The following is a 72,089-nucleotide window of genomic DNA, read 5'->3' as shown; positions in this document are numbered from 1 at the left end:
TATTCAATTTGAGAATCAAATTGTTAAAAAAATATACGTTGAATTTCGCTATATCTCATAGGTTTAATTGTAAATTATCCAATTAATATTAGTGGTATAAAAAGATGAAACCGTTGAATTATAAAAAAAAATAAAATTTGAACAGGAAATGTAAGATTTAATTTTAAGAATTGGCGCTCAAATTAGCTTGAAGGCTCTCAAGTATCATTTGTTACATTTTGATGCCTTGATAAAACAAATCATGTTCCTGTTTGGAACTATAATTTTGTAAAAATTATTTTAATTAATTTTAATGTTTAAAATGAGAAATTTTAATTTTTTTAATTTAAAAAAATTATTTAAAAATAAATAAATTATAATTTTTTTTTGAATTTTTTTTTTTCATGTAAATGATTGATCTAAATGAACCCATATCACTCCAGTATGCAATTTGGGTTTGCTTTAAATAAATTGATGGTTGTATTGTAAACTTTCTGGTAGGAAGGCACTTAAACTAAGTCATGATTCCATTCTGGTTTGAAACTAAATTGATCTAACTCAAATCGAAATTAATTTAAAATTAAATTAATTTAAATTGGATTGAAATCCTACAGTTCAATCTGATTTTTGGTTAAAATTGATTTTAAAAAATCTTTTGAAAAAAATTAATAATTAGATTTAATTTAAATTAAAATTGAACGAAAAATAAAATCAAGTAAATCTTGCATTTTAATTTGTCCTAAAAATCTTATTTGGACCCAAAACTAATTCGAATCGATTCAATAACCACCCAAAGATGACTTGGGCCTAGCCACTGGCCAAGTTAGAGCTGATTTTATAAATTGAGTTGAAACGTTGATCAATGCAAATTTAATTTGTGATGATTGTGATGTAAATTTCAAATATTACTTGCAATACATGTTTATATTTATTTTACAAATATTTTTAGATAATAAATATCATTTTAATAAATCAATTTAATCAAAACTTTTAAAAATATAAATAAATAAATAATTAAATAAATAGATAGCAATGAATAAAATAATTAGAAAAGACAAGGTAGGATAGGTTTTATATACCTCCTCTGGTACAGTGAACTGCTATCGGTAAAATATACGGTCCCACTTGATTGGTCAATGTCGAGGCCATTGGTGAACCTAAAAGGTACCTCGTCGGCAAGTGTCGCAATTGTTGTGGCCAACCCGCCTTCAGGGCCCACCATTAATAGTCCCATGTAAGCATCAGCAATGTACAGATCACCGCTTAATTCCTCGACACACAAACCTAATGGGCGCCCACAAATAGGCTCCACCTGATAGTGATCGTACGATCGCTCGCAGCCGGCTCTATTAATCACAGTGTCATTATTAATTAATTAAGGATTAACTAAAACGGTAATTTATGAGGAAAATTTTCTTACTAAAATATAGATGTATAAATTATTATTTTCAAACATAGAAGTATATAATTTTTTTATATTTTTGAAAATATAAAATTTATTATGTAATGTTTTTAAAATATTTATACATAACATAAAATAATGATATAATTTTTAACAATATAAAGTAATAAAAATTAAAATAGCAAAACACATAAATTTATTTTCTTGCTTTTCCTTTTCCTACCCTAAGAAGGAGGTAAAATTTTAATTGTTATATTGCCACATAGCCTGCGATAAGGAGAAACTGACCAATCAAAATAATGGTAAATTACTTACTAATTTAATTAATAAAAAATTTTATACTTATTATCTTTTACATAGTAATTAATAAAAAACCTCCATCTATGAAATTACTTAACTATTTTTGTTAATGGATTTCTCTTTCTTAATTAAATTAAATTGTACACGTTTTAATAGGAAATTTATCAGCTACTTCTTAATTAATTTCCTTTCCTTCTTTAATTATAAATTAGCTTTTACCTGTAATAATAAGAAATTATTTAATTAATTTATAGCTTAATCAATAAAAAGTATTTTAATCAATTTTTTTTATGCAAATGTGATTATGTAAATTTTTTTTTAATTTTTTAAATATTGAATAAAATTGAATATATTAAAGTGGAAGAATATATTAAAAAATTTTATAATTATATGCAAATGTGATTATATAAATGGAAGTGTTTTATTCAATTTTTTATATCCTTCAAAAAAATAAAATAAAAAAACCCAATTAATCCACAATTCTCATCGAATAAATTCAAAACCAAAAAATTAAATTAAATCAACAAGTTCAGGAGATGATCATTAAATGAAATCATCGTGCCAAAATTTTTTAATATATTCTTCCACTTTATTTTCTATCCAATTCAACTTTATCATTATTATCAATTATTTGATATACAGTTGTACTAAAATTTCTAACCATTTAGTAAAATTGAATGGTTCTAATTACACTCTCTTTATTCACTATCACTAAATCTTTTTAATACTCAGTGATTATCAAAATGAAATTATAGAAGAATTAGTGAATAAGGTAAAGTTGAATTTTCAATTGTTATAATAAAACAAGTTAAAAAATAGGTTCAAAATTTGATTGCTGAAAATTGGATAATATTTTAATAATTTTTAGAAATTTGACTAATTTTAACAAGATTTAAATGGTTAGATTATATTGCCAAAATATAAAAAGATTTGAATTTTTTTGGTAATTAGACCAATTTTAAATCAGGTGTCCAATAAAATTGATGATTAATTAAGTACTAAATTAAAAAATAAGGGATCAAAATGTAACAAAATGATTAAAGTACATATTTAGTTAAAATTCAAGGAGCATTTAATTTAGTACTAAAAGATTAAAAAATATAGTAATTTATTCACCTTGAAATAATAATGATCAAAGTGTGGTCTTCTTGTAATTTAAATTTATTTAGGTAGCTTCATAAAACTCGTGTTAATGAGTAGCATTTAACTAAATTATATAAAAACTTGACTATGTTTTGACTCTTGCATAATTGAGATGGCGAAGGCTGGGAAAAATTATATTTGTTATTGTGTAGCTCTAGACATCCCTTGTTTTTTGAATAAAAAGTTCAAATAAGTCCCTTAACTTTTTAAAAAGTTCAAATAAATTTATTTTTAACTTTTTGATTATATTAGTCCCAAACTTTTCTTTTAAGATCAAATTAGTCCTAATTTAATAAAATATTATATTAGTTTTTAATAACAAAAATATTATTTTCTTTAATTTTAAAATATTAAAAATTAATTATTATTTTTAATGAAAATAAAAATAGAAAATAAGAACACCAAGAACCCTAACCAACTAAACCCAGAAATCCAAACTCAAAAATACTTTGATCTAACAATTTAAACTGAACAATTCAATAACACCAACAATTCTAACTCAATCATGTAAACTCAACAACTCAACAACATTAAGAACTCAGCAATATAAACCCGGAACTCAAGAACACTAAGAACTCGGCTGCAAAGGTTTATGAAGGTTCTTCATTTGTTCTTCACATTTTCATTATTCTTCATTGTTTTTTTTAATCGTTTTTTTAATCAAAAGGGATTAGTTGTTGATCCATTTTTTTAATTAAATTTATTTCATTGATCAATCCAATTTGATTTTAACAACTATGATAAAAATATTTAAGACAAGGCATTAATTAATACTAGTTAATGCAAATATATTAAAAAAATAATTTTAATAATACTATTCTTTTGCAACATAACATGCTTATTTATTTTTATATTTAATTATTTCCATTGAAACATTTATAGATTTGTCTCGAATTAAATTTTCTCTTCTATTCACAAATAAAAATAGATAAATACTTTTAATAATTATGAATTCATTTAATTTTTGGCTGAATATTATTATAATTATGTTTTATTGAATATACCATGAATTTCAAAATAAAAGAAGATTATTTTGTAAAATTATGAGAACAGTTTTTTATAAGAATTTTACATAGATTACTATATATTTAAATTAACTGATAGTGGATGTATATCAATTAAATAAAAATTATAAGTCGATAAGCAAGTATAAGAGAAAATTAAATTTATTATAAAAAAATTTATAATTAAAAAATAAATTTATAAATTTAATTTTTTTTATAAATACATAATTTTTATTGTATATTTTTTTTTATTAATTCATATACTATCATGTATAACTTATATAAGTAAAACGAAAAACACATTTTTCTCACTTTTTTTAATAAGCACATTTTTCTCACCCTTTAAAATGTTTATAATTATTAAATATCATTATCATTATTACAGGTAAATATTACTCATATCATTAAGTACACAACTTTTATTGTATTTATTTTGATTTTTTTTATGATACTTAATCCAAGGAAAATTTAAAATGTAAAAGTTATATCATAAATAAGATTTATATAATTTTAATTAAAATAATTTTATTTATTTTATAAAATTAATTTTAAGTGAAATTCTATATGTTTTGTATATTTAGATAAATTTTAATTTTAATTTTATTTAAAATTTTTAATTAAGAGAATTTATTTATTATTGTAAAATTAATATCAATTTTAACTAGTGGAGTTAAATTTGTCGTAATTGAAATAAAATAATAGTATTTATTAATCATTTCAATTAAATTAATTTTAACTTTTTATACATAAAAATAATTTTTAAAAATAAAAAAATTATCATACTGAATACAGTAATTAAAATTGTTTTGTATGAATATTTTATTATTTTATACTTTTTGTTATCATATTAGATTTATTGATTTATTAAGTGATAATTATTAATAAAATAAAATTTATTTTATGAAATAAAATTATTATAAATTTTAAAATTAAATTGTTTTTTAAAATTTTTAATGAAAGAATACACATACGTAACACATTTCTTCATCATCTTAATAATAATAATAATAATAATAATAATAATAATAATAATAATAATAATAATAATAATAATAATAATAATAATAATAATAATAATAAGAACCTCGTTTGTATTGTGCTAATGAAAATAAACAATATATTAATATTTCACAAATAAATCACATTTTTAGTTAAAAAAATATACAAAGCAAAAACTTTATTATAGTTCTAAAATATTTTATTTGTTGTATAAGTTTAATAACTAAAATTTTAATTTTATAATTACAAGTAAAAATGTTAAATAAAAAATGTGAAATTTTAACTAAATAGAGAAAATAAATAATTAGTATTATTATAAATATTTATAATTTAAAATTTTATTATAGATCTAATAAGTGATTTTGAGCAACATTTACAGCAATAAAAAATGAAGACAAGTTTCGAAAATTTTTAGGTCTAAATAGATAATAAAATTGCATTAAATAACTAATTTAAGTAGAAGATTATTAAGTGTATTTATGCATATATATTCTTATTAAAAATATAAATCTCATCTTTTTAAAATTAAAAATAATTGATGTTTTTAATTTAATGAAATATTAAATATTATTTTTTAATATTCCTAATAATGATTTTATTTAACAATAATTTTTAAAATTATATTTAATTATAATTAAAATATTACCTCTACTATTTTTACTGTTCAATAAAATATTTATAATTAAAAGAATAATTTATAAAAAATTATCTTTTTTAATTTAAAAATTAAGAAAATATTTTAATTAAAATTAATAAAATAAGATGATATAAACATAAAATAATTTTTATATTTAATTATTAATTTAATATTTATTTTTATTAAATATTTTTATTTTAAATTATTATATAAATAATTAATTATTAAAAATTAACATCTAACTGCTACAATTAATGAAGACACTGACAATTACTAAAACAAGAGCTAACACTGTGGACAAATTATATGAGCAGCCATTCCTTAAAAAGCGGTTTGTTTTCTCGAATTCGCCTACTACCAGAAAAAGAAAAAACGAACGCCCGCAAATTCAGCATATCTCATCCACACCGCATAAAACAATTCCTTATTAAAAAATTAATATATTTGTTCCAATTACACAGAATTTGTGCTTAAATTCTCCTCCAACTTTTTTATTTACTTAAAAAAATTAAAAAAAAAACCCCGTCTTTAGCAATATTAAGCTCTTCAATAAATAATATGTGATTTATATTTTTTACTTTTTTTAAAGGAAAGGAGTATTTGACTTTAGGATTTTATCTAAATTGATAACCCTAACAACTCTTAAAATATGTATATATATGAAAATTTTTAGTTATTTATCATCACTCAATATATAAATATATAAAATTTATATATTTAGTAGGTAAATATATATATATATATATATATATATATATATATATATATATATATAAAATTTCATTTCTCAATTTAAAATAAATAATTTAAAAGAAATTCTTAAATAAATTGTCTAACATAACTGATAAATTCATTTCATATTATCTATATTTATTTATAATTATATAAACAAAAAAATATAAATGAACTCATATAATTATTTATAATTATTCAGTAACTTAATTTTTAGAGATTAAAATAATATTAAAAAATTGAACGGAAGTAATTTAATTAAGTTTAATTTTTGGGTTTAAACTAATTTTATTAATTTAGCCTATAGATAACATACAGATTGATTCCTTTATTTCATTTTCAAATTAAAATCCGAAACTAAGAGTAGGATGAGAACTATCACCTATTTGTATATAATTATTAAAATAGAAAATTATATGAGTATAATAGGTAGCAATCAAAAGAGTCCTAATCCAAGACGTATACTACTAGAAGCAACTGATAAGATAATATTCCCATTGAAGCAAAACTCCAGCTCAGAATTACTTTTAAAAGAACCATATATATATATAAAGCATTACCTGTGAAGAGAAGTAACAGCAAAATCAATCCACTGTCGTCGATGTTCCTCCCATTTGATGATCCGGCCATCGGCGATGCTGGCGTAGGGTCCCTGGCCATGCTTGCCGAACGCAAAACTTTCAGGTCCGGTTGCAGAACTTCCTAGATGAAGAAGCTCCCGCTGCTGATTAAGCTTGTCAATATTATCACCAGAAAAACTTTGTATATAAGATGGTTTATCCGAGAACTTGGTACGATTAATGGCGATTATGGCAGATATTATGAGTACGATTGTTGCTGCGAAAAATAATGGGTTTGAGGTGATCGCCATGAGAGGGATAAATTATTTTAAAAAAAGGACTAAAAGGAAGAAGAAAGAAAGAAGTAATAATGTTTGGTGTGAAATGAAAATGAAGAATATACAACAGAGATGCGTGTCGTTTTATACATTTATTTTGTTTGAATATATATATATATATATATATATATATATATATATATATATATATATATATATATATATATATATATATATATATATATATAATCAAGAGCCAATAATTAAAAATTAAAGATATGAAATATTTTTTAATAATTGGACTCAAATATAAAATTTTTATTTAAAAATAATTATAATATTATTATATCAAATTTTATTGATATAAAATAAAGGCTTTTTAGCCAAATAAATTTAAACTTTTATCTCAATTGTTAATTATATTCAAAATTTTTAGTTTAGACAATTTAATCATAACTTTTAAAATTAAAAAATTTTTATTTAAAAATCAAAAATCAATTTAGATATTTTAACTTTTTATATCTATAACATGTCATGTTACATCTTTTTTTTTTATTTGATTATTTTTCTCTCTCTTACTCTCTCTCTTTGTGACAACACATAACAATTTAGGTATAAAAAGTTAAAATTTTTAAATTAATTTTTAAATTTTAAATATAAATTCTTTAATTTTAAAAGTTTTCATTAAATTATTCAAAATAAAAAATTTTGGATATAATCAGAAGTCAATATAAATATTTGAATTTATTTAATCAATGGACTTAAAATAAATATTTAATATAAATGTAAAAATAATTTTCGTTTTCTATAGCTGGACCACACAAATGCACAAGTGAATTTTGTTTACGTGTGCCCGCACTTTACATACCTTCCAAAATCTAAGGTAATTAAGGATAATCACACTTTTTTTTAAAATAACTTTTAATTAAAGTCTTAACGTTTAAAATTTTAAAATTTATAGATTTAATTTGAACAAATTAATATTTAAATTCAAACCCTAAAGATTTTTTTTCCTATAATTCAATTCACTAAATCTTATATGAAAACTTGCAATTTTTTAAAAAGATTTCATCGAGCATAATAAGTTTATAAGTTGAATTTTATATATACTTGATGATAAATAATCTTTTAATAATGTGATATGGTTGAGAGATACTTGTTTATTTTAATTATGAATGAATTGACTAGCCTTATCCATAATATATATTATTTATGAATGATATCTTAGTGGATGGAATAGTGAAGGAGCTAATTAAATGTTGGAGTGATTAAGAGTTTTAAACAAAATAAAAGTAAGATGGAGAATATGCATTAATGGAGGAGAGGTTTTATTGGCAAAAATACAACTAATTCAAGTATTTAGATTTTATCATAAAAGAAAAACGAAATAATAATTGAGAATTTAAAATAAAATGGAGAACTATGATAGGTGTGCTATGCAATCATAGGATCATTGACAAAGTGAAAAATAAGTTTTACAGAATTATGGTCAAGTCAATTATGTTACATGTGGGTAAATATTAGGCATCTAAGATACAATACACACACATGATGAGCATGACATAAATATGGATATTAAAATTGATGTATGTTAACACGATAATAAATAAAATTATAAATGACTACATTCGATAGAGTGTATGTAGGATATAATTGAGATAAAATAAGAAATGGTAGATTAAGATGGTTGGATCATATGCAACATAGAGCATCAAATGTCTTAGTGCGGAGGTGTGATGAGTTAGTGGTGAAAAAAGTGAGGAGAAAATGAGAGATCTAAAATGATGTGAAAAGAATTAGTATCAAAATGTTTGTAATTTTTAGATATCTAAATGGAATTCGTTTTAAAATGTAAAAAAAGAATCCATATAACCTAACTCTAACTAGTTTGAAATTAAAACTTAATTATTGTCGGTTTATAAATGAATAAATTGGTATATTAACCAGATGTTTAATAGAAAATAATACATTAATATATAAATAATTTAACATCTATAAAGGAGCAAGTGTATTATGTGTTTATATTTTTTTAGGGGTGCAGTTATAAAGAGATCAAGTTTATATGAGAAAAAGCTCATTAACCATTAAATTAAATCTCCTTGAAGTCTCCTTGAAGCCATTCAATGGTAAGTAAGTTTTTTTTTTTTTTTTTTTTTTTTTTTACACTTTTACAGCATTTTTAGAAATTATAAATTTATAAAATTTTAATTTAATTAATTTTTTTATTAATTTTCATGTTAAAAACATGAGAGTGAAATAATTTAATTCTTTTAACTTAAATAAATAATTCATTTTAAAAGAAATAAAAATAAAATAAATAATAGTTTAATTGAATGAAAATATAATTCACTTATTTAGAGATAATGCTATATGACACAACTATACATACCCACCTGTCTTACCTCTCTCTCTATATATAAAATAACCCTAAAAATTTAAACTTTAAAATTTCAAAACCTTAAACCTAAAAGTCTAAATTAAATTTTTAAAATCTAAATTCTAAACCCTAATATTCTAAATCCTAAAATTCTAAAACCTAAATTCTAAAAACCAAAACTCTAAAAGTCTAAACCCTAAACCCTAAGTTTAAACTTAAAATTCTAAACCTTAAACCCTAAACTTTAAATTCTAAATTCTAAACATTAATTTTAAAACTAAATCTAAATAGCTAAATCTAAATCCAAATCTTAAAAGAAAAAAAAAAAAGTTAGACGGAATAGAGTTAGTACATGTATAGTTGGGCCATTTAATATTTTTGAAAATATTGGATTTATTGATTTTGAGTTCATACTTTTAGAGTTGTTTGGTCTGGTTAATTTGGATGAGTTTGATGAAGATTGAGTTGGGAAAGATTTGGATGAGGTCAATTGACTTGAATTTGATGGAAGGGAAAATATTGGACAGATAGGGAGAGGAATAAAGAGAAATGGAGAGGGAAAGATGGGGGAGACAGGGAGAGGGAAGGGAAATGAAGATGGAGTAGGGGTGTAAGCGAACCAAACCGAGCCGAGCTTTGAATAGTTCAAGTTCGGCTCGTTATATTTTTTTTTCAAGCTCGAGCTTGGCTCGAGCTCGATTCAAGTTTTAATATTCAAGTTCGAGCTCGGCTCGTTACATATATATTAAACTTAAGCTCGATTCGAGTTCGGCTCGTATCAATCTTATTTATAATATAAATGAACCAATCTTGAGCTCGGCTTGTTTATAAACAAAACTCAAACTTGAATTTAAACTCGACTTAAGCTCATTAATATTATTATATTAAAATAAATTTAATTTAAATAAAAGTAAATTAAAAATTAAATTAATTATAATTAAAATATATTTAATCTTAATTAAAATAAAAATAAAATTAAAAAAAATACTAAGGAGCCCATTTGGGCCCCACATGTTGGCTTGTTAGCCAAACAAAAAAAGGCCACTCACCCCCTACCCTTTTCTATCGATGTGGGACTTGTCCCACATCAGATTTTTATTTTTATTTTTTTTATTTGTTAACTTTTATTTCTAAATTTTAACTTACTTTTATTTGATATAAATAATTTACTACAACAAAAGCCTAATGACGCAAGATAATATATAATTAAAATTTTATCATGTTTATTATTACATTTATAGATTTTTAAGGTTTAAATTTGATTAAAAATCATATTTATATTATACACATATTTTATCTAATTTCATGACTCTTAACTAAACTCAATAATATTATGATTTAATTAAAAATATTACTATATGATACAAATTCAAGATATTATATGATATCAATATATTAATTATAATTATAATAAACTCAATTATATGTGTATATATATGCACACACAATCTAATCTCATGACACCTAACTAAATTCAATAGTATTATCATTTAATTAAAAAGATTACTATGTAATATAAATACAATATATTATATGATATAAACATATTAATGACAATTATAATAAACTCAATTACATAAATGTGTGTATATATATATATACACACACACACACATAATCGAATTTTATGGCTCTTAACTAAAGTTAATAGTATTATGATTTAAAGTTAATAGTATTATGATTTAAATTTAATATATTAACAATTTAATTTTTAGGGAATAAGTAAATAATATTAAGTAGGAAAAGATTTAGGAGAGAAAAATTTTTAAAGGATGCATAAAGAGAAAGTGCTTAGAGAGAGAGAGAAGAATAATAATAATGGATAAATAGTTTAGTATTAAAATTGAATATTAATCTTTTAAAAGTTTAAAGTCACATAAAAGAAAACTAATCAAGAGATTGGAAATGGGGCTATATATAGAAAGAAAGTAATAATAATTGTTAGATATATTAATATTAATTTTGAAACTTAATCTTTTAAAAGTTTAAAATTTTAATAGAGAAGGAAGAGAGGGAGAGAGATATACTCCACGTTTCAAATCACACTAATGCTAAAAGTATGTAATTTTAATTTCTTTAGTAATTTAATTGTAACGCTCTCACCGTAGGTAGTCTGTACATTTTACTGTTCCGATGACTAATGTTTGTTCGAACAGTCAGAATGTCTGGAACTACACTTAAACTATAATAAGGAGGCATAAATTGAAGGAATAAATATTAAGAAAATATTGGAAAAATTTAGAGGAAATAAAGAAAAATTTAGAGAATTTATTTATGTGGTACAAAAATAATAAAAATAACCCGATATGCACTATGAAGGGCATTTTGGTCATTTCACCCCCCAGAGGTGAATTTTGACCTAAATGTCAAATTTAAAATTTAGAGAATGGAATAATTAACATAAATTAAAATTACAAGTTTATGAATTTGAATTAGGAAAAAGAAGAAGAGAAAAGAAAAGGAAAGAAAAGAAAAGAAAAGAAATAGATTTATGAAATTTAAAAACAATAAAATACACATAAATGTATATATATAAATACCCACAAGAGACAAAACCCTACCAACCATCTTCTTCTTCCTCTTCTCTCTCTCTCTCCTTGTCGTCTCCCTTGGTCTCTCCCCCCCACCATTGTTATCAAGCTTAAAGCTTGATTTCCTCTTTATTTACCCACCAAAACCCATAGTCCCATTCATTAAAAAGTTGGCTCACTCCATAAGGAAGCCATTGATAGTGAAAAGATGAAGAAAAGTTGAAGTTTAACAAGTTACCCAAGAGGTTAGTGCCTAATCTTCCTTTCTTTCTTTATTAATCCTTGAGTTAGGGTTAAAATAAGGTGAAATTTGTAAGAAACTAAAAGAAATAGGTGAGTTATGAGGGGAGTGAATTTTTGGTACCCATGGTGAGTGATGGTTTTGATGACTATGATGTATATAAAGTGATTTAATGATGTTGGTTGATGCATTATAAGTATTAGAAGTTGATTTACATTGAGATTTTATGAAGTTGAAATTGTGAGTTAGGGTTTAGCCTAACTTTGGTATTTTTGTATTATACCATGCAATTGGGATTGTTGAGATGTGTTGATGATATTTAGAAGTGTCTTGAATGTCAAATTGAAGAAAGAAAGTTGGAGGAGAAATGAATTATTGGAAGTGCTATTTTCTGCAGGTTGTGTTTGTTGAGGGCAGTATACATTTTAGGCCATAAATGAAATTGTGTGATCCCAATTGGTATGAGGCCAATTGGGGGTGAAACTAGACCCAAAATAGCCCCTATTCTATGAAGAAACTATGCCCAAATTCTGTCCAAAACTTGACCTAAATACTACCTAAATCCGAATTTACCCTGCACCCAACCTAGAAAATGACCAAATGAACAGTACGTGTTCATTTGGTCATAACTCTCTCTATACTGGTCCAAATGACCTAAAATTTCACCCATGTAAAGTTTAGACATAGGGCTACACTTTTCATGGAGACCACTTAATCCAGTTTTTCCTTTAACTAATTCAAATTGTTAGCACAAGTTGCGTCACTGAAACTGCCAACCCAGAAAATGACCAAATACGTGTTCATTTGGTCATAACTCTCTCTATACTGGTCCAAATGACCTAAAATTTCACCCATGGAAAGTTTAGACATAGGGCTACACTTTTTATGAAGACTACTTAACCCAGTTTTTCCTTTAACTAATTCAAATTATTAGTACAAGTTGGGTCACTGAAACTGCCAACCCAGAAAATGTCCCAAAATACTATTCCTTTGGTATTTTAACCATAACTTAAGTTCTATAACCCCAAATTTAGTGATTCAAAAACTGAAATTCAAGTTTAAACATAGAGGAGCAATTGTTATGAAAGAATTGTGACTAAATAGACATCCCAACCTAGTCAAATTCCTAGATAAAGATAACACATCAACATGAACCTAAAGAAAGGTTCATGGGAAAAATGTTATATATGATAATTAAAATACTCATAAGAGAATTAAATATTAAAAATGATATGAATATGTAAATTGGGACTAATGTCCTATTAATATTAAATTAATGGTACCAATGAACAGTACTAGAAAATAGTAATAGTGAACAGTGATAAATTAATTAAAAATATTTAATTGCCCATAGTATACCTAGACTTATTTATTTAGCTTGGATAAATTGGTATACCAATTAGGGACTATAGATAGCAGTACTGCCTACCGAGAAAATCATGAACTGACAATATATGTCTGGTATGATTGTTCTACAGGCTATATGCCTACTTACTGGCCATTGTGCCTACTTTATTTCTGGCTTTACAAGCCTGACAGCCGATCTCGTGCCCGACAGCTGGCCTCGTGCCTGACAAACATATACTGGATAAACATATGGCTGTCTAACCAGTATACACTCGTGCATCCAGCTTTTATAATTTGTTATAGGTTTCTTGGGCACTGATAAAAAAAAATTAATTAAGACTTAAAATACAATAAGTAATCATAAAAGATCCTGATAATGTTAATTGTTTCCAAAGAGCAATAAAAATATAAAAGACCAAGAAATTATGAGTTGCATATATTATTTCAAATTATTAAATTATTAAATTATTGTTATTATAAATTATGCACTACTAAGCGTTATGCTTAACGCGTTGGTTTTCCATCGCGTAGGTACTGGAGATCAGCCGCATCAATCCCAAAGAATTGAAGACCAAGAGTGCAATCGACAGAGCTCTGATCAGATCTGCTATTGTCCAGAGTCACCTCACCGGTCTTTTGTATTTTGGTAGGGCCCATGTATAGACTAGTATTTTGGTTCATTATGTTTAGTCATGATGTAATTACTAGTTTATAATGTATTTCATTTTGGACTTGAAATGAAAACTTATAATTTATTATCTATGAATTTCTATATGAATGCAATGGATGACACTTCATTTTGAGATCTCATAAATAGTTGTGAATGATATGATAAAAGAGAATATGATATGAAAATATGTGAAATGACTATGAGTATGTTAACAGGTGATAGTGGAACCCGCCAGATGCTAATAAAACAGGACAGGCTCTGTCCGGATCTCCACAAAAAAAAAAAAAAAAATTCTACACATTGAATACAAGTTTTAAATGACATTACAAGTTTACAATAGATATGATAAAACAAGATAGGGTGCTCCGGCACCGAATGTGGCACTCCTTGCTCGGCCATACAGTAGACGGGTAAGGGGCGTCACATTAATATAGATAAAATAGTTCACAATAATTTTTATGTATTTATTATCTAATATTCTAAATTTATTCTCATATAAAAATTAACTTATTTAAAAAAAAAATCTAAAGCATAAATAACTATATAATTATAAATATATTTTATATATTGTTTATATCATATTTTTAAAAAAATATCATTTTAAAAATAGTTATAAACAAAATAAATATACTTATAATATTATAAAATTATAATAATTAATATAAATATTTTTGTAAATGAGTCTATAAACGAGCTTGCTCAAGAATCTGTTCAACGAGCCGGCTCACAAGCCTGTTCAACGAGTCAGCTCGCGAACTTATTTAACTAGTCAACTTTTGAACTTATAAACGAACCGAGCTCGAACTCGAGTTCGAGTCGAATACTGCTGAGCTCGAGCTCGGCTTGTTTATTAAGCAAACTTAAAATTTAAACCCAAGTTCGACTCTTTTCGAAATCGAGCTGAATCAAGCTGAGCTTTTATCGAGCCGAACCTCGAGTAGCTCACAAGTGGCTTGGTTCATTTACATCCCTAGAGTAAAAAAAAAAAAAAAGAGGAAGAGAGAAATGGAGAGAAGAAGAAGGTTATTATTTTTAGTATTTTCTCATTTGATAATAACAATTTTTAATTAGTATATTATTCACTTAGCCATCTTCAGTTTGAGTCTCCACTATTCCCAACCTCTGACTGAAAAAAAAAAAAAAAAAAAAAAACAGCTATTTAAGTCCAATTTGAACGGGAGGGATTAATGTAGATAAACTGAAATCTAAAGAATGCCATTTCTTTATATTGAAAATGTAGATATTAATCAATAATTTTTAGCAAAAATGAAATACAAGATGTATTTTACTATAATTTATTTTATGCATAATAATTTTTAAATAAAAAAATGCCACATGCAATTTAAAAAATAAATAAAAAAAATAAAAAGTTGCTAACCGCGTAATACCACTTTGATTAAAAGAAGAGTTTTATTTTTATTTTATTTTATTTTATTTTATTTTATAATGAACGAGACTCAAATCCAACCCTTTAAGGTGAATAATATGCCTTCAATGACAGAACTTACTCCTCATATGTTAAAAGCACAAAATTACAAGACACTGACATTTGAAAAAAAGAAAAGTTTTCTCCTTAAGCAAAAGGATACAGATTACATAAAAACCTTTAACCTATTAATTGCATATCTTCTACAAATCATAAACACCAAGGAAAGGCATCAGTACTGATCCAATCCACAGCTTCCCATCCTTCTCTTCAACTTCACTTATAAACCTCAATGTCTTTCCATCACAATCTTCTAAAACTTTCAGAACCTTCCCATCCTCACTTAGCTTTATAGCAGTTGCATGTGGTCTCCCTCCTATTAACAGTGAATGAAGTTGCTTAAAGCTAAGAGGAAGTTTTAACAGTGTCTTTCCAATCCATGAATTTGAAAGAGCCAACTTTGAAAAAAGTCCTTTTTTGGAATGCAAAGCTACCCAATACTCCCCTTTTGAATTTCTTCTAATATTGTCTGGAAATCCTGGAAGCTTTGCGAAAATATCAACCTTTCCAGCATTGGCACCATGAAGCCAATACCTTGAAATCTGACAAGCAGTTGTTTCAGCTACTAGCACAAAGGAGTGGTCCTTGCTCAATGCTACTCCATTGGCAAACGCAAGGCCTTCAAGTAAAATTGTAACTTCTGCGCTTGATTTATCATACTTCAGCAATCTGCCAGTTGTGTCTTTATTCAAGATTGATGATATAAATTGCCTACGAAAAAATGAAAAACAGAAAATGAGAAAGAAAAGAATTGACCTATGCAATTGGAAACAGTGGTTTTCTAGAAGTAAAAATCTCAGGTGCAAGAAGGGGAGTAAGCTACAACCCTCTTGTATCTAGGATGAGATCAGCATGTCAATGCAATATCAAGTTTTAAATTTAAATTAGATTAAATGCAATTAACCCATATTTTTTTTTAAGGATAGGGCCAAGAGAACAATAAAGAGGTTCTTTAGGTGTCTGACATAATAATTCCCTATTTCCCTTCAATTTGGTACTTCAACCTGAAATACAGCAATTGCTATGTGCTTCTTTGTGATACATTGAAGTATAGAATGCAAAATCTTTTACACCGTGAAAATCTCCTTGCTCAACAAAATTATAACTAAAGTTCTTATGTCATTGATTTCACGAACTTTGCAACAAGTAATCATCTATTTTAAATCTAGTAAACTAATTTCACATCTTGATGCTTCACATCTTGATGCACTATCTTTCCATCATCTTCTTATCAAAACACCCATCCAAACATTACACCCAAAGTAAATTCCCAACGTGCCTGATAATTAACTATCACTTTCTCATCTTCTTGCAAAAACTATTAAAGCATTACCACAAATAAAACATTTCCTATCAATACTTATAGACAACCCTCAAACTCAAGAAGTTTCCTGTTTAGATTACCTTCGTTGGAAGATTTTGCTTGTATCTGTGAAGTAAATCACATCTCCCTCCTCATCAATATCCAAATCATTGGTGAAGCGCAAGGGATGGCCTTCAACTTCAGAGACCACTGGCTTGGCTAAACCTCCATTTGGACCTACTACTTGAAGACCTAAATAGGCATCAGCTATGTAGAGATTTCCAGTTTTCTTATCAAACCGTAGTCCCAGTGGCCTTCCACACACATGCTCCAATTCTGGTGCAAATGGGCGAGTGCACTCCTTCCTTATACATTGAGGTTTTCAGTAACTCAAGATTATGAGAACATAATAATTGTCAGGTTAAAAATAGAAAAGAAAATTGGCAATTGAGCAACACATGCGTATGTATTAATATTGATAAGCCTTGCATGGAGTGTATTCCTCTTTTTACACCCTGAGAAATAAACTTAGACATCTAATTCTCTATCAGATCATACCTAATCTACACACAAATGGGGGAACAAACCCCTTCCTTGGAAATTGAGGTTTCTGGCTCATCAAAACCATTATACATCTTTTTATAATTTTTTTTTTTTAAATAGACATCTTAGTAAAACAATATACCGAACAATTTATTCAAGAGTAATTTTATTATGGGGAGCAACACTGGCTACATCTAAAATAATACGTGAACATGACTTGAGCATCGCATGAAATAAGAAAGCTTGGTTTGCATTACTTGTCTCTGGGTCAAAATTGTACTAACTGGATTCTTAAATGAGTGTCATGATGACTTAGCAAATAAGAGTGGCAAATAATAACACAGTTAATTAAGTGATGGAGGACAACATGTCTATTACATTCAAATGTATTTAACAAAACACTAATTATATCCTTTTATGCATATTCAATAGTTTTATTTGAAGTAATTTTTTGAAAAATTCAAGATTAGACCTATCAATTAAGAATAGAAAGAAATAAATAGCAACCAAACACAAAACTATGTCGTGCCATGTTAAGTAGGTCATATCATACCCAGAATTAACATGTTAAACTGATTCTATCACGTTCTTGTTTTGATATTCTGATGACCACACATGGTTTTATTAACTTATGACAAGGCAAACATGGTATGTTTAAAAGAATTCCACCCCTAGCACTAGCAATGTTAGGAAACTAGTCATATTGAGTTATGCTAAGGTTTACATCATTTCAACTATGTGCAGACGCCAATAAAATTGCAACTAGGCCCCATATAATTAAAAATGCAGAGAATATATTATGAAAACATGCACATTTTCTCACAAAGGGAAGCAATGTTTTTGAAAATTCATTTTTATGGATGTTTGAGCTCTCAAAGATTTAATAGATATGTCCATCGAGTGCTGCTTTAATAGACATGACCAACGAGGGCTGTCTGAATTCAGTAAATAATCTAGTTTATGATCACCTAAGCTTGAGAAAATGAAAGGTTTCTATGGAAACAACTTCAGTATTGTTAGGAAATATGAGATCATTTAGTAGCCAGCTTTCACAAGCCATGGCCCTGTAGAGGATGAAACATGAAATTTTAAATATATTACTAAGAGAGGTTTTGAATACCAAGAAGCTAAATCTATTGTGCATATTAGTATTGAGTCGTGTAAAGTAAATGGTAACTAATACCAATGACATAACAGCATGAACTACGGCAAGTTAATTTCCTTTCACTTGAACAAAAGTTGAACCTGTTAAATTTTAGTTAGTTTCCATTAAAACATGCACAATTGATTTCATTACCACAAATTGATTATATGTAGAGTGAATATTAAGTTACTCCAAAAAATTCAATACATGTGCAATGACATGAAGGATGCCACAGGAAAAAAACCTTTTGTCAAACTGAACCATTGAAAAATTTAATCTTAGCAGTATCTTTGTGCAAAATCAAGCAAAAGTGAAGGAAAAAAGGATATTAATTTTTAAAAAGTGAAAACTTAATCTATGTACAGACTACAATCTTAATCTACAATTCATTATTCTTGATAATAACAAAGAAGGATATAGTAAATTATATAGGTTATAGTTTGGTATCTCGCAGAATATAATACAAAAATGAAAAAGATAGTCAATTGAGCTTGATATAATCTTAATCTAAAATTCATTATTCTTGATAATAACAAAGAAGGATATAGTAAATTATATAGGTTATAGTTTGGTATCTCGCAGAATATAATACAAAAATGAAAAAGATAGTCAATTGAGCTTGATATAATAATGGAGAAGTTTAGTGCAAAAAGATCCAGCTCCAAAAGCCCTTATTTTCTTCCTATTCAATCAGATATTGTCCACTTAGAAGATATTTCTTGCATTAAATATGAGCAACTGAAGGAGGTTTCTTGGATATGAAGTATAATAAACTTTGGAACTAGAAACGCTATTTGTCCTATTTTCTCATTGGTATATTAGAACCTTCTAGTACAAGTGACAGAAAAGATCAAGCTTGTCAAATTACTGAAAATGTTTAGTTCTTGAGGATCCAACTCTAGTTAAAAGCTTAACAATCTCTTCTAATTCAAACACCCAATGCCCACTTAGATGACTCTCATTTGTTGAATTATGCAAAATCCAAATCCATGACAGATGATTGAACAAAGAAAGGAAAACTTTAGAAATATAAAAGCATGATAAGAGGAATTATGAGCATAAATTCTTCATTTGTGCCAATTGATTATCATAGAAAGGCACATATCAAGAAAAGTGACAAAATAGATTTCATCAAATGAGTAATTTGAAGCAAGAAAACAAAGAATCAAATCAATGATTAACACCAGTAAAAAGAAATGTCACTTTGCAAGGCACAAGAGCAACATGTTAAAATTCATCCAACATAGACGGTATTGTCATCTATTCTTCCATCCAAAGTGGTTGTATATGTAATTTTCTATGTAGCCAAAAGAGCTTATACTAAATCATAAACCAGATTTTGAGTTCGTTTCAATACTTTCTTGTTTTCAAGTAGCAACTTGGAGAAAAGGAGGCCCACATAAGTCCTTCAACAAAAGGAAAAGAAAAAAAAAACACACATTTTTGTGGCCTTTCTACCAAAATTTTATATATCAAAAGACACATGATGCTTTATCCAGCACTAAGGATAAGCATGTTGCAATTGCAGCAGCTTGCAAGGAACTCTTGTGGATTAAAACATACAAGAGTTAGGCCAAAAGCAAGAGCAATGTTTTCTTCACTATGATAGCTAGAAACAGAATGCCACTCAAGTCATCCAAGATTCATGTGTATTGATGTGACATATACTACTTAACATCATATGCATAATGAATGAAGTCACCGCCATTGCCAAAAACACAAATGGATGACAAAGGATCGTATGATAACTGAAACGTTTCTGATTCAAGGGGAGGGGAAAGAGAACATCAAAATGTATCCATAGCCTTTTTGCAGTACAAGATAGACACTTAACCACTGGCCTACTGGTTTAGAGGCAATTATAACTAAAACATTAAGCACAAATGGAATTATTACAACGTTCCAATTAATTGCCTTTGCAGTATTAACAATTTGCTTAACAACTACAACCTCACTCTAATGTATTGCTGCTAACTGATTTTTCAACTTACCATGCTTAAAAGCAGAAGGAAGACTAGAGAGAAAAGTACAGGTATTTGTAAAATGGGTTAGCTTTCCATTCATTTCCAGAGGAATATTACAAATTTAGCCAACATTTTTCCCAAAAGCTGAGAGCATTTTAGGGGCTACATTAACATACATGTCACTCAAACAACAATCTATTCAAGATATCTAAACCAAACACAAAAAAGGAAATTAACCTAGATGGGTTTATTACCTATTAGAAGTAGTAGTGGCAAAATCAACCCAGCCGCCGCCATCTCCTTGCCACTTGAGAATTCTTCCATCAGCAACACCAGTGTAGGGCCCTTCTCCATTGGGATCGAAGACCAGGCTCTCCGGTCCGACAGCTCCGGCGACGGGAACGACCTTTGCAGAGTGGAGATGATCATGAGATGATGGTAATGAAGGTGGCACAAAGAGATTGATGGGATCCGCTATGAGGATGGAGAGGAGTGCCACTAGAGTCGCCGCTGCCACAACTAGTGTCAAATTCCTGTTCATGGCTTTTTACCTTATGGCTTTTTTATTGAATTGTGATAGTTGGAGAGGAAAGAAAGTAACCTGAGATATAAGTTATCCTTTTTTCTGGAGAGGAAAGAGAAATATGAAAGGAGAGGAAAATAGTATTTATTTTGCAGGGAAAAGACTGTATCATAGATTATGAAATTACATTATGTCTTGGAGCGGAGTCAACAAATTACAACAAATTAGATTAGTGGGTCAAAATATTTTATTTTATTTAATATAAAAATATTATATATAATAATAAATTATTTATTAAAAAAATATAATAATATATATAAATAAATAATAATAATAATAAAGTAAAAGAATAATTTCATAAAATATTGTGTTACTGCCATAATTTTAAATATTTATTTTTTATAATTCATTTTTTGAAAAGCGTTACTTCATCATTTCATCATTAATGTTATTAAAAATATTTTTTAATATATGTAATTTAATAATTATTTAATAACTCATCTTATTTTTAAGTCTGCTATTGAGTTTCATAATTTTTATTGTATAAAATATTCTTTAACACTCATAATTGTAATAAAGAATATAAATGCCAGTTTTATAAGCCAACAAAGTTAATAGATACAGAAGATTTTTTTATAGATTATGTGTCAATTATCAAAATATTAAATACAATAATTATTAATTTAAATGTTAATTATTATTATATAATAATTGTTAAAACAATAAATTTAAATTTATTTAATATAATACTATTTTAAATATTTTAATGAGTTACATAGATAATTTAATAATGTATTATATATAATTTAATTTAATAATATATATATATATATATATATATATATATATATATATATATAAGATTTGAAAGAAAAAATTGAGTGGGGTGAATTATAAAGTAGATCCGCCCTTTGATTATGTACTTTTTTTTTAATCTAAAATAGAAAGATTTCATTTAAAATATGAGGGTACTCGTAGGATAAAATAATAAAATATACCAACATTGTAACGCCCTCACCATAGGTAGTCCGTACAATTTACTGTTCCTACGACTCATATCTGTTCGGACAGTCAAAATGTCTGGAACTACACCTAAACTATAGTGAGGAGGCATAAATTAATAAAATAAATATTAAAAAAAATATATAGGAAAAATTTTGAGAAATAAAATAAAATTTAAAGAATTTATTAATTGGTATAAAAAAAATAAAATAAAAATAATCCGATGTGCACCATGAAAGGCATTTTGGTCATTTCACCCCTAGAGGTAAATTTTGACTTAAATGTCAAATTAAAATTTGGAAATAGAATAATTAACATAAATTAATTTTATGAATTTGAATTTGAAAAATGAGAAGAGAAAGAAGAAGAAAAGAAAAGAAAAGGAAAGAAAAGAAAAGGAAAGAAGAAAAGAAAGGAAAGGAAATAGATTTATGAAATTAAAAAATAATAATAATAATAATTAAGACTTAAAATATAATAAGTGATCATAAAAGATCCCAATAATGTTAATTATTTCCAAAGAGCAATAAAAATGTAAAATACCCAGAAATTATGAGTTGCATATATTATTTCAAACTATTAAATTATTGTTATTATAAATTATGCACCACTAAGCGTTATGCTTAGCGCGTTGGTTTTCCATCGCGTAGGTACTGGAGATCAACCGCAGTGAATAAAGAAGACTGGTGAGTACAGCGAGCTTTGATCAGATCTGCCATTGTCCAGAGTCACCTCACCGGTCTGTTGCATTTTGGTAGGGCCCATGTATAGACTAGTATTTTGGTTCATTATGTTTAGTCATGATGTAATTACTAGTTTATGATGTATTTCATTTTGGACTTGTAATTAAACTTTGAGATTGAAATGAAAACTTGTAATTTATTATCTATGAATTTCTATATGAATGCAATAGATAATACTTCATTTTGAGATCTCATAAATAATTGTAAATGATATGATACATGAGAATATGATATGGAAATGTGTAAAATGAATATGAACATGTTAACAGGTGATTAGTGGAATCCGCCAGATGCTAATAAAATAAAGGAGGCTCTGTTCGGGTCTCCACAGAAATAAGATATAAAAAAAAAAAAAAAAATTCTACGCATAGAATACACGTTTTAAATGACATAAAAAGTTTACAATAGATATGATAAAACAAGATAGGGTGCTCCGACACCGAATATGGCACTTCTTGCTCGGCTATACTGTAGACGGGTAAGGGGTGTCACATTTAGTGGTATCAGAGCCTGGTTTAGGCGGTCCTAGACCTAAATAGATAGAAAGAAATAGTTGCATCACTTGCATGGGCCTTTAAATAGAGTCGAGGTGACACTAATGTAGATCTGTTCTTTGTCTGTTTTATAGGATCGATGGCATCTGATCCTTCAGAGCACGGACCTCCGAGACCGATAGAGGAGGAAGTAGAGAGTCACGCACCTGCTCCTAGTCGGGGGAGAAGTGGTAGTAGAGCAGAGTCATCTCGAGGTACTGTGAGTAGGGCACAGCAGGCCTTCTATGAACAGATGACACAGCTGTTCCGTCAGTTCGCCGGAGCCATTCCCCAGCCACAGCCACCTCCACCTCCACAGCCACAGCCACAGCCACAACCACCTCCACCTCCACAGCCACAGCCACAGCCACAGCCACCTCCACCTCCACAGCCACAGCCACAGCCACCACCACCACCACCACCTGTACAGCCACCTCCACCCCCACAGCCGCAACCTATACACAGATCTCCACTAGAGAGACTGCGAAAGTATGGGGCAATTGATTTCAGAGGTAAGAGGGATGATGATCCAGCCGCAGCAGAGTATTGGCTGGAGAGGACAGAGAGAATGCTGCGGCGATTGCACCGCACCCGAGCGGCGGTTGGAGTGTGCTCATCGCTACAGGAGGATGCCTATAGATGGTGGGTGACAATATCTAGAGTGGTACAGCCTGCACAGATCACTTGGAATTTCTTTCTGGCTGAATTCAGAAAGAAATACATCAGTCATGTGTACTTGGAGGCCAGAAGGAGAGAATTCCTGGCACTGAGGCAGAGGCAGCTGACAGTCTCCGAATATGAGCGAGAATTCGTGAGACTTAGCGAATATGCATTGGAGTTGATGCCGACAGAGGTTGATAAATGCAGAAGATTTGAGGATGGACTGAATGACAACATCAGGTTAATAGTGACATCTCACCACTTCACAGATTTCTCTCTGTTGATAGCATCAGCCCTTGATGTGGAGAGAGTCAGAAATGAAGAGCAGTCCAGAAAGGATAGGCAACGCAAGAGGGTTTCAGTGCAGTCGATCCGGTTCAGCGAACACGGGTAGTAAGAGACCCAAGGAGTCTCGTGGTCGGACTCAAGGTCGGCAAGAAAGCGAAGTCTCGGTTGCTCCAAGGAGAGGAGGAGGACAATGCGGTGCATCGGTGGGTAGTTCACAGTGCGATTACGGATCACCCACCACCTTGTGTACATTGTGGTGGACCCCACAGAGGAGAGTGCATTGTTGACAGTGGATGTTTGGATGTGGGTCTACGGATCACTTCTGAAGGATTGTTCACAGAGGAACACTAGTGCTCCCCGCTCCACCTCGGATGGAGAGGTGCGCCCCGGCACGAGAGGGTAGGAGACTGCGAGGCTGTCACAGATTGGCACATCACGAGGCCTACTGCAGACAGTCGAGGCAGGAGATTAGGGTAGCACCTCGTGCTTATGCCATGAGAGCTCGAGATGAGCCAGAGCCAGCTGATGTCATTAGAGGTACATTTTCTTTTTATGACCTGCTAGTATGTGCATTGATTGATCCGGGTTCCACACATTCATATGTGTGCATCACACCACCAGTTGATAGAGGGGTACAAGTAGAGGAGCTAGAGGAAGACATACAAGTCACAAACCCTTTAGGCCATAGTGTCATGGTGAAAAAGGTCTACAAGGGTTGTCCTCTGAAAACACAAGGGTATGAGTTTTTAGCTGACTTGATTGAGCTACCATTCCATGAGTTCGATGTGATATGAGGTATGGACTGGTTATCACGTCATTAGGCGATGGTAGATTATCGGCTAAAGAGGATGTCACTACAGACAGTAGATGGGGATGTGATTACAGTTGTGGGTGAAGGAACGGGTTGTCTTTCCACCATCATATCAGCCACAACGGAAGATTGATAAGAAAGGGTGAGGCTTTCTTAGCACATGTGGTTGATACCGGAAGACTAGCCCAAGCATGCAAGAGATCCCCATCAGTATGTGATTTTCGGATGTGTTTAGGAAGAGTTCTTGGGTTTGCCACCCAATAGAAGTGGAGTTTGCTATAGAGGTTATGCTGCATCGCACCAATGTCCATTGCTCCATATAGGATGGCACCTCTTGAATCGAGAGAATTGAAAGTTCGATTCAGGAGCTACTAGACAAAGGCTTCATACGCCTAGTGTGTCACTGCAGGAGCACCAGTGCTATTTGTGAAGAAGAAGGACGGTACCCTTGGCTATGTATAGACTACCTGGCGGTGAATAAGGTATTGTGAAAAACAAATACCCTTTACCTAGGGTAGATGACCTATTTGATCAGTTGAGGAGTGGAGTATTCTCCAAGATAGATCTCGAATCGAGCTATCACCGATTGAGAGTGAAGGAGACAGATGTTCCTAAAGCGCTTTGGGACCGGTATGGACACTATGAGTTCCTAGTGATGCCATTTAGGTTGACAAATGCACCAGCAGCTTTCATGGACCTAATGAATCGCATCTTTCATCCCTACTTAGATCGATTTGTTATGGTCTTTATAGATGATATCTTGGTATATTCTAAGAACCGGGAGGAGCATGATGAACACACGAGCAAGATTACAGACAACTGCGAGAAAAGCAATTGTATGCCAAGTTATCCAAGTGTGACTTACGGTTGGATGAGATATCCTTTCTTGGACACATTGTGTCGTGAGATGGAATCGGTAGATCCAAGGAAGATTGAAGCAATAGTTGAATGGAAGCCTCCCAAAAATGTAGAAGTCGAAGCTTTTTAGGGTTATTTGGATACTACAGAGATTTGTGAAGGATTTTCCCTTATAGCATTACCCATCGACTAAGTTCTTGCATATGAATGCAAAGTTTGACTGGAATGAAAAATGTCAAACCAGTTTTGAGAAGCTGAAGGCTATGCTTACAGAAGCTCCAGTCTTGACACAGCCAGAGTCAGAGAAAGACTATGTGATCTATAGTGATGCCTCTCACAATGGGCTTGGGTGTGTTCTAATGCAGAAGGGAAAGTAGTTGCCTATGCTTCTAGACTAAGGCCACATGAAAAGAACTACCCAACTCATGATCGGAATTGGCGGCAATAATATTTGCATTGAAGATATGGAGGCATTACCTATATGGTGAGAAGTGTTACATCTACACCGATCACAAGAGTCTAAAGTACTTGCCAACTCGGAAGGAACTCAATGCGAGACAGGAGAGATGGATTGAATTCCTTAAAGACTATAATCGTGTGATCGACTACCATCACAGGAAAGCAAATATAGTGGTGGCGCCCTAGCAGGAAGTCCATGATGGCTTTGAGAGCATTGAATGCTCGGCTGTCTTTAGCACAGGATGGGGTACTTTTGGCTGAGTTGTGTGTAAAGCCAAGTTTGTTACAGCAAATACAAGAGGCATAGTTAAGGGATGAAAAGTTGCTAACTGTTATGGGCAAAACTCAAGAGGAAGGAGGCGATTATGAGTTGAAAGGAGATGGGTGCTGTACTATAAAGGCGAATATGTGTACCAAGAGATGAGGAATCAAGAAGAATATCTTAAAAGAGGCGCAGTAGCTTCCATGCTATGCACCTGTGAAGTACCAAGATGTACCAAGACACGAAAACACATTATTGGTGGCACGGAATGAAGAAAGAGATTGGTGATTTTGTGACTAGATGTTTGACATGCCAAAGAGTTAAGGTTGAGCATCGAGTTCCATCGAGTTGTTGCAACCTATATCCATACCAGAATGGAAATGGGACCGCATTACCATGGATTTTGTGATTGGGCTACCATTGACACAGAGGAAGCATGATACTATATGGGTGATTGTGGATAGATTGACCAAGTCAGCTCATTTCCTACCAGTTAGAACCAGCTACTCATTAGAGAGATTTGCAGAAATTTACATAGATGAGATAGTCCGGCTACATGGAGTGCCAACATCGATCATATCTGACCGAGACCCGAGATTTACTTCGAGGTTTTGGAAGAGGCTACAGGAGTCTTTAGGCACTCGACTACACTTCAGTACGACTTTTCATCCACAGACGAATGGACAGTCAGAACGGGTGATTCAGGTAACCCTTAGAACCTAGTAAATTATTATAAATGTTAAAAGACTACTAAAAATGACATGAATCACATAATAGGTATTGGAGGATATGTTGAGAAGCTGCATCATTGATTTTGAAGGAAGTTGGGAGAAGTATCTTCCTTTGGTAGAGTTTGCTTACAACAACAGCTACCAAGCCAGTATAAAAATGGCTCCATATGAAGCATTGTATGGGATGAGATGTAGAACTCCCTTATCTTTGGGCGAAATGGGTGAGGAGAAAATAGTGGGCCCAGTTTAGTGAGACAGACAGAGGAAAAGTGAAACTCATTAGAGACAATTTGAAGGTCGCCTTGGGCATGAAGTCATATGAGCACGAGGAGAAAGGATATAGAGTATGAGGTTGGCGAGAAGGTGTTTCTAAAGGTATCACCTTGGAAAAAGTGCTAAGATTTGGTAAAAGGGTAAGTTGAGCCCTAGGTTTATTGGTCCATACGATGTCATTGAGCGTGTGGGTCCGGTAGCCTCTGAGCTAGCTTTACCACACAGTGGACAAGATCCACGGTGTATTCCATGTGTCGATGCTCGGGAGATACAGATCAGATCCTTCACATGTCATTTCAAAGAGGAGATAATTGTGCAACCTGATTTGACATATGAAGAAGAACCAGTTAGAATCTTGGCACGAGAAGTGAAAGAACTCAGAAATAAGAGGATCCCACTAGTGAAAGTCTTGTGGAGACACCACAACACGGAAGAAGCGACATGGGAGAGCGAGGAGACGATGAGGCAACAGTTCCCTCAGCTCTTCACATTAGGTAAATTTCGAGGACGAAATTTCTATTAGAGGGGAAGAATTGTAACGCCCTCACCATAGGTAGTCTGTACATTTTACTGTTCTAACGACTAATATCTGTTCGGACAGTCAAAATGTCTGGAACTACACCTAAACTATAGTGAGGAGGCATAAATTAATGAAATAAATATTAAAAAAAATATAGGAAAAATTTTGAGAAATAAAATAAAATTTAAAGAATTTATTAATTGGTATAAAAAAAATAAAATAAAAATAATCCGATGTGCACCATGAAAGGCATTTTGGTCATTTCACCCCTAGAGGTGAATTTTGACTTAAATGTCAAATTAAAATTTGGAAATAGAATAATTAACATAAATTAATTTTATGAATTTGAATTTGAAAAATGAGAAGAGAAAGAAGAAGAAAAGAAAAGAAAAGGAAAGAAAAGAAAAGGAAAGAAAAGAAAAGAAAGGAAAGGAAATAGATTTATGAAATTAAAAAAAATAATAATAATAATTAAGACTTAAAATACAATAAGTAATCATAAAAGATCCCAATAATGTTAATTATTTCCAAAGAGCAATAAAAATGTAAAATAACCAGAAATTATGAGTTGCATATATTATTTCAAATTATTAAATTATTGTTATTATAAATTATGCACCACTAAGCGTTATGCTTAGCGCGTTGGTTTTCCATAGCGTAGATCTTGGAGATCACAGCGTGTAGCAGTGACACGATGAGTATCTTGTGAGCTTTGATCGGATCGCCATTGTCGAGTCACCTCACGGTCATTTGTATTTTGGTAGGGTCCATGTATAGACTAGTATTTTGGTTCATTATGTTTAGTCATGATGTAATTACTAGTTTATGATGTATTTCATTTTGGACTTGTAATTAAACTTTGAGATTGAAATGAAAACTTGTAATTTATTATCTATGAATTTCTATATGAATGCAATAGATAATACTTCATTTTGAGATCTCATAAATAATTGTAAATGATATGATACATGAGAATATGATATGGAAATGTGTAAAATGAATATGAACGTGTTAACAGGTGATTAGTGGAATCCGCCAGATGCTAATAAAATAAGGGAGGCTCTGTCCGGGTCTCCACAGAAATAAGATATAAAAAAAAAAAAAAAAAATTCTACGCATAGAATACACATTTTAAATAACATAAAAAGTTTACAATAGATATGATAAAACAAGATAGGGTGCTCCGGCACCGAATGTGGCACTTCTTGCTCGGCTATACTGTAGACGGGTAAGGGGTGTCACAAACATACTCTTACATTTACACTCATCAATAATATTTGAAGAAGAAAAATATATCCCTTATCTCTGCATACATAAACACTGAGAATTGCGTTGATATCCAAGTAGATCGATTTAAAAATTTTCTATCTTCTGTAAATTGGCGGCACCACAAAAGATTACCTTACTTGAAAATCATCTTGTCTATCATGTATGTTAAGCAAAAATATTTAAGAACTTGTAAAGATAATTTTTCTTCAGCCAAATGCTCATTTTGCTTTCTAGACTAGTGTCCAATAATTAAATTGCATCCTAAGCAGTTGTTGGGTTCTAATTGACCTTTTAAATTATTTAATATAGCTCTTATAATACGAAAGTTAATAGAAATTGACGGTGTTAAATTGATCTATTTATATTATGGACACAAAGTTTTTACTTTACACAGAAATGACCAACATTCAGTGTAATTATATGTTTTTTTTGTTTTATTTGATTACCAAATTGATCATTTTCTATTGTGTTATATATTAGTCTATTTGGCATCAATATAAACTTGTGCTTAGTTCATGCATAAGTAAAAAAATTTGGAGTAAACTAACAAATTTCATTAATGTAACATCTTTCATTAGAACAACTTCCATTACAGCAAAATCAACATAATATCACCCTAAAATACCAGAATAATATAATCATAATGTAACACCCCTATATTCGGTAGTGCGTTCTACTATTTCAGTGACTGGTATCTGTCCGGACAATTAAAATGCCTGGAATTATACTTAAATGTTAGTTAAGAGAAATAAGATAATGAAATACAATAGAGGAAAATGCAAGAAAAACAAAAAAAAAAAAAGAGCAATAAAATGTGATTAAGTTAAACGAGTCAAAAACCCTAGCGATGGGTGACCGCACCAGGAAGTTGTGGCGAGAACCGTTAACTAGCCCTGGACCATGGGAAACCTTAGGAAATATTTTTGAGACTTAAACAAACATCTATTGGGTATAATTGACTTAGAAAATGTCGAAAAAAATTTAATTATTTAGTACAAAGAAAAATAAAAAATCGAGAAACTGACAAAAATTGGTATTATTGAAAAATAGGGAATCCAAACCGAATATGGGCATTTTGGTCAATTGACACTCCGAGTTGGCTTTTGACCTAAATGTCCATGAAAAATAAATGAAATTAAAGTTTGAAAACCCCATGAAAAATGAAAATTAGAAATGAAATGTAAATAGTGAGAAATTAGGGTGTTAGTTATAATTATGGAAACTTAGATTAATTAAATGCTTAATTAGACTTAGTGCTCCTAAGTGAAGTATAAAAAGCACATAAAGACAAGGTTGGACACTTCACTTCTTCTTCCTCATTTCATCTTCAAATTGCTGAACCCATTTCATTCCAAAGAAACTCCATTGCCGTCCCATGTGTGGAGCTTCATCCACTCAAGATCAAGCCATCCAAACATCAAGCCTTCTTCATTAAAGTTGGAGTACACACCTTGGGCAGCATTTTGAGAGCAAAAAGGGAAAGCTTTGAAGAAGTTTGATAAGTTCAATTTGAGGTACATGTCCCATTTTTCTTCCTTTCTTTGTTAAAGTTTGTGTTGGTGTTGTGGTGAGTAGATTTATGGAAGGAATTGAAGGTTTTGATGATTATGGAGGTGCTCCATTTTCGGCAGCCATGGTGATTAAAGGGCTTTGAATTGTTTTCACATGAATTTGATGGGAATTGATGATGTTTGAAGTAAATAAAAGTTCTAGTAGGTTAATTGTAGGTGTATGTTAAAGTTGAGTACTTGAATTGGAAATTGATTTTGAATTTGAAAATTTCTATGTAATTACTTAAGTGGACAGCCATGGAATTGTATATTTAATGAACTATTCTTACATGTATTGTGGAGAATTAATGTTGATTAATGTGATTTAAGGTGTCAGCAAGTTAACTTCTTGTGAAAGTGATGATTGAGCAAGTGAAAAATTGGTGTTGAAGCAATTATGGGAAACTTTTGCATTTTGGAGCAATTCGGCAGCCTTGAGACTTCTTGATGAATGCTTGAATTCATGAAGTTATTTTATGAATTGTGATCTTAAAGATTGCTAAATGTGTATGTAATTTAGTAGTGAATTTATATGTAATGGTTAGGAGTGATTATGTGTATATATTGTTAGAATTGGATTTTGTGAATTGGAAGTGTAATTGTTGTATTGTCACTTGGTTATATACTACCCAAATTAACTATAATGTGAAGTGAGGAATGGATTTGGTACCATACCAAATCAGAATTGGTATGAGATTTACCAAGTAAAAATGTATGTGATTGGTCTTAAGGGAAGTATACAGGGGCAGTAGCTAAATTGAGCTGTAAGTGTGAAATTGTGACCCCAATTGGTATGAGGCCAATTGAAGACAAAACTAGACACAAAATAGGCCAACTTTCATGAAGAAAGCAGACCTAAATTCTGTCCAGAAAGTGACATGAAAACTGACCTAATCCGGATTGGTAACATTGCAACCCTGAAATTTGACCAATTGAACAGTATTTACGAAAATGACCATAACTCCTTGTATACAGGTCTAAATGACCTGAAATTTATATCGTTGGAAAGCTTAGACATAGGGCTACAATTTTGGTTAAGATCACCAAACCCAGAAATGACCATAAGCAAGTCAAAATGCTTGCACAAATTCGGGTATAAAACCTGCTAGAATTGGAAATGACCTAAAAATGACCTAAGTTCACAATAAAAAGGCAATTAAACCAGCAATAGTAAAATGACCATAACTTGGTCCAGAAAACTCTAAATGACATGAAATTAGTGCCAAAATATCACTAAGACATAAATATACAATTTTGCTCTTTTGACCAGAACCTAAAAACTAATGAAAATAAGACATTTAGCTAGAGCAATCTAGCATATAAAATCTGGAAAATGACAATAAAATGCAATAAGCTTTAAAATGAAATTGGTAACATATACCAACACTTAAAGACTATAAAATGTGACAAATTGGGAACATTAAAAGTGACTCACTTAGAGTGCATCAAAGGTCAACATTATAGGTTGACTAATGAAAGTAATAGTATTAATAAAATTTAATTATTGAACCTTATTATTAGAAACAATTTAAATGAGTACTAAAACACTTTAAATTGTGTGTTTCAGTTAGCAAAGACTCGGGAAAAGGGGAAAGAACCACTGAGTCAAGGCCAAGAGGCTACTCATCAGAGGTTTGTGCACAACAGTTATTTCTTTTGAATTCACTTGAAATAAATTATGACAATTTGTATGTTATTGCTTAAATTGTGGAAAATTTATTTGAATGAAATTTGATGGATACTTATTGCTTGAAAAATATTGCAAATGGTTTGAAACCACAGCTATTATGTATATTTGATTGAATTCCTCGCTAGCTTGTCTAGTGGGACGAATTGGCTTTGAATTTCCTCTCTGGCTGAAGTGTTAAGGTGTGTGCCAGTTGATGACGAATAGGATGAGTACTCATATAATTGCTAGCTAGCTATGTTATTCCTTATTAGCCATTGCCTTTTGGGACGAATTAGACTTTGGAATCATGATTAAGCTATGTGTGTGATTTATTAGTATTTATTGAGACATTGTGAAATGGAATTTAATTCTTTATGACATTCTCTGTCTTTTGAAATTGAAATTGATTTTAAGTATCCACTGTTTATGTGATTTATGGTTTATGGTTTTATATTGCATTTTCTTAATGTTGTGCACCACTGAGACATTGGCTCAGCGATAGCTTTTTCATTTCTGTCGCAGGTAGACAGACAAATAAAACAGCAGAGTAGGCTGCTTGTACTACACTTTTGGGATTTTGCCAGGTATATTGAGTTGTAATTTTATTGTAATGCATGTGAATTGTATGTATATATTGTACTTGGTCTTGAGCAGTTGTAAACTTAAGTTGTAAACTAAAGTTGTAAATTATTTTGACCTGTAAAAATGTTGTATTATAATTCTCTTATCTTAGCTTTTAAATTACTTAGTTAGTTGTATTTTATTTTTATTGAAATTGCTGAAATTGAGTTGAATTGGGTTGTAAAAATTGATTTGAGTTGAACTATTATTGGAGTTGGGGATTGAAATAAATATATTGGAAGTGCTTTTTACAGGTTTTTGAAGAACTGTTTTGTTCAAAATACAGATGGCACTCTGCTGAAATTTTTATAGAATCTATTGATATTGCAGATTTATTATGTAATTTAACTTTGAGTAAAAGGTTTTAAAACCTGTTAAAAGTGCTCACTACTGTAAAAAGACATAAGTAATTGTTTAAAATCCCTTGAAGTGTATTTAATGGGTTATCAGTAGGCGAAGTTCGATAATTCATTATGTATATTACGGGAACATGTTATGCCTTACGGAGGGGTAAGGTGTGACATGTTTTAGTGGTATCAGAGCTAGTTTTTAAATTTTGTTTTGAACTGTAATTTGAATATTCTTTCTTCATAGTACAACTACTCAATGTCATGGTTTGATACATACAGTACATTATATTATAAATATGCACTAACGGGAGGAAATCTCCTTGTGTTATTTATTCAAGAGGTATAATATCCTCTAATTGACTATGGAAGAAGGGGACCGTTCAGTCGATCAATCAGTAGAGGTTGAGGTACAAGGGGAAGCCCCAGCCCTTCAAAATGTGAGTGGATTAGCCGCACCAGCCCTCTCAAAACCGCAGTTCCCTGCTCAATTTGCTCAGCAGATGGCTGCAATATTCCAACAGATGGCTGGTAATGTGCCTACTCAAGCCCCACTGCAGGCGCCAGTGGTATAACCACAGCCTTCAGCTAGGCAGTACGATAAGCTAATTAAATAAGGGGCTACCATGTTTTTTAAAGAACCTCCTCCAGAAGTCCCAATATTCCGGTCTCATTCTTCAGTAGATTTGCTCAGAAGCTCGGTGGTCCAGCTTTGGTTTGTTATTAGGATCTTGTTCCCCATCATCTCAAAAGGTACTCTTGGTCGGCCCAGCCTTGGTGACCCCATCTTGACGTGAGACATTAGCATTGGCTCTCCCATCACCCTAGTAGCTCATTACAGGTAAACGTCTTAACAGTCCCTCTACTTATTAAATGCAACTAGGCTGTATTTGTTACGTAAGAACTTTTAGGACATCGAATCATATTGAACTTTCAGAATAGACTAGTGTTATATTGACTTATATCACAAATGTTACCTTTTGCACGCTATAGTAATACGTACGTCATTTCAAAAGATTTTTATTTTTGTTAGTGTAAGAATAAGAGTTTGGCTAATGTAAATGATACTGGAGTTCCAAAAGGATAGTAAAGAGTTTAGATAGGAATAAGATAAACACAAGAATGATGATGTGGAGAGTTCAGATTCGATTAAAGAGGGAGATATAATAAGAGTGAGCAGATGTAAGTTCAGGTAAACATGGAGAGTTTGGATAACTAATAAGAGATTGGAAACTAAGAGAGTGATCAGAAAATAATGCGCAATTAGATGTGTCACGAATACATATAGAACCATTTTATTCTTTACATCATTTTTTTGAATATTCTCATTCTTTAGCGGGAGTTCGGGAGAGAGTCCTTTCTTCAGATTCCTGCAGTTCTATTTTTGTTATAAAAATCATCCTTTACAAATATGGGAGGTCGAGAGAAAGTCCTTTCCTTGGATCTCTGGAGTTTTACGCTTCTATTATAAAGCTCATCTTTTATAAACACAGTAGTTCTAGAGAAAGTCCTTCCCTCGAACCCTTGCATTTTTATATTTCGTTACAAAACTCATTCCTTATAAATATGAGAGTTCAGGAGACAATCCTTACCTTGAATCCCCACCATTTTATTGCCTCCGTTATAAAACTCGTCCTTTGAGAATATGGGAGTTCAGGAGAGAGTTCTTCCTTGAACTCCTGCAACTTTACACCTTTATGAAACTCATTCTTTTGTAAATATTGAAATCTTAGAGAGAGTTCTTTCCTTAAATTCCTACAGTTATACATTCTATAAAGCTCGCTCAGCACAAAGTAGGGGAGATCGGGCAAGAGTCCTTCCTTTAAATCCCCGCGCTCATCTTTTGCAAAATTCTACGAATCCTTTAACAAATTTCTCGAACATATTTCAATGTTCAATTCACAGGAGAATCCTTCCAAGAACTCCGAACTTTATATTTGAACCCAATGGAGTGTCCCTCTTGGAATCCACAAGTTAATGTTATTAAGGAAGTCCCCCCCCCCCCCCCCCCCTTTAGTTCGATTCTAATGAAACATCATAATTGTAAAAAACATTAAATAGTTTAAAAATGAAATGATGTGGGTAAAGGTTTTACAGCTAGTTATGCCGATGATGAGACCTTTCTTCATTAACTGAGAGTCCTCATTAATGATGAGAACTCTCTAGGTTCCAATTAGCCCATTCCTTTTTGAATTAGAGTTTTAATTAAGAGGAATAAAAATCTATACCCATATCGGTTCATACACGCCCTCAAATTATTTGGATGCCAGTGAAGAGGTGAATAATGAGTAAGCTGAGAGTCCTCCTCACTCATTATAAATCTCTAGGATTCAAATGATGCCTCTTCGAAATTAGAGTCCTAATTCGGGGAGGGAGGAATTTAACAAATATGTAATAAATTAAACAAACTCAATCTCATCTCACTTTGGAATCATCCCATTTACCCGTGTTTATGGGAAATCCAAAAATAGTGAAAAATCATGCATTCCTATATTAAACCAAAGGAACCAACATCGCAATTTAAACCCCAAAATTATCTATTTTAAACTATAAAGAGCATTAAACCATGCGTTCAATATGATTGAACCTATGGCTAAAGCTTAAAAGCATCAAGTACATACAAAATATTATTTAAATACAAAACATGTCTATACATGTACAAAGATTTAGATCCTATGGCTAAAGTTTCAACAGTTAAGCCATTACCAATTCAAAGTCTAACATCTCGTGCTTGCAAGTTGCTACTGCTTGCCAGTTCTTGTATATCAAAAGAAATGTGAGAACTCGCACCAGTATCTAAAACCCAAGCTGTAGATAAACTATGAGCATCATCAGAATCTAAATAACAAGATATAGATATACCTTCTGAAGGTTTATTTTTCTTGTCCTTCAGAGAAGCAAGATACTCTGGACAGTTCCTTTTCCAGTTGCCCATCCTTCTGGCAGTAGAAACACTTTCCTGTATTAAACCAAAGGAACCAACATCGCAATTTAAACCCTAAAATTATCGGTTTTAAACTATAAAGAGCACATCATTGAATTTAGTTGCCCTTATTAAGGGATGATGTGGGGTGCCTAACACCTTCGCCACACATATACAGACCTCGAACTTAGAATCTTTGTTCTAGAAGTGGCATAAAAAAAAATTTAAATAAAAATGGGTTCTTTAATTTCCCTCAAAATTAAAGTGACAACTCCTTACTTTTCCACTTCGGCGAGAATCGTCTGATGACCACAAAATCCTTGCGATACTACAAAATCTTATCAATTATAAATTTCACTAATAATACCTAAAATCAAAAATTAAACCCCATCATCAATCCCATGTGAATCCATCCATACCCTTTTCAAATTGTTAGAATTAAACAATCCAGTTACGTTTACTACATGGGTTTTTTTCATTTTCATTCTTTGGTACTAACCTATTGAGAAATGGATTCAAAAGCCAACTTTGTAATCCTTGTAAAGAATGTAGAACCCTACAAATGAAGCCATCCCTACTGCGACACCACAGACAATGTAATTATATTGAAATTGACTAAGCACAAAAAGTATAATAATAATAATAATAATAATAATAATAATAATAATAATAATAATAATAACACTTAACAACATGAAATGGGAGTAAAAAATCTCACCAAAAAGCCACTGATCATAGAGAAAAACCCCAAATCCTACACCTTTACTCCTAACAACTGAATGACTACGATTGCAAAAATTGGTGAGGTGTTTGCGAAAACTGAAAAGAAGAGAAAGGCATGGAGGAGAGAGAGAGAGAGAGAAAGAGAAAGACTGTAGGGGATTTTTGTGTTGAAGGAAAAAATAGGAAAATTTAGGGATTTAAATATTACAAACAGAATTTAATATCCATTTGTAAATTACAAAGGGACTTGAAAATCCATTTGTACATTACAAACAGATACCAAATCTGTTTGTAATTTACAAAAGGATATTAAAATCCATTTTGAATTGAAGACTTATTTTTAATGTGCAGCAATTTTCAAATGGAAAAGTAATCCATTTGTAAAATTACAAATGGCTATCTAATCCGTTTGTAAAACGGATTTTCAAGTCTGTTTATAAATTGAAGATGTTTTGTTTTCTTGGAATATCCATTGGAAAGCAGTTTGTATTTACTAATGAAAAAAAAATTGCTTGTAAATTCCATTGGTAAATCACATGATTCTAGTAATGTAATATACCTAATTTCTTGTTTCCAAAATAGTATTTCTTGCCAAAAAATAAAAATTTGATTCATGATTTTGTTTAGTATTGTGATGCAATAGAATTAATATTTGAGATTTTCTTTTTTTTTTAAAAAAATAAAAGGTTAATAGATATACTTTTAAGATCTTTAGATTTCATCCTTTACTCTCCATTCAAAGGTTAGATAAATAAACATTCAAAAATTAATAAATATAAATATTTAACTTTATTTAAACCCTAAAATAACTTACAAGGGAGAATATTGTGGTCATATTGGTTGTGTTAAATGAGATTAAAAGTTAGGCATCTATAATATAACATACCCACAAGATGAGTGTGGCAAAAATGCAAATGTTAAATTTGTCATTTCACAAGTTATCTACCTTATTAAATCAAGATGTAGTTTGTTAGTGCAGTCTAACAACATGCATGGTAAGAATTTGGTAGCCAAGCATTGGAAGAAGCTTTAGGCACTTCTTATTCCACCAAGGTTGAGGAACTTTCTATCGAGAGTATGCCTTGATATTTTACCCACAAAGAATAAATTATCACTAAAGGGTGCAGAGATTGATGGTGGATGTTTGGTTTGTAGATCAAAAAAGGATGTGGAGCATGTTCTTAATCATTGTCCATTTGCTGCTAGTAGCCTAAACTTGATTGGGAGGCACTTTAGCAATGTTAATGGCAGGTTTAATGAAGTGTTGTTCAAAAGTTTGGAGTAGAAGGACCCATAAGTGGTGGCTAAGTTCAGTATTGTGGCGTCAGGGTTTATGGTTAGAACGAAATATTTTGTTTAGGTAGCAAAAATATAGAAGTTATCAATGATGCATTGGATTTACTTACTGATGATAGTTAGCCAATGATCATTATGTTGCTTAAGGGATTATGACTCACTCTCCAACTGCTCGTTCTTGGCGAAAAGCAGGTGTCGCAAGGGGTTTTGCGGTCGCCTGGACGAACACTCACCGAAGTGGAAAAGAGTGAGGAGTCACCACTTTAATTTTGAGGGAAATTAAAGAAAACCATTTGCGAAAATAAATTAAAACGAAACCACTTCAAAAACAGAGATTCTAGGTTCGGGGTCCGTGAACGGGTGGGGAAGGTGTTAGGCACCCCACCTCGTCCCTCAATGAGGGTAAGCAGATTTAACTTCAAGCTCTTTATAAACTAGAATTGATAGTTAGGAGGTTCGAACGGAGATGTTAGTCCTCTTGGTAAAAAGGAATATTTGATTTTTCACCAATTCGGGTTACCCAGATACATAAATAAATGAGTCGACCCTTAGTGAGTTACTGTTGCGTACCAGTTTTGTTTAAGGGGTCATTTTGCATATTTATTAGAATTCGATTTGAGAATCGGATAAGAACTCTCCTCCGATCTCTTTTAAATTAAAATTTCGATTGGAGATCGGATAAGGACTCTCCTCCGATCTCTTTTAGGTTAAAATTAGAGTTTTTGGATTGAGAATCGGATAAGAACTCTCCTCCGATCTCTTTTAAAAATCTATTAAGATTATGGACTGAGGATCGGATAAGAACTCTCCTCCGATCTCTATTAAAATTATGGATTGAAGATCGGATAAGAACTCTCCTCCGATCTCTTTTAAATGTCTGCTAAAATTCTGATTGAGAATCGGATAAGAACTCTCCTCCGATCTCTTTTTAAATATTTGTTAAAATTTGATTTGAGAATCGGATAAGAACTCTCCTCCGATCTCTTTTTAAATATTTGTTAAAAATTTTGAATGAGAATCGGATAAGAACTTTCCGCCGATCTCTTTTATTTTAATAGGAGTCAGATAAGGACTTTTCCGACCTCTCGAAATTTGATTATAGCTACACATCACAAGAGCCTAAAACTAAGGGTTCTGGCGTTCAAAGATGCCGGGGATTAGAATAAGGCTTCTTTTAACTCATTGGTACCCTATGACTAGACAGGGGATACTAGAATGAATTTTCCGATCTCCTATGTGGTCGCCTTGCCAGTACTTTTTGATACCCGATTTATTCCATTTATTTATCTTAGATTTGGTTTTATTCCGCCTTATGACGTTTTACCCAATTATCTTCTGTGTTAGTCTAGTACTTTACTATTTTCCTGACTTGTTATTCAGACCTTCTATTATTTTAAATAAACGCTTAAGACACAGTTACCTACATTTTATCTAACTACTTCTACGCTACTCGGGACCAGAACTCCTACATTTAGAAGTAACAAAGATTAACAAAAGGATGGACTGATTAACAAAGAAGTAAACTCGAGAATAACCTTCTTCGCGTTTTTAATGCAGTATAAACTTGGTGAAAATCACAAACATAAAAATAAAGGAAATACGTAAAATAAAATGAGCACTTGATAAAGCAGCGATATAAACACTCACCTGTAGGGAGCCAAATCTACTAAACTAACTACGGAATCACAAAACGTAATAAGACTGCAGGTTTATAGCCAGAGGACTAAGGTTCGCCTTGAAATGAAGGATACTTTGCCGAAATGCAGTCAGGTCAAAATAACTGAGTTTGAATGAAGTTGAGCTTGGACAACGGGAGTGGAAATAAAGATAACAAAGTCTGAAAGTGAGAGTCACAGGATAATGAACGAACTGAAAATGAAGAATTTCAGTATTCAAAAATCCCTTTACAAGAAAATACTTCAGAAAACTGGTTTCAAAAATTTTTCTTATGAAAGCTCAAAAATAGCAGAGTAACGAACTGAATTAAGTTTCAAAGTCCTTCCGCTATATTCACTATTTTTTGTCCGTCCTTTGTTACAGTTTTCATGCAGGTATTTATAGGGACCGGGTGCTCCCAATGAAGGGTCAGGATTCTCCTTGAGGGAGATGGAAGGTTAGGATTTTAAAGGACACAATCTGATGGTTGGGAATTAAAGAGAATCAAGACAAACGCATGAGATCTTTTTCAGAACATTTGTCCTTTTTCTCTTCTAATCTGACGGTCCCTAATTTTCCTGTCCAAGGCGATCCGAGGGCTGGGAATAAAAGGCGCCGGTCTTGTCGTCTTCTTCTTTGATCCAAGGGCTCCGGGCTCGTCCTTACAAATGAGATCAACGATGGAGATTGGGATGTACAGCACTGTCATGGCATACTCTGACACTTGTCAGTAATGTGGGCGATTTTGAGGCATGCGGTGGGGATCTCGTCTGCAATGCTTTAACTACCTCGGCTCTGATTATGACGACAGTTAGCGGAAGTTGTCTTATTCTCTTTGCTATCCGACCTCCTCTCCTTTCCGATCTTCCTAACACGCTCCTTTTCCAATCTTTCATGTCGGCCTCCCTTCTTCCGATCTCTATCACTCCGGTCTTCCCTTTTATCGGGTTCGGTCCAATCAAAGCATTTATTTCCCTCAATTCTCGAGACACCCGCTTCGTTTTCTGCTTAGCAATAAATGCTCGGACCTCCTATATATATACCTTCAACAGGGAAACCTTCTGCATTTGATTTTCTCCCCTTTTCTCCTCATTTTTCCTGTTCTAGCTGCTCCGGCAACAATCCCGGACATGATAACCGCTTTTGATCTTTTTCCGGTTGCCCTCTTTGTTCCTTGCCTGAAAATTTACGATCCTGGTGAACGGGAAATTATGATAACCTCATTTGATGACTGTGAGAGAACCAGACTAATTTACCGACCTGGATCGAGGACCTCGATCTCATTGATCTCGAATCGTTCGACCGATACAAATGGCGAACTGACTTCGGGCGAGAAGACTACTAATATTCCCCTTAACACCGGTGACTACTCCTTGGCGTTCATCTGGCTCCTCACCACACTGGGTGTTCCGACAGCGGCTCGGTTTCGAGCGGTAACTTTGATGACGACCTCTCTCATTCTCATGAGAGTCATAGTCCCCCCATCTAAGCTGTACATCTATCCGATGTCAACAGCCGGTCTCCTGATCAAACACATCTTTTGACTCAGCCACGAGACTAGGCTTTGACATAGGCCTTTTAGATAGGATGTTCCACCAATCTCTAAAGATCGCCCTTATGATGTAATCAGACCTTTAATGTAATCCGATCTCTAGAGATCGCCCAAATGATGTAATCAGACCTTTAATGTAATCCGATCTCTAGAGATCGCCCAAATGATGTAATCCGACCTTTTGGAAATAAAATTTTATTTTGTCAATTATCATTTTTATTATTATTGCATTGGTTATTTTCCGATCTCTGAAGTATTTACCCGATTCGACTCTTAATTTGAATGACCTTGTCCGATCCGTAATTCAAAACATCTTAATCTGCCGCTCTATAGTTAGTCGATCTCTTTATGGAATCTCCGGAATATTCATGAGACGTGTCAGAAAAGACTGGCAGATCTCGTTAACCGATGCGCCGCTTGGGACATCGTGAGCATTAAATGCTCGGACGGGTATAAATAGGGGAAGGGTTAGCCAGTTGCTCCCTTATGTCATTTTCAGCCTCTCGCGAACAACTTCAAAATTCTCTCGTTTTCTCAAGTTCTTCAGACACCGATCAGACTCCGGTAAGGGTTTTGATCTTTCTTTTAGTTTAAATTCTCTATTTCTTTTGAAAATGAGTGGCGCCGAGGGTCAGAGAGCGGCAAGCCCCCCTTCCGTTCAGATCTCGTGGTCATCTGATGAAGTGGAGGTGGTCGGACTAAGCGTGCGACCTGAACCTCCTAGGGTCTCTGTTCCAGCTCGGGGGCAAGCAGCACCATCAAGGCATGTACATTCTTCAGGGAGAGAAAATCTTCCTATGGACGAGCTGCCATCAATCCTGCAAGAAACTGACCTGCAGTCGTTCAGCCAGGAGTACAACATCCGGCCTAATTCATATGAGCTGATTAAGTGTCACGGCGATCTTCGTGCCGATCATTTCTTCGAGGAGAACGATATGATCATGGTATACGAAGAACAATTAAAGGCCGGGCTGCAGTTCCCACTTGATGACTTCTTCAAGGAAGTTTTAAAATTTCACCAAGTGTGCATCGCCCAAATTGACCCGAACTCGTGGTGGATCCTAGTGGCCTTCAGAGGCCTCTGCCGAGCTAAGGGACTCCATCCTACAGCTAAGATATTCGACGAACTACATAGATTAACTCGTTGAAAGGACGACGAGTATTGGTTCTTCCAGGCGAAGCCACATTGCGGACTTTTCACCGATCTGCCATCCTCCCTGAAGAATTGGAAGAATCGCTTCTTCATTTTAAGGAGAAAAATTCCAAACGGCTTTGAGGGCTTCCCTCGCAGCTGGCTGCATCAGGGCCCCTTACTTCCGAAGCGCATCATCCTAAATAGGGAAGAAGGCCTGATGGCGATGGAGCTGAAAAATCAGGCGGGCAGAGAGAAGTTCTCTTGTTTGGATGCAGTGACTGCCGAACTACATCACTAGACAATGGAGTTGATTACTGGCAAAGATCACGGGCTTTGGCTCTCTGACCTCGGCATCGATATTTTCTATATCTCAGATCTTTGGACCTTAGCGACCTCACTGACCTCTTCTTTGTGCAGGTATGACGAGCGGTGAGGGTTCCAAGGAGAGCCAGAAGCGGAAGAGAGAGATCTCCCGGAAGATACGGGAGATGAAGCGAGCTGAAGCCCTGCAGACACCCAGCCATGAGCCCGGGGAAATGCAAGGAGGCTCGTCTCAACCCTCGGGACCGCCGGTCATAGAGGTGGTCCGATCCCCTCCTCGCCAAGAAAAGCCGCCTCCACCTCCTCCAGTTGCTTCGAGCGCGGAAGGGGGTCCTTCTCAACCTCCCGTGAGGACCCTTTCCCCAGGCGCTCAACTTCTGATCAACTCATTGGAGAAGAATCGGACTGTTCGGGAGAATCCGAGCTTAGCCAAGGTTTTGGGTGCCTCAATCTGCCTTCGAGAAGATCGAGATAGGCTGTCCCCAGATAATCTTGACGACATCCTGACCCTGTCTATGAGCCTGAACGTGGAGTGTTTGGTGAACCAGCACATTGTCCGGGAGAAGGCTCACCGCCTGGGTAAGGAGGTCGAGAAGATGGGTCATGAAGTGGCTTCCCTCCAATCCCAACTTTCATCCGCTCAGAACTACATATCTGAAATTGAGGGGCGAATGAAGTTCTATGAGGATAAGCTGGCTGAGCAAACTCAAGTTCTGGCCGAGCGAGATCATATTCTTGAAGAAGTTTGGGCGCTCCGAGCCGATGAAGTTGCTCACCTCACTGAGGAGCTCAGAGCAAAAGAAGAAGAGGCGGTAACAAGGGAGGCCGGTGCTTATGTGAACGCTCATAGGGATCTCTTAGCCGAGCTCAGAAAGCGATATCCCGAGGAAGACTTCTCTTGGATGGTAGATCTAGCTCCCCAGGACGAAGGTGAGGATAGTGAGGAGGAGGCTGAGGGTGAAAGAGGAAGCGAGCAAAATGTAGATCAGGCTGGGGGTGATCCTCCAGCCGAATGACTTGTACAAATTTTTAAATGAAATGAAGGTTCCCCTTTTGTTTAATGAATGGATGTGATCGGAAAATCTCTGAATTGCATAAGCACTTGATTGTCTGAGCATATTAAAACAACAACTAAAAGTGATTATTGATCTAAGTGTAAGAGGTCGGAAAACACAATAAGCATGAGATCGGCAGGGAACCAACGTTAAACGGGACTTGATTAAAATTGGAAATTTGACTTGAACACTTAAGATCGGGATCATCATTAAACCGGATCGAAACCTTAACTTTATTCCCAAACTTTTAAATGAGAGATCGGCAATAAGACTGGTGGCACGAAGGCCTAATGTTGGTTCAATCTCGTTTGAAAAGAAAGGTCGAAAATATAATTGACTGGTCAGGGAACTTGACAATTAGTTTGAGAGATCGGTGAGGCTTTAAATGATATGAGGATTTAGTATTGATTTGATTCCTTCTGAGGAGAGATCGGAAATGTGATTGGCTGGCAAAGGGAGACTATGTGTTGGAGATCAGCTTCAAAGTTTATTGATTTTAGGAATCGGCCAAAATATGGTGTCGACAGCAGGGAGGGAATAATCAAGTGTAATGTTGACATTGCATTGTTTTGAGGCAAGGCAATGATGATTTTTGGAGGTATCATGAGAGATAGTAATGGCCATTTTCTTGCAGCTATTTTTGGCACTGTGTAGGAAGTTCACTTACCAAGAATTGATGAAGCTCTGGGAAGTCGGGGTTTTACCAATGCTGATGTTGAGATTGACTCCTAAGAAGTGTTCCATGCTTTACTATCTATTGAGGAAGATTGATATGATTTTGGCACGCTAGCAGTTGACTGCAAAACTCTTGCTGCACAAGGTAGGGGTAGACTATAGGATTAGTCCATAGACTAACTAAAATTTTAGCACATGTTTTAGATAGGAATGCTTTAAATTTTCATGATTTAATGTTTTGGGATGATCCTCCAAGCTCTATGTTAGGCATTTTGTCATCTATTCTAGTTTGATTACATCTATTCTAGTTTGATTAATATAAGTGCATTTTCAAAAGAAAAAAAAAAGATGAATATATGGTAACACAATAATAAATAAGATTAGAAATGATCACATTTGTCAAAGAGTACATATAGCACACATTGGCAATAAAATGAAAGAGAGTCGGCTAAGATGGATTTGTCATATCTAACAAAGAGTATCAAATGTCCTTGTACAGAATTATGATAAGTTAATGGTGAAAAAAGTAAGAAGAGAAAGGGAGAGACCTAAAATGACGTAAAGAAATATAGTATCAAAAGATTTACAATTTTTAGATAATGATTCAGAGTTAGTATCAAAAAAGTTGAATGGCAAAAAGATGCCTCTAAAAGATTTTTTGAAATTTTAATTGCTAATCATAAAAAAATTCTAAAAATTTTTTAAAATTATAAAGATAAATTATTATTTAATAATTGAGATTTGTCAATATTAATATTTGAGATTGAAGGCTTATTTATAATTATAAATGAGTTTGAATACACAACTTATCAAGCCTAAATGGGCTAAAGTCAAACTTATCTCTTATATAAATAAACTAATAAATGAGCCGGCTTTTTTTTTTTTTTTTTTTTGCTTGTATATATTATAAACAAGCTTAAAATAAGCCAAGTTTAAGTTTATTATATTTTGAATGAATAAATCTGAACAAATTGAGTTTAAGTCAAACCTAAGTCTATAAAATAATTGATAAACTAAGTTTAAATTCTTTAAAATTCAACTAGACTCAGTTGAATTACATCCTAAACTAAACTAAATTGCAAACTGGGTTGGATGACATTAGAATAAAGCTAAAAAAAATTAAAAATTAAAATAAAATAAAATAAAATAAAATAAAAACTGCAAATTGGTCTTCAGAACTGGGCCAAGTTTAAATGAAAAAGAATCCAAATTGTGTTCTCAAGCCTGGGCTCATGAAAAAGGGTTCAATTAGGTTCACATTAGCAAATAACAACGACCAAAATCTAATGTAATGGATAATAGCTTGATCAATGACCCAATCTCCACCTCCTTTATTAAGAATCAGTTGCCAAATAAATTTAAAATAAATCATTTAAAAATAAAAATAATTATTTTTTATTAAAGTAAATGATTTCAAGTTAAATTTAAGTAATTTTTATTAAAAAATAATTTTTATTAATTTAATTTTTAAATTAAAATTTAAGTTAATTGAATTAATTTAAACGTTCGAATCATTCGGATTGTCAAGTTATTGAATCTTTAATTTTATGAATCATTTAAATTTTGAATTATTTGAAATATTATACTGATTAAAATGGATTGTATGCAATTTTTGAGTCCAGAAAATTTGAATAAAATAGACAAATAAATTAAAATTCATAACTTCACTTTAAATTTAAAATATAAAAATATTGTTCTTTCACGCCACTAATAATTATAAATTAGCTTCAGCTCAAAAATTATAACATTAATTAAAAAAATAATAATAACTTTAGTGACATTAGAGAACATCGCTGGAATTTTGATTGAACTCCATAAAGAAAGTGCATTATGAGAACACCTTGGGAAAATAAGGTAGGTTGAGATCTTGGCCCATGCTCAATCTCAAAACCCATTGGTTCTTGTAAAATTGTGGTCCATAAAATACAAGCTAAAAATCAAATCAAAATGTTTCGATAAATTTCAAGAATTATCTCTAAATTTTAGAAATTAAAATAAAGATGTTATCAAATTTAAAAATGTAATATAAATTCCTTAATTTTAGAATTTTACATAGCAAAATCCTTCTAATTAGGGCTGATCAAAATTCGGTTCAAACTGAAAAACCGAACCAAATCAAGTTAATTTAGTTCAATCGGTTCGGTTTTAAAATTAAATCGGTTCGGTTCGGTTTTACATTATAAAAATTTTAGTTATTTCGGTTCGGTTCGGTTTTGAAGAAAAAAAAATCGATTAAACCGAACCAAACCGAATAGTAATTTATATAGTCAAATCAAACTAAATCAAACCAAATCGATTTTTGAATTGATTTATTTTTATGGAAAATTTATGAATTATATTTAATTTTATATATATTAATTGTTTAATTTCATTGATTAATGATTATTAGGTTCAAACCAAAGTTAAAATTATACCAAATAATTTGAAAATCAAGTTTAAATTAAAAAATCAATAAAAAAATCAAACCGATTGGTTTAAACCCAACCGAAATAGAGCGGTTCGGTCCTATTTGATTTTTCACCCATTTCGGTTCGGTTCGGTTTCTAAAATTTACGGTTCGATTTTTATAATTTAATTCGATTCGGTTTAGTTTGAACTGAATGCTCACCCCTACTTCTAATTTTTAATAGCCAATTTATAAATGTACATCAATATAGACAATCTAGAGTAATGATAATATAGACAATTATTGTCTCTCTAATTAGCTATTATATATTTAATTTTTTAAGAAAACTACAGTTGGATTTGTCATTGTCACATAGAGAAGAGTAAATTATCCATATCACTGCCACTTTAAATTACAGAAACTAACTACTGAAAAGATTTTATTATGTAAAATTTAATAAATTTTATATTATATTTTAAAAGTTAGAAATAATTTTATTATAACTCCAAAAGTTTAAGTACAAATATTAAAATTTATCCCAAAATCTTCTTATATATAACATAAACACCTTATTCCAAACTATGTGAGACAATAAATAATGGAAGGAAATAACTTGCTATTTATTAAAATTTAGAAATAGACTTCAAAATTTCTCTCTAAATTTAGAAACAAATTTCGGAATTTTTCTCTAAATTGTTGACCATAAAAATTATGAATGCAAATATCCCAACTTTTTCTAAAGTTTAGAGACGGGTGTAGAAATCCGTTTTTATCCCGTTTTAAATTTAGAAAAAAAAAATTCAAAAATCTATTTTTAATTTGTGAAGAAAAAAAAATTCATCTTTCTTTTCAATTAAAAGTAGATTTTACAATTCTTTCTAATTCAATTATCAAAAACTTTTCCTTCATCACTTCACTTATTCTTTTATTTTCTTTCCCTCATTTCATTATTTCCTTTCATTTTCATTCTTTTATCCTTCATTTCAATTTTTTTATTTTTTATTAATATTTTTTCAATTTCATTTTTCTCCCATTTCACTTTTTATTCCATTTTCTTTCATTTTTCCTCATTTTCTTCTTTTTATCACCCATGTATTTTTTATATTATTTTTTCCTTTTTCATTTTTTTTTTCATTTCGTTTGATCTCATTTCACTTTTTCTATCATTTCTTTTCATTTTCTTTCATTTATCTAATCTTTTTCTATTTTATTTATAATTCTTTCTCACATTTTAATTTTATTAGTATGTTTTATTGTAATATATTTATGGTAATTTTTTTATTAATTTATTTGTATTAGTTATTTGTTTTTAGCAATATTAATTTTATTAGTAATTTATTAATAATATTTTTTATTATAATATATTAATTATAATTTTTTTATTTGTAATTTTTATTAATAATTTTGTTTTTAACATTTCAAAATTTATTATTTTTTGAATAGTTTTAAAATAAATAATTTTTATTTTTTACCTTTATTAATTAGAAGAAAAAAAAATTCGTTTCTAAACAAAATTTTTTTTATAATTTTTTAAAAGAATTTTTAATTAAAAATAGAATAATTCTAAAATAAAACGGACAAAAATTTTCCATTTTCACCATCATTAGCAATGAAGTATTAAAAATGAATTTTAAAATTAGTTTCTAAATCAAATTACTAACAACAATCTTCAATTCAAAAATAGAAAATTTTGCTTTTAAACTTTTTTATAAGTAAATTAGTAATAATATTAATGACTTATAAAAAAAATTAAAAATAGTTTCATCTATTATTGACTATATTTTAAATTTTATTAACTGTGCTTTAAGTTTCACAAATTGACAAAATTATCGTGAATAAAATTAACTATTATGATTAAAATAAAAATGTAATATAATATATATATATATATATATATATATATATATATATAATTTTATCAAAGGAATAATTGTGTTGTGCAAAATACGCAAGGGTTCTTAAATGTTGATGGATGAGTACGGATTAAAAAGTTAGCAGAAGAAAATAGGGTATACCTAAATAATTAGAATATAAGATAATTGATTAGAAAGTCAACGGAACTTATAGGTACTATAAGGATAGATGAAATAGAATAATGTCAGGTGTTTTATACTACTGTAGGATCCTTAATAAAAATAAAAGGTAAGTTTTACATAATTATGGTCATATTAGTTGTATTAAATGAGATCAAAAGTTAGGTATCTATAATATAACATACCCACAAGATGAGTGTGGCAAAAATACAAATGTTAAATTTGTCATTTCGCAAAAAAAATATCTACCTTGTTAAATCAAGATGTAGTTTGTTAGTGCAGTCTACTAACATGCATGGTAAGAATTTGGTAGCCAAGCACTGGAAGAAGCTTTTGACACTTCGTATTCCACCAAGGTTGAGGAACTTTTTATGGAGAGTATTGAGTATGCCTTGATATTTTACCTACAAAGAACAAGTTATCACTAAAGGGTGTAGAGATTGATGGTGGATGTTTGTTTTGTAGATCGAAGAGGGATGTGGAGCATGTTCTTATACATTGTCCATTTGCTGCTAGTAGCCTTAACATTAAAAGTTGAATTGAGTTTAGCTGGAGCCCGAGTCTATAAAATAATTGATAAGCTCAGTCTAAATTTTTTAAAACAAGACTAAATTGCAAACTGGATTGGATGACATTAGGATATACCCAAAAAAGCTGCAAATTGGTCAGCAGAACTGGGCCAAATTTAAATGAAAAAGAATCCAAATTGTGTTCTCAAGACTGGGCTCATGATAAAGGGTTCAAAGTAGGTTCACATTAGCAAATAACAACGACCAAAATCTAATGTAATGGATAATAGCTTGATCAATGGCCCAATCTCCACCCCTTTATTAAGAATCACTTATATATAATAAATTTAAAATAAATCATTTAAAAATAAAAATAATTATTTTTTTACTAACATAAATTATTTCAAGTTAAATTGAAGTAATTTTTATTTAAAAAATAAATGATTTTGAGTTAAATTTAAGTTAATTTTTATTTAAAAAATAATATTTATTAATTTAATTTTTAAATTAAAACTTAAATTAATTGAATTAATTTAAACGTTCGAATCATTCATATATTTAACTTTTGAATTATTTTAAATATTGTACTAATTAAAATGGATTGTATGTAATTTTAAGTCCAGAAAAATAGAATAAAATAGACAAATAAATTAAAATTCATAACTTTACTTTTAAATTTAAAATATAAAAATATTGTGTTTTCATGCCACTAATCATTATCAATTAGCTTCAGCTCAAAAATTATAACATTGATTAAAAAAAAAAAAAAAAACCTCTCTAGTGACAGTGGAGATCATCGCTGGAATTTTGATTGAACTCCATAGAGAAGGTGAATTATGAGAACACATTGAAACAATAAGGTGGGTTGAGATCTTCGCCCCATGTTCAATCTCAAACCCATTGGTTCTTGTAAAATTGTGGCCCATAAAATAAAAGCAAAAAATCAAATCAAAATCTTTGAATAAATTTCAAGAATTATCCCTTAATTTTATAAATTGAAAAAAAGATATTACTAAATTTAAAAATATAATATAAACTCCTTAACTTTAGAATTTTACATAGCAAAATCTTTCTAATTTTCAATAGTCAATTTATAAATGGTACATTAATTAATGTAGATAATATAGAATAACGATAACATAGACAATTGTTGTCTCTCTAATTAGTTATTATACATTTAATTTTTGAAGAAAACTACAGTTGAATTTGCCATTATCATATAGAGAAGAGTAAATTATTCATATCACTGTCACTCTAAATTACAGAACTAGCTATTAAAAAGATTTTATTATGTAAAATTTAAAAATTTAAGAAATTTTATATTACATTTTAAAGTTCGGAGATAATTATATTATAACTCCTAATATTCAAATACAAATATTGAAATTTTTCCCAAAATCTTCTAATTACAAGGTTTTTTTTTTTCTTTTTTAGCGTATGTGAAAATATACATAATGCGTAAACTGACTTAATGATAACTCTAATAGATATAATTAAAAAGATTATATATATATATTAAATCAACCAAGAAAAAGTGTTTATTTTTAATTGTCAACCTTTTTAAAATAATAAAATCATTTTTACATAAAATTATCATATGACATCTATGTTAATTTTTTTAATTGTAAATGTAAAAAATTATTATCCAAAATTAGCAGGTATGACAAATTTTGACTCAATATGTCAATTGAATTCTTAAACTCGGATAGAATGTTGAGTAGATTTTGCATTAACTCATTTTAATTTATACTTATATAAATAATTGAATTACTTTACACATCAAAATAACTAGTTAAGTCAATGTTGTAACTAACCACTTACATTCACCTTTTAATTTTTCTTTATGCTCAATGTCAGACTTAGATTTTACAATCATGTGATTCTCAATGTCGGCCTCAATACCATGTTAAATTTAAAAAGAGTGTTGGATAAATTATATATTAATTTATTTTAATTTAAATTTATATAAGTGATTTAATTACTTAATACGTTAAAATAAATAATAAGTAAATATTACAATTCGATCACTTATATTCACTTTTTATTTTTTTTTTACTTATTCTGGAAGTGAAACTTAGATTCTCAAAATGAATCCATCCAATTCAAAGCTATTACAACTGATTTGATTTATATTAAATTTAAAATGACACAAATTCAAATGATTTAAAAAATTAAAAATTTAATTAAGAGTCAAATACAATAATTTATATAATTTGATTTAAAAAATATATGGAGACTTAATCTTATACTCAAGTCTCCACTTTTCTACATATAATAATAATAATAATAATAATAATAATAATAAGTCATAATTAGGAATGATAATAAATAAAATACATGCAAAAATCTCTCAGTTGAAATCAAATCCGAATCCGAATATAATCCATTTATGTGAACGTGATACATTGAATTAGAAGCCTTAAAAACTTGTCAGCTGACCTTAAAATTCTCAAGCATGCACAACCTTCTATGCATATGCAACATTAAATGAAAACCCTAATTCAGGCTGGCAAAAAGATATCGTATCCATTGCTTACATTCTTTTAAAATTAGCTGCCAATTTCTGATTTTATTAGTTTTGTCCACTTCAACGAAACATAGCTGCTCAGGTTTAATTATTTAATTATAAGATTGCTAATTCATTAAGGTGAACGACATGTCTTTATTATGGAAAAATTATAAGGGTGAACCATTTTTATAAATAATTAGATGAAAAATTATAGCCAATTGATTATAAGTTTAATAATTTTTTATATAATAACTTTATTTTATAATTAATTCTATTAAAATTTAAATTTGAAATTTATATGATTTTAATATGATTAATTTAAAATTCATTGCCATAATACTTTTTTTCAAAAAAATTTCTTTTAGCAGAATACACACTAAAGATAGAAAAAATACATATTTCTTAATAAAATCATAATAATTTTATTAAATCATGCTAAATTATATATTCTATGCATATTCTTCAAAAGCAATGTTAAATCTCGAAAGTTCATCTCCAACACAAAGAACAGAAAGTGTCCATTTAGTATTAAGGTCGAAGAGTCAAAATTCTTTTTCAGAAAAAAAAAATTATTTTAAATATTGTTTAAAAAAATAGTTTTGAAAAGTTATTTTATATTTTAGTGTTTATGATAAAAATTTATTAAATTTAATTTTAAATTATTATTTTAATACTCTCAAACTACCATATTTAAAAAAATATATTTTTCTTAACGGTAGTTTCAATAATAATATCAAACAACCTTTAAATATATTTAATGCGAGTCTTAAATATGAGGATTAGAATGAAACAAACAATTATTATGCCAAGAATGGATAGCCTAATTGGTTTTTTAATATTATAAAAGTGTAATAAGTAAGGAAGTCTAAAATTCAAATTTTCCATTTACCTGTGTAGGCTATTAGTCATAAATATTTATAAGATTGAGTGCCTATTTGGTATTACATTTAAAGGTCTTAAATTATTTTTCTGAATAAAAGTATCATTTTGAATGTTGTTAAAAAAAAATAATTTGAAAAAATTATTTTATTATTTTAATGATTTTATAATTAAAATTTATCAAATTTAATTTAAATTATTTTTTAATATTCTTTAACTAGTATGTCAAACAATGTAATTTTCTCAATAATAATTCTAACATTAATATCAAATAAGCTATAAGTAAAATTTATAAGTTTGTTTTTATTATTTGAAAATCTAACGATTTAATTTTTTAATGATTAAAACCGTTGTAAATTAGTCTTTTCTTTTAAAATCAACTAAAATTAAGGCTAGTGAAAGGTGAAAAGAAAAAGTCAAAATTTTAAACTTTGAAACTACATTTCAATTATCCCTTTTCTCTTACATGCACAGGTAAGTATGATGATAAGTAAAATACCCTTAAATATAATTTTTTTAAATTAATTAATAATTTTAATATTATCTTAAATTTAATTAAAATTCATTTTATATTATTTCTACTAGTCTTAAACTGAAAATCTGGATATTATTTGAATTCATTTGATTTTATATTTTTAATTAATAATTTATATGAAAAAAATATATTTTTATTAATAAATTATATTTTAAAATTTTCATAATTCTAAAAGAATACTAAAATGATAATATCCAATGTTATATATATATATATATATATATATATATATATATAACAATTAAAATTAAATTAAAAACTTTTATAATGCTGTTCTTAATTTTTTTTTTTAATGTGTATTTGCAAGATAAGAGATTTGGGCAATGCACTCCAATGCTTAAGTCAGTAATTAAAATTGATATTGAGAATAATTAACTATAAAAAATAATGTACCTAACTATAGAGGTTTGAACTCTTGTATAGGCATCAAATAGACCCTGGTTGGATGAGAAGTGTGATTGAGTAGGATCAAGAGTATACTTTGCCGATTGAGTCCTCATATGAAATAAATTCTAATTGGATATCTCGGGATCCTTATCGTTAAAGTGACCCTAATATAATTTAGGACTAACTTTCTGTCCAAGTATTCGAGTATTACTTAATTATCAAGTTCGGCTTGCTTACTACCCTTTATTCATTCCTTTAGTATTATTTTTGTTATTGTAATATTAATTCAAATTAGAAACATTAAATTTATGCAATTAATGCATATTTATATTAAAAAAATAAAAAATAAATTGATTATTTTTTATTTTTTAAAAATATAAATTTTTATCATTATTGATATTTTTATCTCTTACTAATCACTTTTTAAATACTTTAACTAACGTTTAATTAATAAAAATGTACAAAGAATCAAATAATTAACTGAATTAAATGTGCTGAATTAAATAAATCATTAGTTTTAATATAATTAAGAAGTTAAATAATAATTTATTCTAACCTTTTTTTTAAATAATTCACCCTACGTAATAATATAGTTTTGGGCCTCGTATTCGGCCCCCACCCCAATGAAAATTTTTTAATCTTATCAATAGCAATGTGAGGGAGATGGGTTTATTATATTAATCGATAAAATTAAAAAAAATAAATTTATTTATAAAAATAAACAATTTTCGACATCTTTAATAATTTTAATATTTATTATAAAAAATAATATTAAAAATTAACTTTTGCATAGTAATTTATAGCTTCAATTATATTAAAATAGTTTATTTACATTGAAATTAAGAAATTTAGGCTCTATTTATTTTATAAAAAAAATATTTTTTTAGAAAATATTTTTTACATTTCGTAACATTTGTAGCATTTGGATACTTTAGAAAATTCATTATTAAAAAATATTTCTTAGTAAAAAAAATAACTAATTTTCAAGAAAAATAATTTTCTCTTTTTAAAAGAAAAAATATTTTTCAAACTTTGATAATTTTATCAAAATATAAAAATATTTACATAATATATATTGTTAATTTAACGTGACAATCAAATAATTAAAGATATCTTTAAAAATAATTTTTATAAGAAATATTTTATATATATATATATTATTTTTTAAGAAATAAACGAAAGCTTGCTTTAACAATCCACCTTAACTGGTAATATGAAATCTAATATAACAATTATTTCTTTTTCTTTAACCCTTTAAAGTAAACATATTCCAAAGTTACTTCTTTACCTATTTCTTTACAAGGGATGGTTTATATCAAATAAATACAGAGAAGCAAGAATTTTAAATTGCTTTCCAACTTTGGCAAATGGGATATGGCTTTATATATATATATATATATATATATATATATATATATATATATATATATATACACACACCACAAGTTTTTGTGCCCATTATAATAATAACAATAAAATAAAAAATTTTAACTAATCTTCTTTCTAATTATTCATATTCTGCAAAGAGATCTCAAAGTACAATTGTATCTCTTAAATTTAATTAACCTTAATGGAGGGTTCACTTTACCAAGTTATTTGCCATAATTTAATTCCCCTTGTTTTATAGTTTGTTGCACCTGCTCACTATTCAATATTAGGTCTGATCCTCTCAATTTTTTTGGAAAATATTTTATTATAAGGTCTTAGTATATGCTTCCAAAATTAAATAAATAAAATAATAAAATAAAAGATTGATTTTGTTGTTACTATTATGGACAATTGGGTACGAAAATAATACCACAAAGTATGCATATCTACCTGTCATGTTTTATATAATTAAGAAAATTAATAAAATAATTAAAATTGGTGGGTTTAGTTTAAGAGAGCCAACAGCCTAATATTTGCTTTAATGGACTTAGGGTCCACCATATCTAGTCACATGTTAGGAAATTTTGAGCGCATCCCTTTGACATTGACCTAACAATACTTCTTCTCTACCTATAAAGTCAAATAGTTAATTATAAATATTTTGATTTACTATTTGTGAATTTTGAAATACTCCTTCATCATTTATCTGTTGAATTTAAAATTTACATGATAATTAAAAAAAATAATTGAATAATATCATTTTTATAAAAATATATTAGTAATTGACTAAATTATCATTTATTTCATTTAATTATTACTTATATAAATATTTATTATATTTAAAAATAATTTAGTCATTGAGATTTGATAAAAATAATTTAGTCATTTATAATTTTAAAACTAAGCAATTTAGTTTTTGATATATAAACCTAAATTTAGTCCATGTGTTTATTTTTATTTTTAGTTAATTATATAACAACACAATATAATATATGAAAATATTATAAATTGATATATATATATATATATATATATATATATAATTTAGAAAATTATAAAGGCTCATTTGTAAACAGTGCTCATTTGCAAATAGTTATAATATTTAAGGAATAATTTATAAAATATACAGATGATTTTGAAATTAATTAAAAATTTTAAAGGCCTTAAATTAATTAATCCATAATTTTAATAAATATGATTTTAATTTAAATTCTTTAATTTAATTTAATAGGATCCACATTTTAAAACTATAAGAATTAAATTTTTAATAAAATAAAATTTTAAAAACTAAATTGTGTTCAGTTTGAAAATTAAATTAAGAGCATTTTGGTTTTTTTGCTAAATTAATAGAGAATTAACAATTAATAGTAGAAAATAACTTATAGATTTATTAAAATATTAACTACTAATATATATATATATAACACAATTAAAAAAGTGTAAGTGAGATTTGTGTTTAAGATTTTTTTAATTAATTTTATTGTAATAAATTAAATAAAATTTTTAATGAATCTATAATATTAATAATTACTATATTAGAAATTATAATAGTATTTTTGGTAAAAGTAAAATTATTATTAAAATTATATTAAAATTTTAATTTATATTAATAATAGTAATATTGAAATTGAAATTATTTAGGGATTTTCTTCGCTATTAGTGATCAAATAAAATGATAGGCTCCTCATTGTTAAACGTGTATTAGTGACGTATGTTTTGTCATTAAAGTTAATAGAGACATAGTTAAATGATTAGAGATGGATAGTTTGTCACGAATCTTATATCTATCATTACAAATATATTTTATTATTTTTTTTAAAATAAAAAATATAATTTTGTTAAGAATTTTAGTAATTCAATAGAAAATTAAATTAATCAATATATGTTAAGCAACATAAGAATTATATTAAAAATATCATAATTTAATTAAATGCTTTATGTTGTCGTCTATTACAATTTATTGTGTTATTAATCTCGCTTTGATAGGAAATTTTTATTAGTTTAAAATTTTATTAATTAATCAATATAGATTCTTTTTAAAAAATTTATATATACCAAAAAGTAAATGAGAAGGTAGAGAGAATAATGGGATTGCTAAAAGTACTTTAATTTTTCAATTTTTTTTTGTTAGAAATAATTTTTTTTTTTTTTTTTACTTTGTTAATTAATTTATAAGTAAACAAAGGACTAAATTGAAGGTTGTTTGAGAGGGAACCCGAAATTGATTGTATAATATTTTTATAATTGATTGCAAATTACACTACTATATAAAAAAAGTAAAAATTATATTAAAAATAAAATAGTTAATAACGATTAATGTGTAATAATTATAAAAAAATTATTATTTTTTTTTATTTTAATTAGAAGTAAAATGCACTTATAATAATTTGGTATTATGATAATGGATGATTAAATTTAATTAGTTATTGAAAATGATTTATTAATGTAATATTAAAATATTATAAAATTAACAGAAAATTGTATATAAAAAAATGATGAGTATGTGCAACGAGTTAATATTAAATAAAATTAATTTTAATTAAATGAGATACTAATAAAATAATAGTATTGGATTTTTTAAGAAACAAAAATACAAATGCGTTTAATTTAATTGAGATGAGAAAAATTTTATAATTTTTAAAAGAAAAAGGTTTAGAAAAAGGAAAAAAAAAAAAAAAAAAAGCACTCATGTAATTGGATGATAGGTTTAACTGAGATGGATATTTTGAGAAGGTTTTGTGAAGTAATATAATTTTTTTAATATATTAAAAATTATGAGTTTATGTTTGAAAAAATTCTTAATTTTTAAAATAAAATTTTTGAAATTTTTTAGAAACTTTCAAAAATCTATATTTTTCAATTTACTAAATCATTAAATTGTAAATTTAAAAAAAATTTAAAAATTTTTGTTTCCTCTTAAATTATAAAAAATTTTAAAATTTAGAATCATGAAAATTTATATATATATATATATATATATATATATATATATATATATATATATATATATATATCAAATGGAGCGTAAATGATACAAAATAATTGAAAATGGGTTGATCTTACTATATAAAATATATGACTAAATATTTCATAGGAAGAAGATGGTGATGGTGATGATGATGATGATGAGTGTACATATACACATGTATGTTTAAATGTAAAATGGCACCCAAAATCAACTTTAGACCAAACTTCCTTCCTTTTAGAATTTGGAGAGGGAGAGTCCTTTTAGAATTTGGAGAGGAAGAGAGCAAAGGGGACCCATCAGGAAATAGAAAAGCCCAAAGAGAAGGGGGCAAAGAGAGGGGACCATTTTTGCCATTAAAAAAAATTGTTACATTAATGTCTTTGATATAGGCTGATACAAACGAATTGGGGAAAAGGATTATGATAATTTTATTAAAATATATTAATTTTTAAAGTCCACGCACATCAATTTATAATTAATGTAAGATTCTGAAAAATCTTAGAGGTTGATAAATGACTTGCCCTGAATTTTTTACCCACAGACACATCAATTTCCCTCTCTTAGAGGTTGCCTTGGTCATAAACTTTTAAAATAAGCTTATTCACATTTCATTATAGCCAACCCACCAAAAACCTTTTCTTTCTCTCTCTCTCTCTCTCCAATAAGCTTATTCACATTTCATTATTCATGGTGAAGCCATGGATGTCACTATTTTGAATTTCATTTGTGGATTACTTTTTCAAAACTCCTTCAAATCAATTATATGGTATTTTTTAATGATTATTTTATTTTTAGTTTATTTGTTTTATAATTAAATTAGACTTTATTAATTTATTTAATGATAATTATTAATAAAATAAAATTTACTTTATAAAAAATAAAATCAAGATAGAAACTTTTATTATTAAACTCACATTTTTTTTTATTTGAAAACTTTAAAATTTTAGTTAACAATAAAAATATAGAATTGAAAATATACTAATAAAAATTTAAAATATATATATATATATATATATATATATTATTTAATAGATAAAACTTGAAAAATCAATATATTAAAATTAATATTTTAATTTAATGATAAAGGTGAAAATATTAATGATGGGAAGCAGCTCATCATTTCCTAGTAGCTTACGGTGATACAAAAGTGAGAAATATTTGTTAAATGGTAAAAGCTGACATATTCCTGATACGATTTCTTCAAGGGGATTGAGAAAAAATTAATAAGCTTATTATCACTTAAAATTTTAAATAATCGTAAATTTAAATAAATTATTTGTAAATTATTATAAATAATTGATATATTTAATAAAAAATCATTTATAATTATATTTATTATTAAAATTATATAAAAAAATATTACATGGTAAAATTTTAAAATTAAATAAAATAATTAATTAAACTAACTTATATTATAAGTGTCAAAATAAAAAATCAATCTGTCTCAATTTTTTTAACTTATAAATCTAATTTATAAATTTAAAAAATATTATAATCAAACAAGAAAATTTATTTTTAGATTTACAAAATCAAGACAAACACTCTTAAGTTTTAGTATTTCTTGGTTTTATGAGCTTGCAAGCAAAAACAATAAAGGAAGAGAATTGAAAAAAAAATTATGTGGAAATAATTTATACATGAAAATTATTTTTTAAGAAAATATTTTTTATTTAATTATAATATTAAAGTAATAATATATGTTTATATTATACATATATAAATATTTTTATATTTTAAAAATATTATTAAAATATAAAAAATGACTTTCTTTTTTATAAAAACGAAGCCATTTTCTTTAAAAATGAATTAATTTTTCTTTAATTAGAAAAATAATTTTTATTAATTTATTTTCCTGATACTTAAATGATAGAGAATATAAAAAATATTTTTTTTTTTAAAATATCTTTTAAAAAACAAACGAAGTTTTAAAGAGAATTTAATATTTATGGCTTGTCAAGTGTAATATCCATTGAGTCTTCCTAATTTGTCATTTCATTTATTTTTATCTAATAATTTTTTAATAAATATAATAAAATTTAATGAAAATTTGAATGAAGACAGATGAAATTTGCTCACTAACTGCAGCTCTAATCTCCATGATTAAAAAAAAAAGTTAATTAATTCCACTAGTGAAACAATAATTATAATATTTTTTTATAATCGATTTTCATTAAGACTCGAATTTATTTTTTTTTTCAATTGATCAGTATTTTAATTCACCATTAAGAAAATTTATTTTTTCTAAATTATTAAATAGGACCCCAATATTCATAAGTGGCAAAATTTTGATCTCAAGAATATATAATTAAATAATAAAAATTTGATGGATAAAAATTTAAAATTTATAAATTAAAAAGTAAATTTTATTTTTTATTTTGTTAAAAACCTTTTTTTTTCTAAAACAAAAAGTACAAGAAACTTAAAATAAAATATTTCAATGGGGGTGATCTAGAAGCAGCCATGCATGTCCCAATGACATTCTAGCAAAAGGAGACAATGTCCTCTCAACTCCAAATATGGAACTCCATGACAGGCTATGGCAGGGGTCCTTGGTCAATTAATTTTGAAAAGGTTCTTTGACCTCATCAAAATAAAAAGAGTATTAGGCTTTTTTTTAAAGTATTGTTAAAAGAGGTATCCATAAATTACGAAAGGGTTAATATTTATGAACAGTAAAATAAATATAGAGAATATCTTGATATAAAAAAATAAAGCCTAAAAGTCTGGGAGTAAAAAGCTGTTTGATTTGTTGCTTTAAGAGCCCGAGTGAAGAAAGTAAGTTCAGAGGCAGTAATGAACACGGCCATAGCGTGTGAAAGCAGGCTATGACACGCCCGGGATTTGTACTTCTTTGGGACTCAGGGAACGATCAAGTACAATTCAAGCAGAATACTACACAACCTTGACGTGTAATGGAAGGAAGAAACACACCATTGGCGTGTAATTCTATGTTTATCAACAAAAAGACAGTTTTATCTCAAATAAAACGCCACGCGTCCAAGTGCGAACGCAAGAAATTGAATTAACGAGATAAAAAAATTTTATTTTATTTAATTTAAAGATAAAATATTATATACAATAATAAATTATATACTTTGAAAGAAAGTAATATATCAATGTATATAAATTTTTAATATATAATAATAATTGTGTAGAATAATTTTTTTTAAATTGAGTAGAATAATTATTAATCTATTAAATATAAAATAAAAATACTTAAAAAATATAAGATTAAATTAAATTGTTTTGTGTACTTGTCAGTCTTCCTTCATGTAGAAAAAATAACAAATATCAATTTGTCAATTGATTGTGAAATTAAACAAATAAAGTTTATCTATAATTAAAATACATTAGAATAATTAATTTTTAATTATTTGATAGAATAATAGAATATGAATTATAAAATCAAAAATAAAATTTACTTTATGAAATTAAGTTTGTACACTTAGTTTTGTTGACACATAAACGAAAAGGAAAAAAGAAAAAGAAAAAGTCAGTTAGTAGAGAATGAAAAAAAAAAATTAAAGATGAGAATGGGAAAAAATTGTGTTTATGTGAATATGAAATGGAGAATAAATGAAGTTATAAAGGAAGAGTTAGCTGAAAAAAAAAATAGAGATCATTGTGTTAGAGTTTTAGTAGATAAATTTTGATTTTTTAAGTTTTATTATTTATTTTTAAATATTTAAATAATAGGTGTTTTAGTGTTTAGAATGAAGTGATCAACAAATCTAAATTTATTAATTAATTTTTTAAATTTTATATGGTAATTTAATTATATATATATATATATATGAAATTTTTATTTTTTAAAATTGAGTGGGTTAAATGACTTCAAAAAGGGTTTGAGCGCATGAATGGGCTATAAGACACACTCAATTTCGATTTTCATTTGATTCCGATCATATTCAATTTCAATTTTGGTTATTTTTTTGGGTTTTGTTTCTGATTTAAAAATAGTTTGACCAACAAGTTGTTCTCTAAAATTACCACATATTAAAAAGAGAAAAAAAATCTGATTTGTATGGAATCAAATTTGACAATTCAAACCATTAGCTCCAGTCTGGTTTTAGTTGAAGACTTGGGGGAGAGGGACTCAAAATCGCTTGGAACTCAATTCAAATTTGATCCAAGCTAATCTTGGTTCAGTTTAGGTCTTGAACCCAAAATTGGTGTCTAAAAGGGGATGACTGAGCAAAACTTGGGGGAGAGAGAGAGAGAGAGGAGGGTGGGGTTTGTAAAAATTATAGTTTTTTTTTTAAATAATATATTTGAAATATAAAATTTCAATTGACTTTATTATCTTTAATCAATAAAATATTCTGTAAATTTTAACAAAAAACTTAAATTGTAGAAGCCTTTTAACATAGTTTTCAAAATATAAGAATTAAGTCACGAAATGATATTTAATTTATCTTTTGTCATTGGATTTGTAGATAGTGATTGAGATAATAATCAAAGATCAAAATTTTAAGTCTATAATTATTTGAAAATTGCACTCATTTCGTTTACAAATAATATTCACATTTAATTTTTTATTTTATAAAAAATTATTTACTATATTTAGAAGGCTAAGGAGAATTAACTATTTTTTTATAATTTTACTCTTTATCTCTGTAAATACAATAGATATTTATATTTGTAGAACTAATATTATCATCCCCTTCTTAATTAAATCAGTTATTTGTCATGTTAATATTCATTTATTTAAATTTTCAAAAAAAAAAATTAAATAAATTACTAATATTTTTTTTGAAAATGAGATTATCTAATCATTTCTCTAATTTTAATAAGGGTAATTAAGTAAATTATTAGTATTTTTTTTTATACAAATGAGGTTATCTAATTATTTTCTTATTCATTGTAAAAATTTTAAATATGACTATTATTTATGAACAGAGGGAGTAATATATTATAAAAAAATAATATAAAATTTTTCTTATTTAAATTCGATCTACTATAAATTTAAAAAATACGATATATAATGAAATTTATATATTAAATACATAAATTTTATATCTTTATATCTTGAATATATAACGGACATAATATAAATAAAAAATTTTCAATAATATGAAGTGAATAAAAATTAAGTTAATAATAATAAATAAATAAATTATTTAATAAATAAATAAAAAGAAGGTAGTGGACAAGATCCCAAGAGTGATGTTTCTGTTCAATAGAAGGGAAAGAAAGGTGGTGACAAATTGACGAAGAAATTTGATAGGAGAACGTGTGAGGTTTCTGCTTAGGTATACAAATACATTTCTAATCGTACACTTCATGCGTCCCTATAATATTTGCCCTTTCCCCTACATGTCTTCCCTTTATCCCTTTTATTTTATTTTATATTCCATTTCCATGCTGCAATAATCTTCAATAGTTATTGAGGAAAGTGTTTAAATCTTTGTTAACGTTCTATTCGTTTCATCAAAAATATTTTTTATATTTTTTAATATTTAAGTATTTTAAAAAATAAGTTAATTAAAAATATTTTTTAATAAAAAAGAAAACTAAATTTTTTAAAAGAGGATGGCTTTTTCTTTTTAAAAGAGAAAATATTTTTATTTTTTAAATTTTAATAATTTTATTAGAATATGAAAATATTTATATATACATGAAATAAATACATATCATTAGTTTAATATTACAATTAAATAATAAAAAATATTTTCACAAAAAATATTTTTATAAAAAATATTTTTTATATATAATTTATTTTTTGCAGGACAAATAAGCCTATATTTTTAATTTTATTCAATTTTAACAATTAAATTATTTATTATCAAAATTACTAGTATCACTTTCAATCATGTGCATTCCATAAGAGAATGATCATTACACAAAATATTCTATATTTATAGACTTCATAAAGTATTAATACTTGTAGTTTTACTTCTATTTTCCGGAGAGACTGTTTCTATATCCCATCACACATCTAAACTTTTATTTTGGAAGGTGATGCAAAAGGAGTAATTTGAGTCCACTGAAGCCTGAAGGCAATCGAAACATGCAGTTGTTGTCTGAGGTACAGTTGGTGTTGGTAGCTGAGTCCCTTGGTTGTTCTGTAAGTTTGATTTTGTTAGGCGTTGGTGTGATTGGGTGGCTGATGAATTAACCAAAAAAAGCACTAGCTACTTGATTGTTCCTTTGTAGGACACCATGTTTCCATCTGACATGATTGGACCTTCTCCACCTCTCTTATTCAATGAAGTTTCTATTTTGGAAAAAAAAAAAAAAAAATATATATATATATATATATATATATATATATATATTATTTTAGTGATATTAAATTTTAGGATCGTGAAATCCCAAATTTAAATTTAACGAGAGCTAATTAAAAAAAAAATGTTGGGTGATGTAAATGCTAGGCAATTTCTTACATGTCTCTACAAAACATGGTTTTGTAATCTTGCTGGTGTGGATTATCTGTGACAGCTTGTACAATGTATTCATATGTGTCGGGGAATCTTTTCTTTTTTTTTTTTAATTTCATTTTCAAAGTTAAAAAAAAATTAAAAAGCTATTTTAATTAACCAATTTTATTAAAATATAACATTTTTGTGAGGTGTAACATACTTCTTTTAATATTTTTTTTTCTAAATTAAGTGTTTCTAACAACTAAAATTATTATTTTTTAGAAGAAAATTAAATATAATTATCACTTAATAAGTAATTAGTATTAACTTAATACAGATTCAATTATATACTCAACTCAACTCAACTCATCTAAGCCTTTATCCCAAAAATTTGGGGTCGGCTATATGGATTCGCTTTTTCCACTCTGAACGATTTTGGGTTAAATCCTCAGAAATGTGTAATGCTTCTAAGTCATGTACTACTCTCCAAGTCAATTTAGGTCTACCCCTTTTTTTCTTTCTATCCTCTAGCCTAATGTGTTCTACTTGTCTAACTGGAGCCTCCGTATGTCTACACTTCACATGACCAAACCACCTCAATCTCCCTTCTCTCAACTTATCTTCAATTGGCACCACTCCTACCTTTTCTCTAATACTTTCATTACGGACTTTATCTAGTCTAGTATGACCACTCATCCACCTTAACATTCTCATCTCTGCAACTCTTATCTTAGATGCATACGACTCTTTCAGTGCCCAACACTCACTACCATATAGCATAGCTTGGTCGTATGGTCAGACGGTAAAATTTTCCTTTTAAATTATTGGGAATCTTAAGATCAAATAAAACTCACGTGGCAAGTCTCCAATTCAACCATACGGCTTTAATCCTATGACTAACATCCTCCTCACATCCCCCATCTACTTGAAGGATGAGCCTAGATATTTAAAGTGATTACTTTGGGACAGTGCCACTCCATTCAAACTAACTCCTTCCCTATCACCAGTTTGGCCTTCACTGAACTTGCAATTCATGTATTCTGTCTTCGTTCTACTTAACTTAAAACCCTTTGACTCTAGAGTACTTCTCCAAAGTTCTAGCTTCCTATTGACTCCTTCTCGTGTCTCATCTATCAGAACAATATCATCCGCAAAACATCATGCACCAAGGAATACTCTCTTGTATATGTTTCAGTTCATCTAAAACTAATGTAAAAGGTAAGGGCTTATGGCTGATCCTTGGTGTAATCCAATTGAGATCGGAAAATCTCTTGTGTCCCCTCCCACTGTGCGCACAATAGTAGTTGCTCCTTCATACATATCTTTCAATACTTGTATGTACCTAATAGATACCCTCTTTTGTTCTAACGCATTCCATAAGACCTCTCTTGGAACACTATCATAAGCCTTCTCCAAATCAATAAAAACCATGTGTAGATCTTTCTTCCCATCTCTATATTTCTCCATCAAGCTTCTAATGAGAAAGATCGCTTCCATAGTTGAACGACCGGACATGAAACCAAATTGATTGAGAGAGATAGAAGTATCATGACGTAGTCGATGCTCCACAACTCTCTCCCACAACTTCATAGTATGGATCATGAGTTTAATTCCCTTATAGTTTGAGCAACTCTGTATGTCTCACTTATTTTTAAAAATAGGTACTAAAATACTCTTCCTCCATTCATCAGGCATTTTCTTTGAGTTTAGAATCTTATTAAATAATTTAGTTAACCATGCCACTCCCATATCTCCCAAATACTTCCACACTTCAATTGGTATTTCATCGGGTCCACAGGCTTTACCTACTTTCATTCTCTTAAGTGCTTCCTTTACTTCTAAAGATCTAATCCTTCTAGTATAATTTACATTCTTTTCTATTGTTCTATAATTTATATTCACGCTATTTCCATTTTGACTATTATTAAAGAGATCATTAAAATAATTTCTCCATCTTTCTTTAATGTCCTCATCTTTCACCAACACTTTTCCTTCTTTATCCTTAATGCACCTAACTTGATTGAGATCTTGACATTTCCTTTCTCTACTCCTTGCTAATCTATAAATATCTTTCTCCTTCTTTAGTTCCAAGTTTCTCATATAACTTTTCAAAGGCTGTGCTCTTGCTTGGCTAATCGCCTTTTTGCCTCTTTCTTTGCTATCTTGTACTGTTCATATGCCTCATTATTATCACATTTAGGTAATTTCTTATACCATTCCCTTTTCTCTTCACTGCCTTTTGTACTTCCTCATTCCACCACCATCTCTCTTTTGAGGGTGGTCCATGTCCTTAGACTCCCAAGTACTTTTATAGCTACTTCTCTAATCTTTGATGCCATCTGTATCCACATATCATTGGCCTCCATATCCAGCTTCCATACTTCGGACTCAAGAAGCTCATTTTTGAACTTCACTTGCTTTACTCCTTTGAACTCCCACCACTTTGTTCGAGCTACACTATTTCTTCTGACCTTACTTGAATTGTTCCTAAACTTGACATCCAAGACCACCAACCTATGTTGACTTGTTAAAGCCTCTCCTGGAATGACCTTGCAATCCTTGCATAGAGCTCTATTTGTCTTCCCGGTTAAGAGGAAGTCGATTTGGCTTCTATGTTGCCCACTTTTGAAAGTCACTAAATGTGACTCTCTTTTTATAAAGTAGGTATTTGCTAGTATTAGGTCGTATGCCATAGCAAAATCCAGGATGCTTTTTCCCTCCTCATTTCGACTGCCAAAACCAAAACCTCCATGAACATTCTCATAACCTTGCCTATCACTTCCTACATGTCCATTCAAATCTCCACCAATGAAAACATTCTCTTCATTCGGTATGCTTTGCATTAAATCATCCATATCTTCTCAAAACCTTTGTTTACTCTCACTATCTAGTCCTATTTGTGGGGCATAAGCACTAACTACATTTATTGTTTCTCCTTCTAGTACTATTTTTATTAGTATAATTTTATCTCTTACTCTTTTCACAGCTATTACAGCGTCTTTCAATGTCTTGTCTATGATTATGCCCACTCCGTTCTTGTTTCTCTCCTTTCCGGTAAACCACAGTTTGTATCCTGAATTACTCACTTCCTTGCTTTTCTCTCATACCCATTTAGTCTCCTGAATTCAAGCAATATTCACCCTTCTCCTTTCCAAGGTATTCACAAGCTCCATTAATTTTTCTGCAAGTGATCCAACATTCCAAGTACCAACCTTGATCCTCCTCCTATCCTGTTCCTTCCTAATTGGTCTCTTTCTATGATATCTTTTATTATTTTCTATGTCTATTTTGTGTTCTGTTCCACTATGTATTCTACTATTTGTCCTATGGATTAACTTCTTTACCCACACTCGTCCATGATGTGGGAACCCTTGCTCACTTAACACCACACCCTGGCGTCGGCATGACGCGTCACTTTCGGTGAACGCCCTACACCCTTGCATATTTCTCACTACACCCGGGCTCCGATGTAGCGCGTTGTAAGTAGAGGACGCCCCAACGTTTATATCATTTGAATCCATATCATAAGGTGTGACGAAATTTTTACGCTGGTTGTCACCTACCGCAACCCTCCTCCTTTATCCGGGCTTGGGACCGGCTAAGCACAAACTACTTAGGCGGAGTTAAATTACTTTAGACTATTTATATAGTCTTATAAATTTAATTTAGACTTATATAAGTGATTAAATTACTTTACATATTAAAATAATTAATTAAATTAATATTGCTATCTAACCATTTGTCTTTAATCTTTAATTTTTGTTTTTTCCCCGATGTGAAACTTATACTTCTAACATATTAGCATTAATTATAAAACACTAAAGTGCAAAATGCATTTGATTATAAAGATTTTGTCCATTTATTATTTATATGCTTTATAGGAAAGAATAAAAACTCAAGTACTCTTGAAGATCCATTTTGGATTTTGGTTGTGCTTTTATCATTTGGTGGTTTATTTGGTAGTGCATGGTGTTTTATGACAAACCATTTTCAAGAGATTTGTGATTAATAATTGTAGTCTCTTTTCAATATTCTTGAGTATTTGCTACTTGTCCTTTTATGTCACCACCTAAATTTGGAGTCTTCATCATTGGTAGAATTTTAATTAATAACCTTGTTTAACTATACTCTTGTAATTATATGTATAAATATATCTTATATAAATAATTAAATTGAGACAAATATAAATAATTAATTATATTTGCTTGCACTTAAAAATTATATTTTAGACATTAAATTTAATTTTAGGCCAATGATTTATTCTAATTAATACAACAACTCAGCTAATCAAAGATCAAGCAATACAACAAATAAACTTAAACCCAATTTCCAATTTCATTTATTTCAGTTCTAATCATTTTCCTTGTAATTCCTAGTTTAGTGTTTCCATTTTTCAGTCTTATATTTTTATTTTCAATATCTAATACAAAATCAAACAAAATTCATTTTCATTTCAGTATATACAAGTGTTCTCAATTTCCTATTTTTTTGGATTTCACAATGGCAAAATTGCATTCAATCTAGCCAATTCCTTGTTGTTTGATTCTTTAAATGTCAGTTTAGCGCATTTTTTGTTAACATACTCAATGTTTGGTGTGCCTAAAATTTAAGCTGCCAGTCAACTGATTGTTTTTAAGTAAATAATATCATAGCAAATTTGGTGTTTTGTGAATATGTTCAAGAAGGATGGGTTATTTTTGTGACATCTTTTAACTTTTTGAATTTTCTTTTTAGGCTGCATATGGAGGATTTTGATTAGGGATTAGTAGTTGATAGTGGTGATTTTAGCAGGAACTGTTAACAGAGAATTACACTATTAATTTTGGACTTTTTTATGCATTTGTTTACTCTTAAAGGGATTTTGAATTACTTCATAGAAGTGTAAAAAGAGTCATTTGCCTTAATTAAATCTATAGATAAAATTTTATATATAAAATCTATATATATTTGTTTAAGAAAAAGTATGAATCTCTAAATTCATGAACAAGTTTAATAATTAATTGAATGAGAAAGAGGTGGCACCAAATTTTGTAACTTTGGACATATTGTAGTTTGAATGTTATCAAAAGTTGATGAGAAAATTGAAAGGTCTAATGATTTTTTCACCCGCTAATGAGATCATGAAATTATTTACAATTGATAATATATATGTGTGTGTGTAACGTAAAAGGTCAACGGAAACCCATAAATAATGATGGGCACTTGATTTCAAAAAGATTTGATTTGGTGAGACAGTTAAATCCTACGGTCACAAGTGCGTATGAATCACTCCAAATGTGAATTCACAATTCATTTCTCATTTCAATTTCAGTGGGAAATAAGAATCCAACCAAACCTCTTTACACACACACACACACACACACACACGTATACATATCATTAATCAAATCACAATAACTAATATTGAATAATTGGTTATTATGTTCTCACAAATGATTGATTTTGGAGATTATTTTTTTTTCACTTTTAATCATTGATTATGAGTATTTAACAAATATAATTTTTTTATCAATTTTAAAAATTAGTAATTAATAATTTAATAGTTATAATGATAAGATTAGTTGTGTGGATATTGAGATAAACTCGAAAAATATTGTTAATATTATTTATTTTATGTGAGAGAATTTTTTGAGTTTGGTCAAATTATTTTTTACTGTAAGGAGTCATTATCGCGAGAGTCTTATTAGATTATGTCTTGAATTTAGAGACAAGTTATTATAGTTGCTCACTCTCTTATAAGAGTAGTTATTTTATATGCTAATCCCACTTATTAGTTTGAGCTTTCGAGTTCATTATGTAATATTCTTTTTTTTGATGTTGTTCTATGTTTTTTCACTTAACATTTTAAATTCTAAATTGGGTATATTGGGGAGGTGAAAATTAACTTAATATGTTAAGTTTTTCCTGAAATATTTTAATAAAATATTATTATTTCAATTTAAAAAACATTGCATACAATATTTTCATTTTCTTGTATTGTGAATTGTCTTTAATAATATAATTCTCTTATATTTATTTTTTAAAAGTTTCAATAATATATTTTTTCTATTTTATTAATGTATAAAAATTATTTATTAAAAATAATAAAAAAATGTATTCGATACGTGTATTGTACATTTTCTCTTTTCTTATTTAACACAATTTAATATATGCAATAAATACATTTATAAACAAAATTTTAACATTATGACTTCCTTTGAAATAAATCAATTGCAAGAAAATAATTAAATTAAAATCTCATATAATTTTACTTGATTTTTATTTTTTTTAAATTGATTTTTTTTTAAGTTGAAAAAATTAAATTCTTTCATTTTAAATATAAAAACATAAAAAAAATCATTTGAATTGAATTTTATAAAATTATAGTTTTTGAATAGGGTATATATCTTTCGTTAGAAAAGCATTAACGCATCATAGCTAAAAAGATTGAATACAGACTTACATTCTTGTACTATTTGGGATTAACCCATTGAACACATGAACTAAAATTGTAATTATTAAACATATGAACTTATAAAATTATAACAATGAAAAGCAAACACTAGGAGAAATTGTAGGCATAGCAATGAAAATTAGAAACGGACACATTTACAATTGAGTTTTAACAAAATATAAACCAAATTTGTATATTAAATTTCGTAACGGAATAGAAATAAAATTTAAAGATGGACAAGAATCTGTTACTAATTTTAGCACTAAATTTGGAAATGGATTATAGATAAAAAAATTCCTAAATTTAGAAAGGAACTCCAAAATTTATTTCTAATTCCGTTTGTAATTAAAATCTATTTCTAGAAATAAAAAAAAAGGTTCAAAAATTATAAACAGACTCTATACTCCATTTCTGATTTAGAAAAAAAAATTAATTTAGTTTATAATTAGAAACGGATTTTGAAATTCATTTCTAAAATGTAAAAGTAGGAGAAAGAAAAGGCTAAAAAATTTTAAAAATAAACTCTAAGCCTATGTTATGGAACTTTGTTAGATAAGAAGAAAATAAAGGAGGAAAAATAAGGATGGAAAATAAAAATAATGAGAAAGTTATTTTTCTCTTCTTG

General features: G+C 29.1%; 2 protein-coding genes across 2 annotated transcripts in view; both read right to left on the bottom strand.

Moving 5' to 3' along the window:
- The window catches only part of LOC110653073 (protein STRICTOSIDINE SYNTHASE-LIKE 2), an 8,601-nt gene extending 1,442 nt beyond the window's left edge, over positions 1–7,159 (bottom strand). The window contains exons 1-2 of the mRNA XM_058143973.1: positions 6,757–7,159; positions 1,059–1,325 (exon numbers count right to left, since the gene is read on the bottom strand). Coding sequence (XP_057999956.1) covers positions 1,059–1,325; positions 6,757–7,067 — 578 coding nt within the window. The 5' untranslated portion in view covers positions 7,068–7,159. The remainder of the gene's footprint in view (positions 1–1,058; positions 1,326–6,756) is intronic.
- Positions 7,160–15,748: 8,589 nt separating this feature from the next.
- On the bottom strand, positions 15,749–21,324 carry LOC110668840 (protein STRICTOSIDINE SYNTHASE-LIKE 10). The gene is made up of 3 exons (XM_021830228.2): positions 20,895–21,324; positions 17,091–17,354; positions 15,749–16,397 (listed from the first exon to the last, which is right to left on the bottom strand). Exons 1-3 carry the CDS (start codon positions 21,179–21,181, stop codon positions 15,830–15,832), a joined length of 1,119 nt encoding a protein of 372 aa, XP_021685920.2. The 5' UTR covers positions 21,182–21,324; the 3' UTR covers positions 15,749–15,829.
- Positions 21,325–72,089: the final 50,765 nt, after the last annotated feature.

This window comes from Hevea brasiliensis, chromosome 3, assembly GCF_030052815.1.
Source record: "Hevea brasiliensis isolate MT/VB/25A 57/8 chromosome 3, ASM3005281v1, whole genome shotgun sequence".
NCBI classification, from domain to species: domain Eukaryota; kingdom Viridiplantae; phylum Streptophyta; class Magnoliopsida; order Malpighiales; family Euphorbiaceae; genus Hevea; species Hevea brasiliensis.
This window is presented reverse-complemented; position numbering and strand designations above follow the sequence as displayed.

Bases quoted from the DNA above. Each gene is read 5' to 3' on its own strand.
- LOC110668840 (XM_021830228.2), bottom strand. From the start codon at position 21,181: ATGAACAGGAATTTGACACTAGTTGTGGCAGCGGCGACTCTAGTGGCA. The intron at 17,355-20,894 runs GTAATAAACCCA...TCAATGTATAAG, and splicing joins GCCACTACTACTTCTAATAG to GAAGGAGTGCACTCGCCCAT. The intron at 16,398-17,090 runs GTAATCTAAACA...ATTTTTTCGTAG, and splicing joins AGCAAAATCTTCCAACGAAG to GCAATTTATATCATCAATCT.